General features: G+C 36.5%; 3 protein-coding genes across 3 annotated transcripts; 2 read left to right on the top strand and 1 right to left on the bottom strand.

Moving 5' to 3' along the window:
- Positions 1 to 3,782: 3,782 nt before the first annotated feature.
- Positions 3,783 to 4,178, top strand: LOC132619846 (uncharacterized). Its single transcript, XM_060334618.1, has one exon. The coding sequence runs from the start codon at positions 3,783 to 3,785 to the stop codon at positions 4,176 to 4,178; it is 396 nt and encodes a 131-aa protein (XP_060190601.1).
- A 21,722-nt stretch (positions 4,179 to 25,900) lies between these two features.
- LOC132619845 (uncharacterized) lies at positions 25,901 to 35,598 on the bottom strand. The gene is made up of 4 exons (XM_060334617.1): positions 34,753 to 35,598; positions 34,514 to 34,669; positions 33,965 to 34,277; positions 25,901 to 26,421 (listed from the first exon to the last, which is right to left on the bottom strand). The coding sequence occupies exons 1-4, from the start codon at positions 35,596 to 35,598 to the stop codon at positions 25,901 to 25,903; spliced, it is 1,836 nt and encodes a 611-aa protein (XP_060190600.1).
- Positions 35,599 to 39,631: 4,033 nt separating this feature from the next.
- Positions 39,632 to 41,524, top strand: LOC132617740 (protein SHI RELATED SEQUENCE 5-like). Its single transcript, XM_060332813.1, has 2 exons — positions 39,632 to 40,575; positions 40,995 to 41,524. The coding sequence occupies exons 1-2, from the start codon at positions 40,005 to 40,007 to the stop codon at positions 41,345 to 41,347; spliced, it is 924 nt and encodes a 307-aa protein (XP_060188796.1). The 5' UTR covers positions 39,632 to 40,004; the 3' UTR covers positions 41,348 to 41,524.
- The last annotated feature ends 30,565 nt before the right edge of the window (positions 41,525 to 72,089 follow it).

Genomic DNA, 72,089 nt, shown 5'->3' with positions numbered 1-72,089 from the left:
AGAGCTAGAGATTTATCTCCAAAACATGTAGAAAAAGGTCTTGGTAGAGGAAAGAAGAAGACATTCAAAGACAGTAATGTTCCACCCAGTGGTGGAGTTCAAACAAGAAGTACTATTAATAAATCTAATGTTCTATAATGAATGCTATCATTTGGAATATTAGATATGTTAATACAATGGAAGCTTTCCAAAGATTAATAAAGATGCATCATAAATACCATTTTGATTTCATAGGGCTATTGGAACCATTTCAGAATGCAGACAAGATAGAGGAATATAGAAGAAGGATAGGATTGCAGCATGCTTTGGTGAATTGTTCAGGAAAAATATGGGCTTTTGTTGATAATATGTTTGAAGTGGGAACTATTACTGATCATCCTCAACATTTAACTGTAAAGCTAAAGATGAAGAATTCTCAAGAGGCAATGATTATTTCCATTGTGTATGCAAAGTGTAGTAAAACTGAAAGAAGTGAGTTATGGGAATCACTGGAGGATTTGTCTATAAATATAAATGAACCTTGGATGATAGGAGGTGACTTCAATGTGATAATATCAGAGGAGGAGAAATATGGTGGACTTCTTGTCACTATTAATGAAATTCAAGATTTCAGGGCTTTCATTCAGAGCTGTGGTATAGAGGATTTGGGATTCAATGGAAGCAAATTCACTTGGTGGATGGGCAAAGTAATAAAGATTGTATCTTCAAAAGACTTGATAGATGTTTAGGGAATCAGATGTTGCAAAACAGGTATCCTAGTCTGGAGATTTCTCATCTAATCAAAACAGGATCAGATCATGTACCAATGTTAATCACTTATTCAGGACAATTGGAGACTATCAAGAAATCCTTCAAATTCCTTAATTTCTGGGCAAAACATGATACCTTTCTGACTATGGTTAAGGAAAATTGGAAGACAGAATTTATGGCAAATCCTTTTACACTTTTTCATCACAAACTGAAACAGGTTAAGGTTGCTTTAAATCAATGGAGTAAAACTACTTATGGAAACATCTTTCAGGAAATTGAGACATTGGAGGATGTAGTTAAGGTGCATGAAATTCAGTTTAAGCTTTAAACTAATGGTGCAAACAGAGAAAGACTTCATAGGGTTCAAGCTGACTTGAATAGATACCTACATCTGGAGGAAGAATTCTAGAAGCAAAAATCAGGGTTGAAATTGTTTCAAGATAGTGATAGAAACACTAAATTCTTCCATGCCTTTGTTCAAGGTAGGAAGAAAAGATTGCAAGTTAGGATAATTCAAAATCAGAATGGTCAGTGGCTGGAAACAAAAAAGGAGATAAATGAAGAGGCAATTAGATTCTATGAGGAGCAGTTTACCAGAGGGGCAGATCCAACAGATCTTGAAATCTTGGATCATGTGCCTCATATGATATCTAAAGAGCATAATGATCTTATTGTTGAATATCCTATTGAGGAAGAAGTAAAGAGGGTAATTTTTAGCCTAAATGGGGAAAGTGCCAGTTGACCAGATGGTTTCACAGGGGTGTTCTTTCAAACTTGTTGGGAAATTATAAAAGAAGATGTCATAAATATGGTCATAACTTTATTTTGAGGAGCAGAACTTCCTAGATTCATTACTCATACTAATTTGGTTTTACTACCTAAAAAGGATATCATCAACTCCTTTTCAGACATGAGACCAATTGGTTTAAGTAACTTTGTTAATAAGATTTTCTCAAGATTCATCCATAAGAGACTGGTTCTATCTGAGATTATATCCTTGAACCAAGCAGGGTTTGTGAAGGGGAGGAGCATTGTGGAGAACATCCTGCTAACTCAAGAAATTGTCTTAGATATTAGAATAAGAACAAAGACTGCCAATGTTGTAATGAAATTAGACATGGCAAAGGCTTATGATAGAGTGTCTTCGTTGTTCTTGGTAAAGGTGTTGAGGAAATTTGGCTTTTCTGAAAGACTGATAGACATGGTGTTTAGGATTGTCAGTAATAATTTGTATTCAATCTTGGTGAATAGTCAACAACAAGGATTTTTTCAATCTTCAAGAGGAGTAAAGCAAGGGGATCCACTATCTCCTACTTTATTTATTATTGTTGTTGAAGTACTCACAATAAATTCAAATGCTCTATATCAGGTTCCACAATTTAAAGGATATGGACTTCCTAAATGGAGTCCAAAAGTGAACCACTTAGCCTATGCTGATGATATGATTATATTTTCATCAGCAGAGATAGGCTCTTTGCAACTGATTATGGAGATTCTGAGGAAATATGAAGCTTCATCAGGGCAGATGATTAATAGAGAGAAGAGTGCGGTGTATATGCAGAAAAATGTTCCAGGAGATGTGAATATTATAGTGGAAATTGTGACAAGAATAGGAAGGAGAGATTTTCCTTTTACTTACTTGGGATGCCTAATATGTCCTAGCAGAAGCAGAAAGGATTTTTTTGCAAGCATAATACTGAAGGTGATGAATAGATTACAAGGCTGGAAGGGGAAGTTACTATCCTTTGGATGAAGGGTTGTACTAATCAAACATGTGTTACAAAGGATTAATACTATCAGCAGTGAGTCCACCTATAAGTGTTATCAGGCAATTTCATAAAATGTTTGTCCAATTTTTTTGGAGTAATACTATAGGAGGAAAAAGTAGACACTTGACATCATGGAACAACTTGTGTGTTCCAGTAATAGGAGGAGAAGGATTCAGATCATTACATGATATGTCCGTGGCACTATTTTGCAAATTATGGTGGAATTTCAGGACTAAGCAATCTTTGTGGAGTGCATATATGAGTAACAAGTATTGTAGGAAAGAAAATGCAGTGATTGTACAGTGGAAACAGGGTTCACAAGCATGGAATAAGATTCTACAGGCCAGGAATTTAATAGAACATCAGATATGGTGGTAGTGTGGAATGGGAAACTCATTATTTTAGTATGACAATTGGACTGGCTTGGGTGCTTTATATTATGCAGTGGAAGGATTTGATGGGAGTATCCAGAATGTGTCAGAAATGATAAATGAAGAAGGACAATAGAATGAATAGAAATTGGAGACAATTTTGCCTACTGATGTATGCCAACATATTGTCTCCAACAATAGGACACCACAATCAAGGAAAGGAATGGATAGACCATGGTGGTTATTGGAGACAAATGGGGAATTTTCTGTCAATGCAGCATGGGACTTTATTAGATTAAGAGAAGAGCAAAGAGAATCATATAAATACATGTGGATGAAAGGATTACCTTTCAAAATATCATTTTTTCTTTGGAGATGTTGGAGATTTATAGTGCTAGTGGATTATGTTTTGAAAGGAATGAAGCATAACAAGGCATCAAGGTGTTGTTGTTGCTCAAATACAAGGGAGGAGACAATCCAACACCTTTTGCCACATCATATTTAGCTAATAGGACATGGTCCTACTTTTCTTCTGTTGCAGGGATACAAATTGATGGATTACCACTACAACAAAGGATTGTTAAATGGTGGCAGGCTCTAGTTACTGGCAGATTAAAACAAATATTTCAAGCTGTACCTGCTATTATCATTTGGGAGTTGTGGAAGAGAAGGAATGCAGTCAAACATAGGGGGAAAAGATCAGTAGGCAGAGTAATTTTCTTGATAAATACAACAATTCAGAGACTGATCTTGATGAGAAATCCATCTATTAAGAAATTGCCTAACAGATGGGATCTTGTGCTGCAAATAATGGAATGAGGAGAACCTAATATAAATATTACTAAGGTGATCTGGGAATTCCCACCAGAAGGATGGATTAAATGTAATTGTGATGGAGCTTCAAGGGGCAATCCTGGGAGAAGTTTCCTATGGGTTTTGTTTAAGAAATTCAGATGGAAATTTGATTTATGCTCAAGCAGAGGATATAGGAATAGCTACCAATACAGAAGCAGAGGTTAGAGGAGTTCTACAGGCTGTGAGGTATTGCAAAAATGTTCAGATGGATCATATTATCATGCAAACAGACTCACAGCTAATACACAGAGTGCTTCTAGAAGATTGGAAGCCATCTTGGAAAATTTCTCAATGGGTAGAGGAGATACAAGAATTGGAGACAGGAATGGACATCATCTATACACATATATTGAGGGAAGGGAACAAATTGGCTAATGCATTGGCAAATCAGGCTCTTGATATTGGCTCATTTCATTGCCAAACATTTCAATAAATAATACATGCATAAGGTATAGGAATTTATATATTATTTGATGCGAGATAAAATGTAAAATAAGAATGCGAGTAATTAGCAATACATGGATTAATATTTTAAAATGACAAAACTAACCCTTATAATAATAATAATAATAATAATAATAATAAATTTTTATTTAATTTGAAAAGTAAATTAAACTATATATACTAATTTGTAATTTTTGTAATATATCAATGATTCAACTAAAAATAATTAATAAATTACTAATCACTGCATAATATCCATGCATCACTAATTCCTGAATACCTTCTCTCCGAACCAAGCGACCTTGTGTATTCAGGGCTGGCCAGAGGGCCAAGCCACTAAAGCGGAGGCTTTAGGCCCCAAAATTTTGGGGGGTCCATTTTTTTTCATCCGGTGTTCGGTACCTGTATTGAATTTCCCGATTAATTCAATTTCAAGACACGCAAGACCGGTTAAAGAGGACAGCACTCCCTAGCAAGATTGTTTTGTTCTGAAGCTCGAACCTAAGACCTCTAGTTAAGGGATGATGAGGCCTAATTTTTACCTACAATGATTTATAGGTTAATTTTTCTTTTAAAACATATTGAGCAGAAAAAAAGGCCTCTTGTTAAAGTTGGCTTTAGGCCACCGTTCTTATTGAGCCGTCCCTGTGTGTATTTGGTATATATGAAGAAAAATGTTAGATAAGAATGACAAAGCGGAACATATTGACAAAAGCGGGAACTCATTTTGTTTGGCTTTACCAAGCAAATTTTTGCTTCGAATAATAATAGTAATACTTTTGCTGGCACCTTCCAAAACATTTCTAGAGTTTTTGTTAGCTTTCTTATATCTATTGATGCCTACTATTATATAAAGTTTTCATTCTTAAGAGAAAATATAGGAACAACAAAACACTCGTCAACGCCAGATGGTACATAGGGAGTTTTGATGTTGAATCGCTTTTGATAGAGAGCAATTTACTTTCGAAATAAAATTTTCAGCTCAAATCTTAATTAATCGAACTCCAAAACTAATAGTATTACACACTGAGTGAAAAACTAAAACTATCCAATAGCACTGCCCTTGTTTTCAGGTAAAATTGTTAGCTACCAAAAAACAAAGTCAGAGATTTATTTTTACGGGTTTAAAGACAAGTAGGTCGTATTCAATCCGGAGTCTCTCTCGAACGACCTCGGGGTTTGGTGGATTTTCGTATAATGGATACAAGTAATAATATTTATCTACGTTCACAGTATAAATGGAAAATAAGAAAATCACAATAATGATCAGATCTCCGAGAGTAAGTATATTTCTTAGCCAAATAATAATACAAGAAGTGAGAACTTGGGTACAAAAGTGAGATGGTCCTTTCTTCTCTCCTAAGCTTCATTTATATAGACAAACCCTTGGTATGCTACTGCCCCAGGTGAAGTCAGTTGAGTGACACAGCTTGGACTCTGCGCACAGTGGCACTCTGCTCGATGACGACTGATGTGATGGGAGTTGTTGGGAGTGGGAGGCAGCTATATAGATCCGTTTGAGACTCTTGCGACTGCGGAAACTTCTCGCCTACGCTTTGAGTCCCCTGAGCATGCTTTCGCTTTATATTTTGAGACCCGAAGTCTTCGGACTAACCATTCTTATATACCCTTCAGTGTTCATACCTGCATACAGATAGTCCCCCACTTTCCAAACGTTCCATTTCTGTGAAAGATCGGGAAGTGGAAGAGAAAAGCTGTTAACCGTCAATCTTGCTAAATGACAATTCTTGAGAATCACGTTCCATGCCAACTGTTGTTATTATTATCCTTTCACGCCATCACTTAGCATTAAATGCTCCTTGCTCCGTGAATGTGGGGTTTTGGGAAATGGGAGGACCGTCACATCCTATAGGCTTTCACGCATCGATATATGGACAATCACCATTTTTTAAGCGCTTTTTTCAAGGCGTCGATTGATGTTCCCCTAAGGATGCGCACTGCTTTCCCTATATACGTTATTTTCATCCTGACATCACACCACTAATAATTATGTTCCATCTTTATTCATAGCAAGTCAACAACGACTCTTTTATCTTCTATCCCTGATCCTTTAAACTTGAGACCCCTGCCGACATTTTGCTTTTCGAGATGAATTTCATCTTATCGACTGCTGTCAATGCCTGAAATTCTCTGGCCATCGTTTGGTAAGCAACGTCCTTTGATACCCTCTCGAAACTTCTGGTTTGCGGGAGGGGTTGTCTTGATCAGCCCTGACCTCTGCATAACAAAAAAAATTTCCCTCTTGGTTAGAGGCAAAAGACCCACTCCCATGATACCTTCTTCCGCCACTCGCGATTGGATGGGATTTCGCTGGCCCACCAGCTATTGAAGAGTTTTCCGCGCAAGGCATAGTATATGTATGGGACGACTGGTACCACGCGCTTGGGAGGTAGTTGGATGCCTTCGTGATGCTCCCGAGCGTGGTGCCTGTCGTCTCTCATATATTTTACCCTTCTGTAATGTTTTACCGGTAACGTGCTTGCTGACTCAAATACCAACGGTATGTTTGGTAACATTCCAAACACGACCAGTACGGTTATGATCGAATTTATGTGGCGTACCTTTATGAGCAGCGCCATTATTTTTAATATTAACATAATCTTTGACTTAAGAATCCTTAAGTATGTCGCAAGCGGGATAACTTCTTTCTTTCTATATGCATGCGAGAGTGAATCTCGTGTTCGTAATCTTGATCCAAGCCCTGCCGGCGTTTTTGATGAAGGCGGGGGAAAACTCATGTCGATTACCAGAGCCGCTGCCAAGTTCAATAAAGGGTCCGTGATGGTTCTGCCAACTCAGAGTCAACTTTAGTTGTAGTGTTGGGGTGGAGCAGGTGGCTTATGCAGCTCTTCCCGTACTACCCCCGTCCGAGGACTTGGATGCACCCTCTGGTGATGAGAGCTGGTCTCAAGAATGAGAAAGAGAATCCTTGGCAGATCATCAAGTGCGTTCCTCCAGAGTCCCGGTGACCGAGGTGCCAGCGGGTAAGGTGATCCCCCAAACTTCAAGAAGATGATGTCGCGATGGCGGTTCGAGGGGCCCCTACCGTGCCTGTTCCTTCGGAAACACCTGCCCCTGCCAACAAGCCAAGTGATGCTCCTTAATTTTGACCTCTCTATGTGGAGTACCTTGTGAATTCGTTTTTGAGGCTATTTTTAGAAAACAATCTTTTCGTTTACTTTGCGTACTTGGATTCTGCTCGAAGTTTTCGGGGATTTTTTGCTATGCTACAAAATTCGCATGCTTTTGTTCATTGCTTTTTTCGTAATTGCTTGAATTAGGATTGATTGATTTCAGCTTACTCTAGTTATGTTGATATTCTTTGTGGCCGAGTATTCATGATTTACTCGGTCCTTTGAAGTGGAGCAGTTCAACCAAGGAAATCCTTCCACCCTCAGGATTCCTTATCGGGACTATGCTCTGGCATGACTGTGAACGCTTGTTTTTAAGGTATACGGCGCCTTTTATATGTCATCGCATTCGTGTGCGAGATGCTTAGGCGATCGTTTTCCCCAATCCGAGAATATTACTTTCGGCCGCGTTCATTATGATTGGGAATTTAAATCATCCATAGCATAATTAAAGAGGGCCCCCCTTTGTTCGACTGTCGGCGAGGAGGACGTCTCGACCTCGCCTTATTTCAGCATAAGGTAATGATACCTTCACGCTCTGAGGCTAACTGGCCATGTCGTGTGTTCGAGGTGGAAGTTATTGGGTCCGGGAGGACACGTTCGTATCAACAAAGTCAGAGTATGAGAGGCTTTTCGGAGGCAATTTGAATCGCTTTATTCGATTTCCACCTAATGCTTTGAATACATAATTGTTTCTCGCCCTTGGGCACATAATAGCAAAACAAACGAAGTTAACAAAAAATAAAAAACATGGGAAACATCTTCGGCCGCGTTCATCCAAGAAATTATGTTCTGCCGCCATCTTTAAGTAATTCGTTGTTCAGTTGTTGCCTCATCAAAATCGTGCCGACAAAAACCCGTTGGGAAAAAGGTCGATCAACGAAAAGAGTGCAACACTTATTTTCAGATCTTCATTCCTGCTTCTTCTGGATCAGTCCCGGTCTCGGGGATAATCCAGTCCCAACATTAGTCCCAGTTCTGCAATCACAAAGGGTTACGGAAAAACATGAATTGATAAAGAAGAAACTTATACTTTCAGTGGCTTTCAAGGCCTGATCGTATCGTGAAGTCGGTCGTGAATTTCGACAAATAGGGGGCTCAGATGGCTGCCCGAGGCTGGTAGGATAGCTCATACTAGCTCACTTCGATCGACCATTTCAACAGTCGGCTTGAGAGACTTTCGGCGCGGAGCAGCTCTTGTAGCGAGGCATCGGTCACGACCGTAACCGGATGACACTGAAAATAAGGTCTCAGCTTTCGTGTAGCCGTGATCAGAGCCAGGACCAACTTCTCTGAGTCCGGATATCGTGCCTCGGCCCCGGTTAACATTTTTCTGGCGTAGTAGATGGGAAGCTGTTTTTCTGCTTCTATTCGTATGAGAGAGATGCTAATGGATATCTTTGAGATAGTTATGTAAACAAATAATATTTCTCTTTCCTCTGGTTTAGCCATTATGTGAAGGATAGCTAGGTAAGCTTTGAAGTCCCTCATGCTTTGATCACATTCTTGCGTCCATAGGAAGCGATGGTCCTTTTTAGTGAGCTTGAAGAATTCATGACATCGGTCAGTTTCCCGGTATATGAATCTTTCTAAGGTTGCCACCTTCCCGGTTAACCTTTGAATCATTTTGACATTGTCCAACGTATTTGGTATCGACCGGATAACCTTTACCTTGTCCGGATTCATTTCAATCTCTCGACTTGAAACGAAAAAACCCAGAAACTTGCCCCACCTGACTACGAAGGCGCACTTCTCTGGATTCAGTTTCACGTCGTAGTGTCGCAAAACGTTGAAGGTTTTGGCCAAGGAATCCAGGTGGGTCTCTGCTCGTCGGGACTTAACCAGCATGTCATCAATGTAGACTTCCATGGTTTTATCGATTTGCTTCTTGAACATTTTGTTAACCAACCTTTGGTAGGTAGCCCCTACATTTTTAAGACTGAAACGCATATCGTTATAGCAAAAATTACCATGGTTAGTCACGAACGAGGTTTTCTCCCGAGCATCCGAGTGCAAACTGATCTGATTATACCCCGAATAGGCATCCAGAAAACTGAGCAACTCATGATTGGCTGTGGCATCTGTCGTTTGGTCTATGTGCGGCAACGGGAAAGAATCTTTAGGGCACGCCTCGTTCAAGTCTTTGAAATCCACACACATTCTGAACTTGTTAAGTTTCTTGGGTACAACAGCACGTTGGCCAACCATTCAGGGTTCTTTACTACCCGTACGTACCCTATGTTGAGCAAACGAATCACTTCTTCCTTGATGAACTGGTCCCTTATTGCAGATATGGGCCGTTTTCTTTGCCTGACTGGGACGTGATTATGGTCCGCACTTAATTTATGGATGGCTATATGCTGGGGGATCCCTATTATATCAAGATGAGTCCACGCAAATCAATTGGATTTATGAGTTAAATAATTCAAAAATTCACTCCTGAGCCGGGGTGATAGATCCGAGTCCAGGTATACCTTCTTTTCGGGACATTCTTCGAAAAACTCCACACTCTCCAGTTCTTCGATTGTGAAATCTGCGGGATCCTTATCTGGGGGTAAGACGAAACCCTTTGGGAGAGCTTGACCCAAGCATTCTTTGTCGTCCAACCGCTCTTTATTTTCTCCGGATCCCTTGCCCAGGTTCGGCTTCTGTAATTGCTATTGATCCATTGTTGATCGCCGGGAGGCCACTGCAGCTAGCATATCCTCTCTTTAGCTGTGGAAGTTGTCCCTCTTAAGTTCTCTGATCCCCCAAGGTGTAGGGGATTTGACTTTTTGGTGATAAGTCGAGGGAATGGCCTGCATCGTATGTATCCATGGTCTTTCGAGGATCGCATTGTAAGCCATATCCCCAGACATGACATCGAAGGTTTTGATCTGCTTCATGCCGTCAGCACAAACGGTCAAATCTATCTCTCCTTTGGTCACCTCGCTGGACATATTGAATCCTGCCAACACCTTGGTCGTGGGGACAATGGACTCCTCCTCCCTCATCTCTTTCAGAATCCTTAATTGAATGATATTCGCCGAGCTTCCTGGATCAATTAAGACATAGTTAATGAAATATTTATGAATTGTTAAAGATATTACAAGGGCCTCATTATGGAATGGGGGTGAGGTTCTCGCAATCAGCCTCAGTGAATGATATGTCTTAATCTTCTGCAAATTTTGGTCGTATGGTGGTAGTAACCGAGACCTTCAACTTTTTCGTGGAAGTGTAAGTGACTTTTTTTATATCGTCTTTGTGTCGAAGATCATATAAATGTAGGCGGCGGCATCTGGTTCGGCCTTTGCCCATCTTTTCGGTTCAACTTGAGCTTTGCCCAGTCACTAATGTACTCCCTTAAATGCCCAACACGTAGCAATTGCGCTACCTCTATTCTCAAGTTACCACAATCTTCGGTAGTGTGACCGTGGGTGTTATGATAATGACACCATAACCCCGTACTTCTTTTCTCCGAGTTGGAATGAATGGCATCAGGAAATTTGGCTTTTTTATTAGTCTTCATTACCGACACTATCTCTATGGCGCTGATGCTGATGTTATGGTCGGATAGCTTCGGAGGGCCGCTACCTTTTGACACGGACCTCTCGGTTCGCCGAGGGCCTCGATCCATGAGGCCTTGATTGTTCTTGACGTTGCCTCGGTTCATGCTTGTATACTAGGGCTTTCTCATCTCATACGGATCGAAATGCCTATTGCTTGTAATGTCGATACCTTACCCCTGACTAGGTCTTTTTAGGGGGGCGACTATCAATGTGAGATGTCGTCCCCATTCACCGATCTTCTTCGATTCTCATTTTGGCTGTATACCTGAGATTGACTTCGCTCCATGTTTGTGCCGGGTGCTCCCTCAAGCTCTCCTTTAGTTTTCTGGAGGCATTTGAGATATTCGGGTTCAAATCATAAGTGAAAGGAGCGGCTGCCCAGTCTTCATCAATAGGTGGCAGCAACATCCTTTCTCTTTGGAACCTGTCCATGAAGCTTCGCTGCAGTTCGTCCCCTAATTGCTTGATTGTAAACACATCCTGCTGATGGGTTTCCACCCTCTGGGATCCTGCGTGCGCTTTAACAAAGACATATGCATGAGAAGCGAAGCAATCAATAGAAATTTCAGACAAGAGAATATACTAGGAAAGTGCTCTTTTATGAGTGTCTAGCCAAATTTTTTGAGCATGACTGATTCGACTTCCGATTGTTTGAGGTCATGCCCGGTGACTGCTGCCTCGAAGGTTACAATATGATCTTCCAGGTCCGTGGTGCCATCATATTTTGGTATATCAGGCATTTTGAACTTCTTCAGGATGGGGGCAGGGGCAGCGCTCCCCGAGTATGGCAAGACGCCGTATCTTCTGGCTCCTGTGCCTTTGATCATCGGCGGTGCGTCGAGATCTGACTCATTCGCTCATTCATTTCCCTCTCTATGTACTGCAACCCTTTCTTGAATGCGTCCATCTAGTCTTTCCCACCTTCGTTAGCCTTTTTGCTGGCTCCAGGATCTTTCATGGCATCTGCAGCTTTTTGCCTTGTCGTGGGATTCCAGGTCTTGAGTGAGCAGCTATAATGGCGGTCGCGGCTTCTATACGCAGCATGTTTTTGTTTTGGCCTTTCAGGATGCCGAGATTGTCTTTTTACTGTGCGACCCTTCTTTTTTCGGCCGCTCGGAGCTTACTGGTTCGAGATCTAGCCGAACCCCCCTTCAAGCGTCTCTTTCACCTTTGCTTCCCTGAAACCCCGCCAGAACGGCATCCTTTAGATGGTTTGATCGATGATTCAATTTCATCGCCCCGCCTTTTTGACTCAGATTTTTCTTCTGTTCCTGCCGCTTCTGAGCGATTTACCAGGTTTTGGGGTTCGACAGGTGATGACAGTCCTCTGAGTCCCTGCGTTCCCCGTGCAACATTATCTTCTCTGGCCATTTTTTGATGGAGTGCTTAGTCCCAATATTTTCAAGAAAATCAGCTACAGATCAAGACAACTCTATAGCTGTCTATCCCCACAGACGACGCCAAACTATTTTCCGGTAAAATCGTTAGCTACCAAAAAACGAAGTTAGAGATTTGTTTTTATGGGTTTAAAGACAAGTAGGTCGTATTCAATCCGGAGACTCTCTTGAACGAGCTAGGGGTTTGGTGTTTTTTCGTATAACGGATACAGGTAATAATATTTATCTACGTTAACAGTATAAATGGAAAGTAAGAAAATCACAATAATGATCAGATCTCCGAGAGTAAGTATATTTCTTAGCCAAATAATAATACAAGAAGTGAGAACTTGGGTACAAAGGTGAGTTGATTCTTTCTTCTCTCCTAAGCTTTGTTTATATAAACAAACCCTTGGTATGCTACTGCCCTAGGTGACGTCAATTGAGTGACGCAGCTTGAACTTTGCGCAAAGTGGCACTGTACTAGATGACGGCTGATGTGATGGGAGTTGTTGGGAGTGGGAGGCAGCTGTATAGATCCGTTTGAGACTCTTGCGACTGCGGAAACTTCTCGCCTACGCTTTGAGTCCCCCGAGCATGCTTTCCCTTTATATTTTGAGACCCGAAGTCTCCGAACTCCCCGTTCCTAGATACCCTCAAGTGTTCATACCTGCATACAACCCTTATTAAAGAAGATATGTGGAAAATTTAAAGGATTGTCCTTGGCTAGTTTATGTCTTATCGAACAACTGCTTAATTAGTGCACCTTTTTTTGAAAAATATTTAAGAATGTGTTCGGTAGGAAGGATAATGGGAAAAAATAATTTTTGGAAATAGGTAGTTTCCTTACTTATTTTGTTTATTGGGTAAGCAAACAGAAAATATTTTTTCAATTTTTTTTTTAATTTAGATTTGTCCCAAAATAGTGTCTGATCCTAAGCCTTTAAACTTGAAAACAAGACCAAAGTTAGCTACACATGAACATGATATGTAAAATCGAACTCTTACCATAAATTTAGAGAACGCTTTGTCTAGTTAAGTAATAACAATTCCCCCTTTATTTTTATTTTTTTTAAAATGATTGTAAGAAACGATTACAAAGTTATAAACTCTACTAAACCTCCCTTGACAACCATTAAAAAGCTTCAAGCTGTTTGCATTACTGTTTGCATTAAGTGTTGATCTAAGCGATTGGGAATATCCTTTGGAGTTTATTACATCAATTTTAAGGGAGTTTGGTGAAGACTAGAGTTGGTTTTGATTGAAATTTCATATTGAAACGCGAAGAGGAAGAAGAACATATTATTTTCACAAATCGCACTATATAGATAAGTTTTATGTATTTTATATTATGCGTATGTTATTTGTATGTCCATTATATCACTTGACATAAAGTGGCATACACACGATATACAAAATGCATATAAATGATATACAAAACATATACAACAAGATATGTGTATGCAAGTTGTACGTTTTGACCGGATTAATGTATACAACATTATTTTTACGCAAGTTATATGTTTTGACCGAATAAATTATATTTTGTAAAAAAAAAAAAAACTCTCAAATTTTTTTATAGCGGGTAATTAGTGTCCGATTGTTGTATCTATAGGAAAAAAATTCCTAAAATTTTAAGTTGCAATCAAATTCACGAGAATGGAAAAAAAAAAGGGATAATATATATTTTGTTCCTTTCTATTGGTACAATTTTTTCAGTAGAACACTTAAACTTTATGGTGCCCCCATAACTCTCCTATTTTTGTTCTAAGTGCATCTTTGACCCCCTTACATTAAAAATATCCCCATAAATTAACAAGTGACAAACACACGCGGATATGCCATAAGAGGTGAATTTTTTTCATTTGGTTCGGATAAAAATTTAAAAACTTGAGCGGCCGATCTGGCAAAAAAGGATAAGATAGCTTATTTAACTTCGAGGTCGTTACGAATGAGACTCATGAGATGTGTCAAAATACTAGGAACACAAAAATCAAAACTCTTTTTATATCAGCCCCACATCCAAAATAAACTAGCCTGCAACCCCCCTCCCCCCACCCCACTCATTGTAACTTACCTAGAATCCATGACTCTTCTTCAAATAAAACTCTCTAGCAACTCAACAATAATCCAGATCCAAGGCCCTTCTCAAGCGATTTAGGTGTCATCCTTTTCTTCTTTTTTTGTATTTTGTGTTTTGACATTTTTGCCTACTTTTTTCTTCCACTATTGTAGATTATAAATGGCGACAGTTCTCTCTTCACAGTAGATTAAAATTTAAAGGATGAGCAAAGTCTAAACTGAATAAGTAAAGCTGAACGGATGAAGTAATAAAGAGAGTGACTCTCACCTTTGAAAGACTTATGTTGAGATGACTCTATATTTTTCTCAAGTCAAGCTTTCACATAAACTACTGTGATTTGTGCTAATCAAATTATACGAAAAGTATAGCACCAAAAATATTCCCTCCCTAAAAAGGTTGTTACAACTTTTAATATTTTCTGGAATAGTTTAATTTTTTACTCAATATTTAAAATATATTACTCAAGGGGTTATCATTTCCATTTAAATTAAGATAGAAGGGGGTATTGAAAAATCTCTCCAACACATAAAAGATTATGAGTTCTCATTCTCACCGGCCTTGGTAAAATCAAATCCACAGCGAGACATTCATAAACATATCATGTCTCAACCCTTAAAGGTTAAGTGGGGAAAATGAAATTTATCTCACCTTGAAATATTGCTTTATCATTTCCATTCAAAAGTTGAAGGGGGTATTATTTTCAAGCCTTAAGAGTTGTTTGTTTGCTGGTTAGAAAGTCAATTATTTAAGTATTAAAACCAGTATAACTAGTACCATGTTTGGTAGCATTTTGGTTGTTGTTGTTAAAATTAATTTTTTAATTAATATTGAAACAATTAATTTGATAAAAGCTTCTTGATTTTCAAAACCAAATGAATGTGGATTTGAAGATACATTCTTCATTGTTGTCTTTTACGTTTTGGTTTCATTCTTTTACGTTTTAGGTTATTGAAAGATACATTTTAATTTATAAAATTCATGAACCTATTAATAACTATTAGTTAATGAAACTCTTCTTTTTCAAGAAATTTTATCCTATAAATAGTGTTCCAATCTTTTGAAAAATGCAATCACATCAAGAAACAATTTCACCTAAAAAATTTGAGAGACATTAATTAAAAAGGTAAAATCACCGGTTCAAGAATGTAAAAGAAACTTTCTTGAATGCTACTTGTTGTGTGGCGTAGTTGAATCCCGAAGATAGAGTTATTATTTATTCTTCCGGGAGAGATTCCAACTATCTTCAACAAACGTCTTGACGTGCCTCTGAGCCAAGCAAGTTTTATTTTGAATTTCTTATATTATTATCATCCTTGTTCCAATTGTTATGTATAAAATTCAGCATATCAAGTACAATATTCGGTTACCAACTTACAATTCCGCATAACTAACACATGTATGAATTATGAGACAATCAATGAAGTATGTTATGCATGACATATGGAATAACTAATAGATGAATCACTAAATTCCAAACTTAAAGATTAAGAGGGTATAATTAAATTCTCTTTACAAATTAGGGAAACCCCAAAAAGGAAAGAAAGAATATTGTGTTAAAGTCATGGAAATATAGGAAAAGTCACAAAGGATAAACCTCGTTACCTTCAACAATTGTTTTGAAGGTATTTGTAATATAATTTAACTTATATACCTACACTAACCACTTGTTTGGATGGTTTTTACATATCATTTCATAACATATTGTATTATATCGAATTATGTTATATGATATTGTAATGTACTATATTATTTTGATGAATGTCGTTACATAATGCCACACATCAATTTAAATAATAAATTAATAATATTATAAAGCAAAGTAGGTTACAAGTTAAGGGTTATTAAGAAAGGTAGTATATAATGGATATAATAGAATTACAAAATATAAGTAAAGCCAAATAAGGAAACAGAATAAGAATAGGTAACGGCGCGATCACACCAAATCGGTTGTTACATAAAATGAAACTTTTTGTCATTACCCAACGATGAGTTTAGCGATACGATACAATTAAATTTAAATAACAATAAAATACAATACAATTAATAGGTAACAACTATCCAAGCAAGGTGAAAAGCTTTTTTTTTTTAATGTTATTACTATAATTCAACTTGTTACAGCATGTTTGTTATCATTTTATTAGATTACAAATTAATACTCCTTATCATGAAGTATATAATTACTCCTTACAAGTTACCCGGGGGAGTTGGATAGAAGGCCACTTTGAAATTTTATTTAGTAAACAAGTCACAAGTTTCAAAAAATTAGGGGCAGGGCCACCATTTATTATGTCAGCACTGACAGCCCAATAAGCTGTCAACCTTAGCCCCCAGGTTTGGAAAAATACATTTTGGCCCCAACTCCCAACATTTTAATTACCCCAAAAGGAAATAAAAAGCTAAATATTTCCCTCCAAAAGCTCCCGATTTCAGATCCCGTTTCCGGCGAAAATTCCGGTGTTTCATCGGAAAAGCTTCCCTATTTCAACCATTGTAACTAAAAGCCTGTAGAAATCATTGAAAAGGGTCTTTCTCATTGTTGTAAAAGCTCACTATTCCGGTGAAACTTCTGGCCTCATTCCGGCGTTGGAGTTCGTTTTGGGAATACATATTCTCTTGCAAAGTCAATTCTCCATTCTCGTAACTGGTAAGAGTTTTATCGCTGCTTTTTTTGGTTCTGAATCTAGTGCTCTTCGTCGGCCAGTCATAGACCACAGTCATCGACCAGTCATAGACCATAGTCATATCCTATTATAGATTTATTATGGCGTCGACTGCGGAATATATTAAAGTAGGTGGTGATTACATGGGTGAATGGGAGGAGACCCCAAAATGTTGGAATTAGATTTCTATGCGCAAGGTGATAGTTTTGATTGCCGTGCATCGGAATGGTACGTTTAACGACCTGGTTATGAACGTAATGAAAAGCGGGGAGCTAAATTGTGACCCCAACGACTTGCGCATTAGTTATATGATTAATGCTCTTCCTGTTAGGGGAAAACTCCATTCTTCTTTCATAAGGAATGATAGGCAGGTGGGATTGTACATGCTTGATGTTGCTGCTGATGGTTATAGACCTGTTTTAATAATAAATGTTGTTGAGAGGTCTCAAGAAGCTTCTACTTCAGCTGCACCTACCCAACCCCCACCACATCCACAACCGTCAGCCGATGACAATTCAATACACCATAAAGGCATGGGTGATCATTTAATGGATACGGAGGATCCCAATAGTGATGATGAAGAGTGTGATGGAGGCGACGGGGGTGATGGGCAGCTAAATGATTCACAAAGCAACCACAACTTCGATGATAGAACAGGTTTTTACTGCGGGCAAACATTCGAGAACAAGGAGTATTTAAATGTTTTATTGAAGTAAGCTGCAATAAAGACCTTGTTCTATTTTAAACCGAACAAGAGTAATAACAAATATTATAAGGTGGAATGTAGATCTCCTAATTGTGTTTGGATATTACGGGCCAGTAAGTACGAGAACTCGAATAGGTTTTGCATTTACAAGTATGTTGGTAATCACACTTGCGAGGGTTGAACATGTTACGAGCACTCATAAGCATGCCTTGTCAGTTGTCATTGCGTCTGTCTTGATGAATGACTATATTGACAATAAAGGACCAATCATAAAGGAAATCCAGAGGACGATTTTTAGGAAATTTCATTGTAAACCAAGCTACTGGAAGTGTTGGAAGGCAGGTGTACTGGATAAAAACATGGTTAGGGAGACACCGGAGCACGAGTATGCTTGCTTACCATCTTATTCTTACATGGTTGAAACTCTAAATTCGGGTTCCAGAATTTAAATTAGCCTTGATGGTGCAAACAGGTTTAAATATTACTTTGTAGCTTACGCAGCTTGCATTCGAGGATATACCCACATGCGAAAGATTATTGCCGTTGATGGCACACATTTATACGGCAAGTACGAGGGTGTGTTATTGTCTGCCGTCGCACAGGATAATGAGAACCATATCTATCCAATTGCTTTTTGCGTGGTGGCCAAGGAGTGTGATGAATCTTGGGCCTACTTCTTTGAGCAGCTGAAATATATAATCGTCGATGAACTAGACTTGTGCATCATCTCTGATAGGCATAAGAGCATAGCCAACGGTGTTTCCAGAATTTTTGAGCATGCTCATCATGGACTTTGCATGAAGCATCTTGGTGATAACCTTCGAAAAAATTTCCACTGTGAAGATTTTCTTCATGTATACTATGAAGCAGCAAAGGCATATAGTTACCAGGAGTTCAGTGACCATTTTCAGCAATTCAAGAATAAATGCTTCGAAGCAACTAATTGCCTCGAGTTTGATATTGGATTTGACAAGTGGAGCAGAGCACATTTTCCAGCAAACAAGTATGATGTGCTGACCATTGCTGAGTCGCTAATCTCAATGTTAAGGGATGGGCGCGAGTACCCGGTGACTGCCTTATTCACTTCCATTTCTAGGAGGTTTGCTAAAATTTTCATGCAGATACCAATGGTTCAATCGATTTATTTGTGTCGTCGGCTGAAAAGACGATAAGGGAAAATATGAATGAGGGAGACTCCTTGTTTGTCAATAATATAAACGGGGATGCTGATGAGTTCACCGTAGTCAGCAGTAGCCCAACTGCTAAAGTCAATCTACCAAACAAAAGATGTTCTTGTAGAGAGTATGACTTGGTGAAATTACCGTGTGCTCACGCGATGACAACATTGAGATTGAAGCACAGTGTTGATTATGGTTGATGCATCTACGCGTATTCTTCGCCTATGTATAAAGTTCAATCTTACATTCTTGCATTTGCTGAAACTATTTATGTAGTCCCTCCAGAGTCAGAATGGGAAGTGCCAGAGAAGTATGCAAACATGTACATTCCTCCACCCCTGTACTAGCCAGACTTGGAAGAAAGAGAATTAAGCCTATTCCTGGCATTGCGAAATCTTTCAAGTCCAAGGGAAGTAATAAAGTGAATAGAAATAAGTGCTCGATTTGCAAGGGATATGGCCACAAAAAAAACAACCTGCCGATATTTGAGAGAGCATCGCACTTGATTATTTTTCATTTAAATGTATTTTTGTTGTATTAATTCTAAATACTGAATGTCAGTTCAATAATAATCAACTTGATTTTAGTCTATCATAGAATATAAATTGGTTTATAATATACCAAACAGTTGTTATATAATTTTTTACTGATAGGATATTAATCATCCATTGGGAGGTCTATACTCCCCAAGTAAAACCCTTATGCATGCGGAACTGACAACCATAATGAGTAGGTTTAAAAAAATTGCAGGTTTGACGTCTAATCACACTAATCAAATACAAAATTAAACGCCACCTCTATGCCCAAAGCCACGTGTCTCTCATCCATTGGCCAACGGTTTACTTAACCGATGTAAATCAGTTTATATATCTTAGCTCAGTCCATATTTCCTCCATTTGAAATAAACTCAAACCCCATAGAAGTTCAAAATCTTCATCTCTCAAATGACAAGAAGAATCTGAGTTCGCGTTCCTAGGCACCCAACTTTCCAAACTCCATCCCCTGATGTCCTCTTGCTCCGCAACGACTTGAAAGGCTCTTTAGGGGCCTTGGAGAGGAAAAGGAGAGGCTCGAGAGGTCTCTTCGCAGGATCACACGATTTCTGCGTGTCCTCTTGGAGATGGAGAATGTTGATCCCGATGCCCTTATCACCCCCCTGCGTCCCCCTAGTTTAGTTGTTTAGTTTTTTTTTTGTTTTAGTTTTTATGTATATTTTCATTTTGGTGAAAGATTTTTGCAAAGCTTTCATTTGTGAAAGTTGTAGATGGAAGCTTTTGGGCTTTCATATATTAAAGCTTTTGGTTATTTGTGTTGTTTTTGTTGGGGGTTGCAATGAAATGAAATCTATGGTTGCTACATATATTTCTTGTGTTGTGTTTTATTTATGTCCTCTTTTGATTTCTGTATTTGTTTTCTAACCATCGAAATAAAACTAAGTGTGCTGGGTCAATTGTAAACCAAACTGACAATAAACCACAATAATCTACAATAACTCATTGAAACGATCTATTATAGACCTTTAAGGTTGATTATAAACCATAGAATAAAGAAGACTATTGGAACGAGAAGCCTGCTAAATTTGCACAAGTCCAACAGATCAGAAAAAAAATGAACCCCAAACCCCAAACCCCAAATTTAAAAAAATCCAAAAATAAATAAAATAAAATAAATAAAAAGACCTGATACTATTTAAACAGTATAATAAAACTTTAATACATCATATGAAAGTCTCCGTCCATTATACACAAGATCCAAATAGTTTTAGGACAACTAATGAATCTTAAATCACTAATATTTGTTTAAAAAAGTCAAAAATAAATAAAATAAATAAAAAGACTGGATATTATTTAAAATTATAATAACACTTTAGTACATCATATGAGAGTTCTCATCCATTAGACACATGATCCAAAGTGTTTTAGGACACCTAATGGTCCTTAAATCACTAATATTTGTCTAAGAAAGTCAAAAATAAATAAAATAAAATAAATAAAAAGACTTGATACTATTTATGTCACGACCCAAATTGGAGGGCCATGACGGGTACCTGGGCCCTACCTGCCGAGTACCGCTAAAGATACTTTACTACCATAATGATAAACAAAAATGGATCTCGAGGGTCATTAGGTCTAAATCTGCTAAATAATATAAGAGATATGGTGAATAGGGAACTGGCCCAAGAAAACATGCTATATGACTTATACTGAACAAAACTGTACAAGCCAAATAGGCCGTCATGAAAAACTATACATCAAAATACGGACCGAAGAGGCCATACCAAGCCTAACCATAACATGACTATCTACAAGCCTCTACTGGAGCATCTAACAGAAAGAGGTCGGGATAGGGCCCCGACATACCCGTATGTACACAAAAGAATAACCTACCAAAAGCACAACAACAACTCCGGAACAAGAGGAGTCCTCCAATGTCCGCTGAACAGCAACCTACGGGGGCGGGTCACCAAACTGTCTATCTGCACCTACGGGCATGAAACGCAGCGCCCCCAAAAAGGGACGTCAGTACGGATAAAGTACTGAGTATGTAAGGCATGAGATTAACATGAAAGAGACATAAGAAAACATAGGATGAGATAAATGCAACTTGGATGTCTGAACTGCCTCTGTGGGCCAATGATGTACATAAATGTTGGGCATGCATGAGGTCATATATATATATATATATATATATATGCGTATATAACCTATGTCAAGCCTCTGTAGGCATCCCATCATATCCTATCGACCTATGTGGGCATCATCATTGTAATCATCATGTGACCAGCCGATCAGGTGGTTGCGCGTATATAACACTGTCACCTTCCCCATTACCCCATATATAGATATATAACACATAATATATGCGTATATAACGCCTGAGGGGTCACAGGTATGTACATGCATATATATATATATATATCTATATCTATATATATATATATATATATATATATATATATATATATATATATATATATATGTATGAAATACAATGCATGACTATAATAAGAGTACATCCTAAATCTGTCAGAGTGACGTAAGGTCGTTATACCTCCGAACGTCATTATGTGTTAGCATTTCCATCAACAAAGGACTCTATGGACATACTGGAATCAGAAAGAGTATTTACTGAAATCAACATGGGACATCCCTAGCTTCTCAGAATATAATCATTATAGAGTAGCGTTACGCTTACGTTCTGTTCATAAGGATCATGCCAAAAGAAGGAAAGTTAGCCTTAACATACCTCAAGTCGTCCAAATAATCCAACCACAAGCTTATCCCCACTAGAGCGCCAATCCTATAACAAAGGAATACATATGCAACTTAGATGGTAGCGTATATCACATATATCAATGATAACTCAATTCAAAAGTGAAACGGGCAGCATTTTCCCTATTTCTCAATCATCGCCACAAATTCCACAACCAACAATTAACATAACAACCTCATATGATCTTATTTAAACTCGTATTCATAGCATTTAACGATATACAATTAAGCAGCCCGATATACGTTTGTATACCATACTTCCTTCTTCCAAATATACCAAGTATAACCACCTCAACACATTCTCAACATCAACTATTTTCCCTACAACCATATTTTAGCTCAAAACACACTAACAATCATGGCTCAAGTTAAATTACAACTCAAAATGACATCAAGTTCATATTTGAACCCTTTCTCTAATTCCCTTCTCTTAAACCTTAGTATAACTATCACATAAACTCATAATCATGGAAATAAGATGAAATCTTACCTCAAGAACTCAAGAACACTTCAATTTCAAGACCACTTCACTTTGAAATATCATCCAAAGCTTCTACAAGAAGAAGAGACAAGTTTCAGCAATACTTTGAAAACCCTATGCACTTGATCCTTACTTTAATCTTTGATTTTCACTTGAAAGAGTGATTGAATATGTTGAAGGAGGTTTCTAGAGCTTTCATGAACTTGGGTTTATGTTAAAATGACTTAAAAATGAAGAGGGGTTGTATATATAAAATCAGCAAAATTTCCACCGCCTCAGAAAATACGGTCTGTAATACTGGCTATATAAAATTATACGGCCAACTTGTTGGTTGTATAATCTTATACAGACCGTATAGTGGTCCGTATTTTTAACCCAAAAATCTGCCTATCTGTTAAATTCTTAGATCCTTAAATATGGCAGTATTTTAAGATATGGTCTGTATCTCAGAAATACGGTCCGTATAAAGCAATTCCAGAACCAAACTTTGTTGAAATGTATTTTCTTCAATTCTCTTATTCTCAAATCCTTACCTAGCTTACCAAACATGAACTTAAACCCTGATAAATATAATATAAGCATGACCAACCTCGTATAACCTCGGAGACAGTCCTGGTGTCCAAGACTAGGGCCATTAACATATGACGAATCTCAACGTATAAAACTACGGGTGTAACAATTTAAACATTATAATAAAACTTTAGTACATCACATGAGAGTCTCCATCCATTAGACACATGATCAAAAGAGTTTAAGCACAAGTAATGTTGTCCTTAGAACAAGGTTGTGCTTTAAAAACAATGACTTATTGTCAAACTAATTGGATAATAGTGATATGATTACCATTACTTGTGCTTAAACTCTTTTGATCATGTGTCTAATGGATGAGAACTCTCATATGGTGTACTAATGTGTTATTATAATATTTAAATAGTCAAATCTTTTTATTTGAATTATTTTTGACTTTTTTAGACAAATATTAGTGATTTAAGGACCATTAGGTGTCCTAAAACTCTTTGGATCATGTGTCTAATGGATGGGGACTCTCATATAATGTATTAAAGTGTTATTATAATGTTAAACAGTATCAAGTCTTTTTATTTATTTTATTTTATTTATTTTAGGCTTTTTTTAGACAAATATTAGTGATTTAAGGACCATTAGGTGTCCTAAAACTATTTGGATCATGTGTCTAATGGATGGGGACTCTCATATGATGTATTAAAGTGTTATTATAATATTTAAATAGTATCAAGTCTTTTTATTTATTTTATTTTATTTAGTTTTGGATTTTTTAGACAAATATTAGTGATTTAAGGACCATTAGGTGTCTTAAAACTCTTTGGATCATGTGTCTAATGGATGGGGACTCTCATATGATGTACTAAAGTGTTATTATAATGTTTAAATAGTATCAAGTCTTTTAATTTATTTTATTTATTTTATTTATTTTTGGCTTTTTTAGACAAATACCGGCCTTAGTCTATATATACCATGTGGATGATTATTGACCATACGTTAAGTCGAGCCTAAATGATGATTGTTAGCTATTGACAACAGTCGATTTATGGTATACCTATCCACGGTCACTTAGATTTGTGAAATTTGGTATTTGGTATTTGGTGTTTGAGGTTTGGGGTTTATTTTATTTTTTAATTATTTTTTTGTCCGTTAGAATATTGCAAATTCAGCAGGGTTTGGGGTTTCATTGTTTTTTTAATTTTTTTGTCCGTTTGAACAGTGCAAATTCAGCAGGCTTCTCATTCCAATAGTCACCTTTATTTCTCAAGTTTAGCATCGACCAATGTGGTCTATGATATTCCTGGGCTATGAGTTATTATAGATTAATGTAGTTTATTACTGGTTGGTTTATAATTGTCCAAGCATACTTGACTTTATTTTGACTGACGGACCACAGATTTTTTTACAACGGTAATAAAAAATAAAAAATAAACTTACAATGGTAACAATACACCCTTCCCCCCTTACCCCTTCCTTATATAAAACTGGCCCAAAATTCAAACTCATTCATTGTCTATTTTCTTGATCAAACACCTCCATAGTCTCTTTTCTTGATCAAACTCTTACATTATCTTTCTTGATCAAACTCCTCAAAATGTCTCATCTATCCGAAATATATCAACCTCAAGATCCCATCATTTGTTTATGTGATGAATACACTGTCTTGAAGAAATCACGCACCCAAAAGAATCCATGTCGTAGATTCTTTATTTGTGCAGTTGGAACTGTGAGTTTCTAATTCTTGTGGTATGTGTTTTTTTATGTGTTTTGGTATTAAAGCCTCTAATTGATTGGTGTTTGTTTTAGGAATATGGTGGTTGCGACTATTTTAGGTTTATTGATCCACACCCTGACACAACAGCAAATCTGGCAAAGAAATCACAAATGAGCCAGGACCTAGAAAGAGCCCAGGTGGACCTAAGACACCGACATCAAAAGACTTAACCAAATTTGAACTGCAAAATAGGCTCAGAGAATCTTTAGAGAACGAGGAATTACTTCAGTCATTGTTTAGAGAATCTGAAGAAAAGAAGAATCACTTGAAAGATATGCTGGGAGAGACCAAAATTGAGAGGGATGAACTAAAATAGAGATTGATGGTGGCTGAAGAGAAAGTGAATGGACTAAGGATGCTTTTGTATGGTTTATTAGTGGTGTTTGCTATATGGAAATGTGTAATAAGGCTGTAATGGGATTGGGTCTTTCATTTTGGGCGTTTGAAGAATTATAAATAATATGAAGTGGGTTTTATTTATATGAAAAATATATGTGTTTGTCCTCAAGTGTTATAACATCTCTATTGAGTTTGTGTATAAACTTTATTCATAGTCGATAATAGTGAACATTAACTCACAGTCGATGATCAACAATCATTGTAGTAGATAATAAGGTTTCGCATCACCGATGGATAATAAAGTCGTGATGACCTAACCTTAATATATTTGAACACATTCAAATTCACAAAGTAACAACACAATTACATACAAAGGTTTCAATGATCCAACCTTGGCATAGATTATATTAAGAAGTGACCACTACTTGTAAAAACAACCATATTTGAGGACATCAAAAATATTTAAGCACATCAAAATTTGCAATAATTCAAAAATCCAAAAGAGTCAAATTACTTGTTTCTTAAAACAGTCAAACTAAGCATTACTACTGATTGTTTGTCCTCATCCACCACACACATCCAGCAAAAACTTACTTGTTAATTACAACCCAAATAACAAATTAATTATCCAAAGAACTATTAATCTGGCCAACAACGCCCGACACAACTTTTTCAGGGTCAAACTGAAGATCAGTTTGACTCGTCTCACTAGCTTCTTTCTCATTAACTTGAGCAGGGACATCTTTTTCCTTCACAACTTCAGCAGTTGGCACAGTGACATCTGTTGCCTTCTCAACTTGAGCAACTCGCACAGGGACATGTGCGGCCTTCTCAACATCAACAGCTGGTCTAGGGAGCTCAACCTTCTCAACATCAGCAGTTGGTCTAGGGAGCTCAACCTTTTCAACATCAGCAGCTGGTCTAGGGACATCAATCTCCTTAACCTCAGCAGCTGGTCTAGGGAACTCAACCTTCTCAACATCAACAGCTAGTGTAGGGAGCTCAACCTTCTCAACATCAGCAGCTGGTCTAGGGACATCAATCTCCTTAACCTCAGTAGCTGGTCTAGAGACCTCAACCTTCTTAACCTCAACAATTGATCTAGGGACCTCAGCAGTTGGCTGAACCATAGGTGCTTGCACTGCATTTTTTTGGACATAATTAACAAAATGCATATCGCATACAACATAATTGTTGACACCTAATTTTTGACCTCCCGTAATTTATTTTAATCATTCAGAGTCCCTAGATAATGAATAAAATGAGCTGGGCATCTTGCAAGAGTTAAATGATTTTTATAAACTGTCCAAGTCAAACATATTTCACACCCTTAAATTAATAAAATGGATTTTCATGCATCATAAATTTATTTAGAAATTAATGAGTATTTTCATGATATTTTATGAGATTTTATTAAAATTAATAAATAAATAAAAAGAGAAAGAGGAAGAAGGGTTTTCATTTATTTGATTATTTAAAATTATCGAAATTTTGCAAATACTTATTTCCCTTTTAAATCCATGAGGTTTGAGTAATTTAAGTGATTTAAATAATTAGCTATTTAACCCTTTAAACTTCCGATTTTACATAATTTGCATGATTTGCCAAAAAATTGGCATAATTGCCCATAAATGTTTTTAATTGGGCTAATTAATTAATTAAGTGATAATTACTGCAAAATTGATCCTTTATATAAATATATTTTTGCCTTGTCCATAATTAAATTAATCAGTTCATAATTTAAAGAAATTAGAGTTATTTTACAAAATTAGCCTGTTAATATTTTATTTGAAATAATCGGTTTAATTTAATTTCAAAAAATTTTAATTAGGACAAAAAGGCCATACTTGAAATATCATGCTAGTTTAGAGTTAATTAAGGCCATTTCAGGCCCATTAACATTTTGGCCGACTTTTCAAAATTAGTTTAATAAAATAATTACGGCCTAATTTTTCCTATACTTAAAACTTCTTCAATTTTAATATTTTTTCTAATTATTAGTTTTTATGTACTAGATATACATATGTATATGCCACGTATATATATATAAGGCATGGACCCACAAGGCCCTTTTTAAATCATTTCAGATTGTGGACCGAGTCCAGCCCAAGCCAGGCTGAGACCTGGCCCAAATTAGTTTAAATGATTAAGAGGGGTATACCCCTTTTAGATTTTTATTTTCCACCTTTTTGCAAAAAATAAGCCCCTTCCCTTCCCCTCGTCTCTCTCTCTCTTCCCTATTGCGTGAAACCCTAGCAACCGCCTTTGATTCCGTCGTCTCTCTCATGCCAAAAATGGCATATTTACAGAGATATACTGACATGCACAGCATTTGCATGCTCGTTGTGGTGAAAATAACAAAAGTTCACTCGATTCCATGACTTCTTTTGCCCGAATATGGTATAAATCCTTTATTTACTCTTTATTTTCAGATTTTAGTCAAAGTCGTCATTTTATTTTGCTTTAAAGTTTATTTTTCTCGCATTTTTACTATTGGTTCATGTTTGTTGGGTCAGATCGACCCACGAAGGGTCAGATCTGACCGTATGTTGGCTATGCCTTAGATCTGGGTCGTTGATTTGTTGTTTACTGAGTTTGATTGTGAAAAGGGATTTTGTCCCACATCATTATTGTTAGTTTCAGTGGAACTTTTAGGGTTCTATAAATAGAACCCCAACCCTCTTACGAAAACAAGTTTTAAAAGGCCAGAAAAAAGTTGAAAAAGGGAGGAAAAGGACTTTTTGAGAGAAAATCTGATTTTCTTTAAGTTTAAAAATTTGAAAGGTTTTCAAAAGTTAGAAAAGATTTGGAGAAATCCAGAGATAGGCTAAACTTCGAATGTTAAGCCCCCTTAGTAAAATTTTAAGGTTACAGTAATTGTGAGGTCTTTTCCGAGTCACATTTTTTATTTCATCTCTCTTTTGAGTCTGTGTGGTTGGGTTGTGAGATTTGGAAGCACTTAAGGCTTTCAAATTTGTTTTTGATCAGGCTGCACCACAAAAAGGTAATGCTCTCTCCTGTTTATTTATTTTGGTATTTTTTCAGTATAAGTCTATATGTTAATAATTCATTAATGTTGTTTAGTTGTTGATTTGCCTATAATTTAGTTGAGCTTGTGTATTAAACATATATTTGTTAAGATATAGATGTGGAGGTTGTCCCTCTTTATTTTAGAAGTCTTGTCTGACATTAACAAGTGGTCTTTGTGAAAAAGGTTGGATGTGTATGCTTAAATAATAAAAGAATTTTTTAAATATGCTGAGATAAGCTCCATGTATTCTCTTATATGTTGAAAGTTGCTACCTTTTGTTGGTTTATGCTTAAGTTTGATAAGAATGTGGTCACCTAAGTCATGGAACTAGTCTTGATGAACTTTAAAGCTAACACTAAACCTGCAGAATGTAATAGAACATTAAAGTTGTTGTGGTGTTTATTTGGAGACTTTGAAGTAATTGTTTCTTTTTTTGAATGAGGATGTGACTCCTTTTTCTTTCTGAGTCTGTTTTTCTATGATCCTGTATGCTTGTTTGATTGTCAACTAAGGGATAGGGGTCTGTGATTGGTATAAAGTTTAGGAAAAATCATGAGTAGGTTGAAACAAAACTTAGGGGAACTGGACATATCTATAAGAAATCTATGACAATTGGCTAAGGCATTTGGAGTTGTGTTTGCTTACACTTGTGCGGGTCTGGGGTTTCCCCAGGCCTGTTTGAATGTACTTAAGTTGGTCAAGTGACTCTGAATAGTGGTATATTGTGCATTAAAGGGTAACTTTAAAGAAAATGACATCCTAGAGTAGGGCAAGGCAGTCTAAAATGAAGTTTGAGATTTAGGATCACTAATAAGATAATGGGGTGTCAAAGGTCCATTAGGAGTTCATGAAAAATCTATAAAATTGTTGAGCTTGTTTTAAATAAAAAAAGGAACACTAAATGCCATTAACAGGACTCAGTGTCATGTTTGATCTCATCTGAATAGGATTTAAACTCTGCATTCATATTACCTAACTTTCTCTCTGATTCATGTCTGATTTTATCAAAAGGAGTTTAAGATAGATTTAAAAGGTGATCTGAGCCTTAATGTGCTTGTAACTGTCTAAAAGAGTTGGTCAATTGGAGATGGAACTGTTTTGAACCTGAAACTTGATATTCAACCTAGTTTTTCTTAGAACTCTTAAGTGATTTAATTATTCTAGTTTTCTTAAATGTCAATGGTTAAAATATTCAGTATGGCTTCACATAGTATGATTTTAAAACTGAAGTTGATTGGAATTGTTTTGTTTATGTGAAGAATTAGGGGTCTAGGTGAGACTTATTTTTAGAGGATGGACAGTGGCAAACTATTTTTTGTCCATGAGTTTTGGTGGTTGGCATTTGATAGGAGAATAGGGTAAAGGGGTAGGTTTGCTTAGGGAGAGTAAGAGGTGAGCCCAGGTATGGACTGGAGGTAATGACCAGTAGAGCTGGGGATCCCTTTTACTGAAGGTAAGGTGTAGGAAAGGGATGACGAAGTGATGACCTCACCCGATCTGCCCTTCTTTCCAAACCCCAAGGGTTTCCCAACTCCTTAGACTTTGTTTCTCAGGACTGTGGAGTTCAGTGAGAGTTGATAATTGGACACGAGAGTTTGCCATGCCTTGGGGGGGGGGGGGGGGGGAGGGAACTTTTGTGATTTCTAGTTACCTAAAAGCTAAGTTAGAGTAGAAGGACAGCTACCTGCTACACCTTTGTCATGCTTGGGGACTTTTGAAGTTATGCTGTCTAAAATTAAGTCTGAAACAAAGAGTAGGTGTCTGTTATGCCTTGTCATGATTAGAGAGTCTTAATTTCCATTAACTAAGTTCCAAAGAGGTGAATTTCTCTTTTGGTGTTTGAATCCATGTTTCTCTTCTTTTCTTGGGGTTTAGCTTGTCTGATATGTTGTTTGCTTGCTGAAGAATGTATTTTAAGGTTGGTATGGTTTTATGTGTGGACTGTGATCATGTGAAGACTTTTAACTTAGTTTGAATTTATAAATGAACACATGATTGATCTTAAATTGGTAAAGATCTTTCATTTCTTGAACTAAATGGTATAATCTAGGCTAAAAGAATAAAAGCTGGGATCTATCTAGTATTGACTGGTCCTGCATTATTGGTGTTTTAAAATCCTATTAAACATAGAATTAGGAGGATGAAATGATTAATGTATTATGCCTATGCTAAAATGAATGGTGTTAAATGGGAGTTGGTTTGATGTTGATTGTGGAGGTATGATAGGTTCCTAAGGGCAGTATGGACCACTTAGTTCAGAATGGTCTTTTAAAGACACCTCAAGAGGAGCAGAGAGGAGCCAAGCTCACCTTGACTCATAGTATCTACCCCCTAATGAGGGATGTCATGACCAATCTATATGTCATGGGGGACATTCTTGTCCTGAAGGGATATGACTCCCTTAAGATCTTGTCAATTCATTTAAGAGTTTAGGAATAATGAATGTGATCCTTTCAAGGGGTTGGTCTTGATCTTGTTTCTAAAGCAATAAACTGGTTTAAGATCATTAGTAATAAAATGTCCCTAAATGTGAAGGTTGGTGTTTGAACTCTATGCCATCTTTTCTCTTGGGATTTATTGGTACACATTTATCTGACTCTGTCCTTGTCTATCTTAAATTGGTAACTAGTATGAAGCTTTGAGGGGTAATGGATTCCCATCATTATTGTGCCAAAAATAAAGATTCTTCCTGCGGTTTTCTACCTGAGAATGCAAAACTGGACAGTCCCAGTCTCACCTAATGTTGTTTAGTCTAGACTTATTGGTATTACAACTCTACCTTTTGGGTGATTATAAGTTGTGGAACTTCTTCCCTTGGCTAGTACTCTCTATTGTGTTTTCTATGGCTATCTTAAACAAGTTTCAACCTCCCACCATGAGAACTGTTAACATATGAATTGATGAATCATTTATCTTTGATGTGCATGGAAATTAAGGTTTGGACTTTGATTATTTTTTCCTTATTTATGGTAATTGAACATGTAAGAGTAAGGTTGAACATAGACCCCCCCTAGATTTGTAAAAAAGGGAAGTATATACATGGTATACACATGCCATGTGTATAGCAAGGATATACTGTGTGTATACCTGCAAGGAAATAGGCTAGTTATGGGTAGTAGTATATGTAAATGCAAAGAATAAGACCTGGTTATAAGATTTAATTGGTAAGCATCTTTGAATTGATGTACTTATTCTATGTATCCCATGCTATTACAGTGTCTGCCCCATTCTTTGTCATGATCCTGAATTCACTTTAAAATTCTTTGCATTTAAAATATTTCCCACAAGTTGATACTAGTGCGCAACTTTGAGACCATGGCTATATACTGTGGCAACACTGCTTGTTTGGGAGTTTGAAGAGGTTTTGGGAGATAGGTCTAGCCACTCCCCGATATCTAGCCATGCCGGGAGTTCATGAAACCCCTTGGAACTTGTGCGGTGTCGGGAATAAGGGTGGTGACAATCTTTTCCATTGGCATATTATGGTTTGAGATTTTACAGTGAAGCAATGGTATATAGTTAAGTCTTTAGCTGTGCACTTGTGATCAAGTGATGAAATATGTGTATATGTATGTATATTATGTATAGTTACGATAGAATTAGGTCCATCAAACATAGATGAAAATGAGAATGTATATATATATATATATATATATATATATATATATATATATATGAATGCATAATCTTGATAGTATTTAGATCCACCAAATCTATACTAATTTAATTCCCTTTTTCTTTTCTATATATATATATGAATGCATAATCTTGATAGTATTTAGATCCACCAAATCTATACTAATTTAATTCCCTTTTTCTTTTCCTCCTACTGCACGGCCACTTGGGCCAGAGTCCAGCCAGCCTGTTGGGCCAAAGGCAACAGGAATATTCTTTCAAATTACTGAGTCTAAAAAAAATGGAAGCTAATATTATGAAGGCCTAGCCATGGGTGAAAATGGCATGAAGGCCTAACCATGGGAAAAAATGGCTTTTAAGGGGGTTTGGTACACCCCTAACTCATTTCCTTTTCCTTTAAATTTCAGCATGTCAATTTGTTATCTTATTTGAAATGTTGTATTTGTACAAACTCACATTATTATTGGAACCTTTACGTTTTGAATTAGGCATCTTAGGTGAACGGTGCATATGCCGTTTAGTTAGACCTTAGGCCCCAACGCGATTTTTAAAACCCGGATTAGCGTAAACGTTTTCCAAAAAGAAATATAAATGGCTAAGGTAGTAAAGGAAATATAAGGATCAGTCCCGTCTTTTACAAAAGACAATGCGTTGTTATCATCTTTTTCTCAAAATTGGATTAAATCAGATTTCTTGTTAAAACTAAGAAAAACGCTCTTTTTAGTTAAGTCTCTTCTTTTCAAAATCCTATTTTTAGTCTCAGGGGAGAAAATGGATTTTTAGAACTATGTGAATGGTATACCCTACAAAACGAGTTCCATTCTTTGTTTTAAAAATCAGGCCAAAAAAGGGGTTTTCAGAAGTGTATGAATAAAATTCTTTACAAAAACGAATTATGTCTTCTTAAAATCAAATCAGACGAAGATATGATTTTAGAACTGTGTAAATGACATAATTACAAAAAAAATTAGTTACACTTTTTTGAACCAAAAATCAGATGAATCAAAGGTAGTTTTTTTTAAGCATATATATAATTCGTTTATACTAAGGTGCATACATCATTTTCTAGAAATAAATTAAGGGAAGTCACAGAGTTTGTGGGCCAAAAGCCCAACTCAAAGTCGTGTCTGCGGCCCCCATTTAATCAAATTTTTCCGGATAAAATAAAAACAAGTATGTTTTGGGCTTAGCCCCAGAAACTAAAAATGATAATGAACTTTGGGCCAAAAACTAAACAAACTCTGTCATTTTTAAAGAAGGAGAGATTTTGGGCCTAAGCCCAAGACAGGAATTATTCTTGTATTATATAAGCAAATTAGAGGATTTAAGAAAAAATTCTGGTAATCAAGATAAATAATTTGATTACATAGACTAACTTTTGCAAAACCTGTGCAAACCCCTTTTTAAAGAAAATAATCAAGTCTTAAATAAAGGTGTTCTAAAAACTTACTAGATGGACTGACCCGGACCATGTATGAGTCTAACCATGAACGAATTTCATTTATTCCAAACTTTTAAAAACAACTCTGCCTTTACAAAACAACATTATCCTTATATGTAAAGGGAACTAATTTTATCCGGATATTAAAAATCTGAACCTAAATACCCTATATGTAAAGGGAATATTTTGATTCTTTTCTCCAAAATGATATGCAAAAATGACAGATTTTTCAGGAAAATAAATACCAAATAAACAGTTCATGCAAATACTCACACATTGGAATTTGAAGGTCAACCGTATAGTATGGATCCTTAATACTAGGGTGCCTAACACCTTCCCTAGGGGATCACCAGAACCCTTACCTAGAACTTTGGATTAAGAAGGATTTTTCACGGTGTATGAATAAACCCTTCAAAACTGGTTTTCCTAATTTCCTAAAAATTAGGTGGCGACTCTTTTAAAACAAAGTCCGAAAGAGCACCAACGATTTCGAAGTAGCTTTTCCGAGTGCTAACCCCGCCCGCGAAAATGCGAACCGTTACAATAATTACAACAAAAAAAATTCAAAATGTTCACCTTTCTCTTTGAGAGTCTCCAGCTTCTTCTTCTTCTTCTTCTTCTTCTTCTCTTTCTGGCTCCGTCTGAATCTTTCCTCCTCCACATAGGCGACAAGAACCTTCAAAGATTCCTCCATCTTCTCCACACGTTGTTGCGATCCCTCCTGCTCCACCTGCATTGATAGCCCCCTTGGTGCCGCACGATCCTTAGACGTCCCAACTCCAAAACGTCCCCCATCACCTTTTGGGACTGAATTATCACCAAAATCTTCCGACTGACTATCCTTCACATCAAAAACCTCCTTGGGCTCCTTTCCTGACCTACTAGGAGCCTTTGAGCCATGACTTTATGTAATCAACACAGTCACGCCTTCCAATTCACCCTTCAAGGTATCTATGATGGGATCGCTAAACTCATCATCATATTGAAAAATGTTTTTCATGTAATCCTGCTCCATCTCACGCACTGTAGGAATGATGTTAGGGTGCACAACCTGCGTATAATCAAAACATTAACATGTAGTTTATATTTTTGTTAAAACATTGAAAATAGACTCCAAATTTATACCTCTGAAGCTTTCGTTGCAATCCTAAATGGATCACCTTCAGTAAATCGCTCCATTTTTATAGCGTGCCATCTAAGCATCCTAGGAATAGGCAAATGAACCTCATTTGATTTGCCAGCATTCCTTCCAAGTACGGGGAAAACGTCATATATCCAGACCTGTAATGACACAAATAATCGCTGAGTGTAGAACTAAATAACACAGTCTATACTCTACTGCACCAGTGGTTTATAATAATTACCATGAATTCCCATGGAAATCCGTAGAGAGCATATGATGCGGTCCTCTTATCAGCGTGGGTTTGTTGGTGCCTGGGGATGTCTACCTTGTGCTTCAAGTATTTCAAGGTGAGTTCAAAGGATTCCTTTCCCCAAGGATATCTCTCGAAGAATTCCAAGTCGTCAGCCATTTTAATCATATCATGTTCCACACCCTTGGTTATATATTTGGCAAGCAAGATTACATGCAGGAACCATACAAGACAACATTTAAGCATTTCTTCTTTGTTTAGCCTAGAAGCTCTTACCAAAGACAATAGCTTTCTTGGTGAAATCTTCTTGTTGCGAGTAACCTTTGAGCAGAATCCTGCCCCTTTCTTAAGTACCTTGTCCTTTCTAGATTGGCTGGGATAGGATCCATAATCTAAACCAGTTATCAAAGCAAACTCATTCTGGCCAAAACATACAAGCTTGTCATTGACGAGGAACCACATCTCACGCTTCTTTTTCTCATCCACATGACGAAGGAGCAGATAGTGGATCATCCGTCCATTAAAATTAATGAAGTGTTGTGTCAATTTTCTAAACTGACCAAAACATGAATGCTTGAACATTTTCCTCGATTTTTGATCTCTCAACAATTTTCTAAATTTAGCTAACAATGTAAGCCTACTCCTAACAGAAATTTTTGCTGGGAAAGAAGCATAATCATCCAGCCAAGTAACCAATTCATACTTGTCCATCTTAATTGCCTGTGCACAATATGGCAAGGACAAGGGATCAATATCATCATCAGTAAGAGACTGCTTTGAACCATCCTTAGAAACATAATTATCACCTTGATCACCATCCACACTATGATCATCCATGGGGTCTGAGTAGGCCTCACTATCAGTTTCTCCACTTCTTTTTCTTTTTCCATGTTGTATAACTTCTTCACCTCTTTTTTTTAATCTTTAGAACATGTTTGAACTATATCAGCAGAACGGGGGAGTATTTTTCCTCCTCTTCCTCTACTTGTAGGCATTCTTTATGATCTATATACAAACAATACAGTGACATTGATCAACCACAATATAAAAACAAGAATAATCGACCAAAGTCTAGTAATAGACCATAATGCATTTGCAAAAATAAAAAACAAAAGAAGGAAGATCGAAACAAGCAAAATAATTATAAATAACACATAAGCAAAAACAGAAAAAGAATGATTGAAACAAACAGCTAAACTTCCAAAATTTTGAATAAAAATCAGAACTTTATGAACATCATGAATCGAAAAAAAATTAACAACTTTCAGGGCAATATGGAGCTCAAAATGCTCCGACAGAGTTGCAAAATTAAAGAAAATACCTGGGGACGACGATTGAACAATACCGAAGCTTGGGGGAGAGGAAGAGTAGGTTGGAAGCTTGAGAGAGTTCAAATTTGGGTAAGTGAAAGGGACTGAAGAGAGAGAGAGAGGGGCTTTGTATATTTTAATACAAGTTAAAGGGACTGAAGTGTATAAGTTAAAAGTTCCAAACTTTTTAAAATTATGAAATGTATCCCATTCCCCTTTTTCTAAACCCTAATCTCGTAAACTAAATGAAAAAGAAATTGAGTGGCCTTCCACTAAATTCAAGACTTGAAATGACCCTCTTGCCAAATCTTCTCAAGTTATCCTCTATTTCATTTTATGTGTATCATTATTATTATTATTATTATTATTATTATTATTCTATTTTACTGAAAGACTTCTCTGGGTAATGTCGCTTTTAGAAAGACACAGCTGACAGACTGTTCTCAAAACATTGCTAGATAATAAGGTATTATGTGTACAATAATTAGAGATTGGCTACTAATATAAGTATTATACATAGGATCCCTCCCTTGTTACATCAATATACTTCTGTTACTGTCCAAGGAGTTGACCTGTAAGCATAGGTATCTATATCCTCTTATTGGTTTATTTCAATATTCCTTAGAATGATTATAATTAGATGCTTTAAAAGAAAAAAATCTAGAAGTAATTCCAAGTGCAACAGGTCAAAACCTAAAAATTAGCTAGAGTATTTGAGTGGCAATACGAGACACTAGTGTAAACACCGAACAAATAAAAGTTTATTTTGCAGAAAGAGTTATCAAGCTTGGCTGGTTTTCATTAAACGAAATGAGATAGAACATTTAACCTAAACTCACTAAATGTGCGTAAAATAGAAGAATTAGTCATCCTCCTCTTTACCTAGTACTACCAAGATTTTATTTCTAGAAAAATACAAGAAATTTTGAAGAATCAAATTATTGGAAGTAGAGTAGGTAATAGATTCTCTAGATCATGCCTGTCATTATCATAGCCACTCATATCATTTTAAATTGTAGTATGAACAATTGATTTTGTGTTTCCACATTTGGTAGATTTCTTGGTTACTTTGAAGGTAAAAAATTATGGAATTCCATCTTAATTTTGGGAAAGGTCAGAAAAAGTAGAGAGAGTGTTTTACGGTGAAAAGACCACTAAGCAAAAGCTATGCACCTCTAGGTGGATGATTCAAAACCGTTGGATCATCACCATGCATGGCCTTAATTAATTCATTTTTTGTCGATAGGATTTTAATTTTAATGTTTACCTGTGTTTGCAGAGATATAGGATTCGAAGTTTATTCGCACTTTATTCTTAATTAGAAGTTTCATATTCAATATAAGCAGGACATTAAAGAGTGATTTCTTCTATAATGAACTACTATATGCAGATTGAGATTAATTAATTTCGGATATCAGATAATTATATCGAAAATAAAAATTCAGTAGTTTTTACTTTATCATATTATTTTAAATGTAATAGTTTAAAGTAAAAGCATTAATAGTGTATAGTATACTATAGCCTTTTACATTTTCAACATATTTTGATGTATTTAAGGCTCTTTATTTACTTTTTCGGTTACATGACTCACTATAAATAATCCAAATTATTTACTACGACTGGCATCTATTTATCTTTTTTTTAATTACACAGAACTATAATAGTTAAGAACCTTTAGATAACTTAAGAATATTGAAAAAAAATTACACACTATATTAGTTCATAAACAGTTGTAATTATTAAGGATCCGTTTAGCTGCGAGATTTATTCACTTTTTTTGGGAAAAATTTCCCACTTTATTTGAAATCAGCGTTTGGACATGAAAATTTCAAACACAACTTGAAGTTGTATTTGGAATTCGGAAAAGACCTAAAATCCTATTTTAACCTTTTTTCCGAATTTTTTTCACTTTATTTGAAAATCATAATTTGGTCATGAAAATTTCAAATTCAACTTGAAGTTGTTTTTGGAATTTGGAAAATACATAAACCTAGTTTTCACTTTTCCCCCCACTTTTTTGGACCATTGCATTTATTTTTCTTTTCAAATTTTACCCCAAATGTTTTATTTTTATCAAAATGACCCCATTTATATCAGTCACCAAACAGTTGCAGGCTCTACTACCCATTACCAATATTTTAAACTTCATAGAAAAAACTTGACAGGCTTTGAAAGTTGATCAGTTTGAAAAAAATAATAAGCATTCTAGTTAATGAATGTGACTTTTATATTGCATATAATAATACTAAGTATTAGAGTTAACGAATGTGGATTGCATAGAGGAAGAAAATAATAAGGATGACAAATTCGGATAAATTAGTCAAGTTGGGTGTTTTTAGAAATAGAGAGGTATAAATCATATTTCATGTTTTTTTTAGGAAAAGAACATTCAAACAACCAAATATTATTTGTAAAAACTGTAACAAAAAACAACTCCAACTTTAAGAAGTTCAAATAAAATAAAAAATATTTGATTTCTGGCCAAACGCCTACTAACTACAATTGTTGCTTCTACTTAAAGTTGAACAATCAGTTACCCAGACCTGATTCTAAGTTGTTAACAATTTCTAGGAATTATTTTATCGTATTAACATTGTGTATATATATATACCACTCCGTAGCATTGAATGTGCAGAAGTGTCAAGATTAATTTGTTTGCTCAATAAACTCATTGCCGAGAGAGTCTTTTGGAAACAACCTTTCTACTTCTCCAAAATAAGTGTAAGGTTTGTATATATTCTACCATCTTCATACCCGTGAAACTTTACTAGGTATGTTGTTGTTGCTCAATAAACCCAATCTTGGATTAATGGAGGGTAAATAGTGAGCTAAAGAAAAAGTGTGTGATGAAAGAGAAATAGAAAGAGACAGGAAAGAGAGTAGTTGTTTACACGAAAAATCGGTTCAGTTGAATTTGTATACGTGGTCAAGGACACGTAGATCAATATGACCGAAATAATGAGAAAAATAACAATAGAACGTAATATGAAAGAAATGTAATTGAAAATAAGGAGTTAGAATAGCCTGAGCCTTGGAGAAACTTTTGAGTTAGAGTCTTCGGGCAAGCGAACAATCTGTACTTTGCTTAATTGAACAAGAACAATTAGAAACTAAGAGCAAAATAAGAGCATGGCATCTCTCGTATATATTTTCAGATGTCTTACAATAGAATGAGTACCTTAGAATGAGTACCTCTATTTATACTAAAGTTATGGGGTAGAAATTTCATGAATCGTGCCCCCTTAATTATCAATATTAATGTCACAATAAAAGGGAATAAAGGGTAATAAAGCTAAATAAAAGCTGGAGGAAACTTGAGGTCTTCTGTAACGTTTATGTAACTGTCACATCTTAAATGACGTTTGACCAAATTACTTATCCGAAGCTTCGTATGATTTCCTGGAGCCTCTCGTTTGCTGACTTGAATCTGACTTGTCACCATCGCCACGTGTTATCTTTTAATACGTCCATTTGGTGTCTACGGACTTTATCTTGTACTACTAGTGTGTCTTAAATTGAGGATAGCAGCAGATGAAAGCAGGTAGCAGTGGGCATGGCGGCGTCACAGAGCTATATATTTAATGCACCAAAGATCAATTGACGATAGAGAATCCAAGTGAAGTGAAAGCAAGATAGGAAGAGAGAGAGAGAGTGAAAGAGGAGAGAAAGGGGATATCTTAGGTTTTCGTTATCCTAAAAAATTCCTACAGTTTGTCCTGAAAAGCTGCAAAGGAAACAAAACCCCACAGTAAGTCAGAATTTTCCAACTGGAAAAATTACAACTCCTGCTACTATTACTACTACAAAATGGTTGTCATAGAAAACCCATAGTCCATACTTGATAGCCATAGGTTTTAAGGAGGGTTGTTTAATTTAGGCAATGGATATGCAGTCAAAATTGAGGTTAGATATAGGTTGTAGGAGTACTAGAACATGTCTTGGTTTTTCAGTCTAGGTGGGGGAAAAGAACAAGAAGAAGAATTAGCCAGGAATAGTAGTAGTAATTTGTTGGAGTTCAAGAAAGAAGAGATCTACAAGAATAAGGGTTTGGAGCTATGGAAACAGTTGCATCATCAAGAAGATGTGGATTTTTCTATGTGCGTGGGTCCTAGTAGTAGTAAGCCTAGCAACCTTGTAGGTGATGAACATCAAGAAGCTGCTAATTGTGCTAATTATTCTTCAACTTGTAGATCATTAGGGTTTAGGGTTATGATGAGGCCAGTAGGAGGAGGCAGTGGAGATCAAGGGAATGTGGCATGCCAAGATTGTGGGAATCAAGCAAAGAAAGATTGCCCACATATGAGGTGTAGAACTTGCTGTAGGGGTAGAGGCTTTCAGTGTCAAACACACCTTAAGAGCACTTGGGTTCCAGCTGCTAGAAGGCGTGAGAGGCAACAACAATTTACTACTTCGCCTTTGCAGCAGCCCAAAAGGCCAAGAGATCAGAATATGGGTCCTTCTAATTCCTCTCTTGCCTACACTCGTTTACCTACTACCTCCTCAGGTACCCCCATCTAATTCTTCTTTTAAAATCAAATATGATTGTGTATTACCAAGGCCTAAGTCTCACTGATTTCCTTAAAATTAAAGGCCTCATACTACTATTAATAGTATCACTATAGTTTTAATTTCTCTTCTCTCTTATCAGCTTCTAATAAAGTGGGACTTTATTCATATAGGTAACAACCTCTTTGGTTATTTGATAAAAGTTTCAAGCCCTAAAAAGTTCAAGCTTACTGAATCAACTGTGCGATCTTGTATATGAAGTTAAACTGAAAAAAAGAAGTTTGAAAGAAAAATCAAGAACAAATTGGTGATGATACATACCTAGATACGTGTACATAACTGTTTATAATTAATCATGTGGAAAAGATTTGATCTTTGTTTTCAAAATTGTAAGTAATTCGTTTTGTGGACGAGTAGGATTAGAGTTGGGTGGTCATTATCCTGCAGAGGTGAGTTCTCCGGCAGTATTCCGGTGCGTGAAAGTGAGTGCAGTGGATGAAGCAGAAGAACAATATGCATATCAAACAGCAGTGAATATTGGAGGCCACACTTTCAAAGGAATGCTTTATGATCAAGGCCCTGAGACTACTCGCTATACTAGTGGAGAGAGCTCTTCTTCAGCTCAACAACCGCTTAATCTCATCGACGGCGCCACTACAAGTAGCCACCAGCAGCAGGTTTCCATTGCTATGTTTGATCCTTCTATGTATCCAACTAATCTTTCTGCTTTCATGGCTGGTACGCAATTCTTTCCACCCCCAAGACCTTAGCCCGATACTCTTCATTTTGTTTATTTAAGTAATAGGGGTAGAGAAAGAAACCTTGCTAATTATATATTCTTCATGGGATCGATGTTACTTTAGCCGTTTGATTGGAATTCCTAGTAAAACTTTGATTTTATTACTGTAAGCTCTAGCTCTTTCATGTGACTTTCTTACAAGAAATTGTTTTTTTTTTGGGTTATTTTGTGCCGCATGAGGAAGTGTGCATTTGCATATTTCTATGTTGGTTTCCTCAATTCTTTCTTTTATCTAGGTTTTTCTACTCTGAGCATGATTTTGAATTGGCTTTATGGTTGGTTCTGAACTCGATGCTACTTCTTTCTCGTTGATTGTCAACTCTATGTTACTTTATTCCCAGCTCATCCGTTTGCTTGCCGGATAAAATTGGGACTGTTGGGTCAAGAGTATGTACTCCCTGGTTTTATTTTAAAGGAGAGAATTAAATATGTGTTTGATGTAATCAAAATGCTTTTAAATCTTAGAGTCTTAAACACACCATGTGAATGTCGAAATTAAAGGATTAATACTAAATATAAAAATTAACATTTTTTAAAAAAGATTTTTTTTTCCGTGGAGCACATACATACACACATGTTGTGCTAGAAGCCTAATAAATAACTAACTGCATTAGGCTGTTAATATAACTCTTTATAGTAGGTTAGTACTTTTGTTATGTCGTTGTGAAGTTGGAGGCATGGATGTTAATCCACCTGTATGTGAAGCACTGGTTTTTTGGTGATAATGAAAAACCAGAAGGCTACTGGGAAATTGAAAAAAAAAAAAAAATATACATTAGTTTAAATTTTGTCCACAGTAAGTGTAAACAATATTTTATACAATTAGGTCACGTTCAGATAATTAAGCTATCCAAGGCAAATCTTTGTGATAAGCATTACCATCTATGATTAGATCGTTTATTTATAGGATTCTTTTCTAAGATAAGTTCGTTTATTTATAGGATTTTCTGATTGAAAAAATTCGATACTGATTAGTTGGATATCAAGTTGTATTTTCATATATCTTTAGGAAAACAAAATTTAGAGATTGAGATCCAAGAAACATTTATGCATTCTAACAATAGTTAGTGATTCCTATTTTCATAAATTTTAATATTGAATTTTGCGACTGCAATTCACATTTGATTTTTCAATTATTTCTCCTATATACCATATTGTTCATATAGTGGTGCGATGTTCTAATGAATCCACGTTCGAACATCATCATATCAAAGTTGTACAATTAGGATCTCGATATGATTTTATTCTGTTTATCATTTCGGAAGTTAGTTTTTTTTTTCACTCTTTTTCGTGCTTCTTCTTATTCTTCTTTGACACCTACGACAAAGTTTTATAGTAGCAGTGTATATAATAAAAGTGGATGGAAAAGTAGAACAGAACAAAGATTTAAGTTATATCACTGAGAGTACAAATAAGTTTTTGATTTATTAGTGTCACTTAACTTATTATAACAAGTTAGTTAGCATTTATTTTATGATACTAATAAATATAGTTTGGATATATCAATTTACTTGTTATTACAAGATTTATTGGTTAAAATATTTATGTATGTAACTTGGCGCATTGACAGTGCGTGTCTGCCGCCATCCTTCTTTCGCGGTCAGCCCTCCTAGGTAGTACTCCCTCGGTCCCATTTATGTGGCATAGTTGGCCTCGTTTAAATTCACGATCAAAGTTTGTAAGTTATAATTTCGAAATTTCAACTGTACCGCATAAATTGAGACAGAGAGAGTATGTATTTGTGGTCATTTTTCTCCGTTTTGAAATAATTACGTTAAGAAACAAACAATAGATTATATTAGCTGCTTATTAGAAGTTCATACATGAACAAAAAGGATATATGATAGTATTAGGTTGAGGTGCATATGATATATAAGGCAAAATATGAGCAGTTGTATCTATATATGCTACGCGATTTAGTAGACAACTAGACGTATGGGATAGAACAGAAGCACGAGGAAGCTTTCCCTTGATCCGAAAGTTCTACTGTTTGTTATCTTTAACCGATTAGGATAAACAACACTTAGAAAGCTCAACGCATACTTATTTTGGGAATTTTTCTAAAATATACGGTCAAACATAATATATTGCACTCAGGTAGCCATACACTTAGATTACAAAAAAAGGAAAATGACATAGGATACCTACTTAAGGCTCTTTATTACAAAATATATAGATAGTTTTCCTTATTTACAAAACATAACGATATTTTACGAAACATGACGGATTTTCATATATTTTTTTATTTTTTTCAGAAAATATTTTTAAAAAAAAATTAAAATTATTGTAAAAAAAATATTTTAATTTTTTTTTAAACTTTTTTTTTAAAAAGATATCTTTTTTTTTGCTCAAAGGCTTAAAAAATTACCTCAAATTTTTGTGTATGAAAACTGTATGAAAAATGTATGAAATGTGTGTGTGAGCAAAATTTTGGATATAATTTTCATACACAAAATTGTGAGCGAAAGCTTTAAGCCTTGAATATTATATGAAAGTTGTTACAATGTTGTTGTAGTTGGGTTAATTTCCAGAAACCTAATATGAACTTTATATACGAAAATTGTGAATGAAATTCTAAGTCTTAAGCGAGATATACATATTTCATACCATTCTCATACATAAAATTTTGAGCGTAATGTTTAAGCTTTGATCGAGATATACACATTTCATACGTTTTTCATACACAAAATTTGAGCGAACTTTTTAAGCGTTGAGCAAGATATACACATCTCATAAACAAAAATTTGAGTGATTATTTTAAGTCTTGAATGTTGTATCAAAATTGTATATAATGTTGTTGTAGTTGTATTAATTTTACAAAAATCTAACATGAACTTTATACACGAAAATGTGAGCGAAATTTTAAGTCTTGAGCGAGATACAAATTTCATACCGTTTTCATACACACAATTTTGAGCGGATTTTTTTAAGCCTTGAGCGAGATATACACATTTCATACACTAAATTTTGAGCGAACTTTTTAAGCCTTGAGCGAGATATACATATTTCATACATAAATTTTTGAGCAAAAAAAAAAATACTTCCTCTGTTTCAATTTGTTTGAACCTATGTCCTTTTTAGTCCGTGTCAAAATGAATGACCTCTTTCCTAATTTGAAAACAAATTCACTTTATGAATGATTTACAGCCACACAAATTTTCAAGGCTTATTTTGAACCACAAGTTTCAAAAGTCTTCCCTCTTTCTTAAATGTCGTGTCCAGTCAAATGAGTTCATATAAATTGAAACGGAGGGAGTATATTTTTTTAAAATAATTTTTTTTTAAAATAAAAAATATAACTTTTAAAAAAATATTATTTTATTTTAAAAAAAAAGCATGTTTTGTATAGGGTTTGTAATGTTATGTTTTGTAAATAGAAAAATATCTTCACGTTTCGTAAATATTTCTTCTTAATATGTATATATACATACTTTTCCCTACAAAAAAAATGCGCGGATTGGCCTTCATGTGGACTGGGCTTTAATTTATGCCCCTTAAATTGCTGGTTTAATTTTTGCCCCTGCTTCTCATTTAATAAAACTTTGTGGGCCAAATTATCCTTATTCGCTGGTCTATAAAATCAGAGATTCTGGGTTCGAACCCTAGTAGAGTAAAAAAAAAAAAAATTCGCATAACAAGGTTTTCATAGAAACTATTTCTATTCAGCGCAAAGTTATGCCTTAAAACATAGTTTTGTTATATCCTACAGAACTATGTCGGACAAGATATAGTTTCTATGTAATTACATAGAAACTAGGGCTATTTAATTATAGGTGACCTTTAAGTTGTAAAATTGAGTGGAGGTAACTCAAGTTTTTTTTTTTATTGAGTAGATGTGATGATTTTTTTATTAGTGATTAAGGAGTTCTAGACTTGCCCAATAATTTCGTTTTTAACACTTTGACCCTAAGCTTTATTTTTAACACTTTGTCCCTAAGTTTTATTTTTAACACTTTGACCCAACCAATATAAACCCTAAAATACCAAAATGGGTCAAAAAAAAAAATAGGCGCCAATAGTCGTACTCGAATTTTCTTTTCTTCCCTCCATTCTTCTCCTCCTTCTTCTTCTTCTTCTCCATCTGCTCATTCTCATTCTTTTTCCCTCTATTCTTCTTCCTCATCTTCCATTACTGCTTCCCTTGCTTTTTCTTCTTCCATTGCTCCGCCATTTTGAAGAATTTGCTCAACAAAGAAAAAAATGAAATCACCAGATTTTGCAATTTTGTGGCTAGATTTCGTTCATGTCTACCTGGGCATTACTTCATAAGTATTGCTGCTTCCCTTACTTTTTCTTCTTCCATTGCTGCGCCATTTTGAAGAATTTGCTCAACAAAGAAAAAAATGAAACCACCAGATTTTGCAATTTTTTGGCTGGGCATTACTTTATAAGTGATTTCCACTCATTTAGTAAGTAAAATAATGCTATTTTGTTTCAATTATTTATCTGGGTTTTGCTACTAATTTTTCCAACAATTTACAGTAGCAATTGTACTTGATGCAACAAGTGCTAAAGCTACTGTATAAGAGCTTCTAAATTTTTGCAACAACTATTGTAGTTTCTGCAACAGCTGTTGTAGTTTATGCAACAACTATTGTAGTTCTGTTTCAATTACAACAGATTATATAGTTGTTGCAACTTCTATACTAACTGTTGCTAAATACGTCGTATGAATAAGTTGCAACAGATTTGTGAGTTGTTGCAAGTAGTGTACTACTTGCTGCAACAAGTAGTTTACTTGTTGCAACAAGTAGTTTACTTGTTGCAACAACTCACTGATCTGTTGGATTCAGCTTCAGTCCAACAGAACCCAAAAAACTGGACCCAAAAAACTGAAGCTGACTCCAACAGATTAGTTAGTTGCTGCAACAAGTAAACTACCTGTTGCAACAAGTACTATACTTGTTGCAACAACTCACTAATCTGTTGGACATCTTCAACTGTCTTTGGATGAAACAGAACCCAAAAAACTGAAATTGACTCCAACATATTAGTTAGTTGTTGCAACAAGTATAGTACTTGTTGCAACAGGTAATCCACTTGTTGCAACAACTGATTCATCTGTTCTAACAAGTCATTAAGTTATTGCATTTTGTTACTATACTGTCATGACTCTTTTTTAAAAACAAAATATATTCAGGTACCATTAATGGGGGACTCAATAACAATAGGTGTTGATTGCCATGGTGAATGGATCGAGAAGAACAATCGATATATTTGGCGATGGAAAGGTAGTCACATGTTAGAGATGATAGCGATGACTGTCCAAAGAGATGTTTTGTTCGATGATTTTGTGAACTTAATCATCACCTATTGTGAATTGACTTGTGAACCGATCTTGCCATCACTTACATGCATAGCTCTTTTGAAAATCAGAGGGTCTTTCCTTTTAAGATAATCGATCAGGATCATTTGCGTACTTATTTGAATGATGTAGCTAGGCCCATTTTAAGGGTATACGTGGTTGGAAGCCCGGTAGAGAACCATAATTTAGATCAAGACAAGATGTGTTAAATGATAAATTGGATGGGGTAGATATGGATATGGATACTCCAGATAATGGAAGTAGGGGTGAGCCGATTCCTATTCCCGAAGTTGCGAGCAATACACAGTGTGCTGCATAATCGTCACAATCCAACCATGTTCAAGATGATGAAAAAGGTTTTTATAAAGGAATGTCATTCAAGAACAAGGAAGAACTAGCAACTATGTTGAAACTTGCTTGCGTGAAGAAAGATTCACTCAAGAAGGTGATTAATTCACGCACTGTGTATGGCTTTAGATGTGTACATCCGGAGTGCAAGTGGTGGCTGAGGGCTATGAAACTTTTAAGTTCTGACAGATTTTGTATTACAACCTACGTAAAGTATCACACATGTGGTTCTGAGCACATTACTAGCCATAATCCACACGCCACAGCGAAAGTCATCGGTGAATACTTCAAAGATAGGTTTCTCGGCGGTAAAGGCCCATCTACAAAAGATATGAGCCAATCATTCCGCACAGAATTGGATTGTAAGGTATGTTATTGGAAGGTATGGAAGGGCATGGAGATTGTAAAGACTTTGACAAGGGGGACACATGAGCACGGGTATGCGGTGCTTTATGCGTACCGTTATATGCTTCGTTTCGCAAATCCAAGAAGTAAGACGGTATTGAAGGTTGATGATAATGGGAAGTTCAAGTACTTTTTTGTAGCCTACAAGGCTTGGACACTTTTTCACAACTCCACTAGTGTTTTTTAATCCTTTCTTTCTTATTTCAGGAATTCATACACTTAATGAAAAATCATTTATCACTGGAGCAAATTCCATAGTTTAGCATGGACTAGACTTCAAAACATGTTACATCCCGTACTTCTGTACGTTGGATTATTCGCAAGTTAACCGACATAAGCTCTGAGGACAAGATTATTTTGAGGTTATAAGTATTTATGTTGTTACACCCCGTAAGAGTCCGTGCTACTTGACTTAAGACAAAATGAACGAGTTAAGAAAGTTCAAGGGAAGTTAATCGAGTTAGTAAGAATATCGTTATATATATATGGTTGCCTTAAGTATCCCGAGGTGACATGGCAACCTAAAGGATTTGAAATCGTGTCATGAGTACGTATACGAGGTAATGTGAGTGCCCTTTTAAAGTATTTGAGATTATTAGTAATGATATAGAAGATGGACAAAAGATATGAATATACTTTTGCGATTGGAGTTTCGTCGAAGCTTTGTGAGTTCTCTAGCTATGTTTAAGGTTATCGTGATTCTTCAGACCCTTCGAGACACGTGTATGGATTGTTATGGATGTATATGAGTATGTATATATATGTATAAGATGTTACATGAGGGTTGGAAAAGGATTAGAAGTTAAACGAAATGAATCGGAACAACTTCAGAAAAATCTCGAACCAGATTTTTAGCTCATATTGTTGGAGGCATATCACCTAGTATATGAGGAGTTTTAAGGTGTTTCAAAAGCCTAAAATGAAGTTCATCGAGTCTAATTTCCAACTCAATAAACCGCTCGTCAAAATGATATCGGGATAAGGAGTTAAAGACGATGCAAGTTGGGCTAGCGGGGCAGCAAGTTGGGACCCGACCCAAACATTTGCATTTCGGCCCATGAGGCCCATTAACATTAATATATATATGGAAAATTCATTTGAGGGCTGGTCATTTTCATCTAGGAACTTCCAAAACATTAGAGAGAGGGAGAGAACTTCTAGGCTAAGAAACCCATTTTGATCAAAATCCGAGCCCCGAATCCCGAAGCTCGTGAAGAGAAAAGCATTGTATGTCGCGTTGCCTTCAGTTTGAGCTAAAAATCAGCCAAAAAGCAGAGTATTGACGTGGTTGCTGCATACTTAAGGTTAGATTAAGGTCCCTTTTTCATTGTTAATAAGTTTATTTAGAGTTTTAATGGATTAGAACGGAGAAAATAGCGTTATAAACTCGTTTGTTGTTTTGTTGAGATTTATGGATCGGGGGCTGTTTTAGTTGAATTAAATGGATGGGATTAGCTGAGTTATGATGTATATTAATGGTTGGTATTGTTGTTGATGTTGTTGATGATTCAATTGAATTGGATTTTCGGGATTGTCCAGTTTATAGAGGAAATGCTGCCCGAATTTCATTAAGTTCCGCTCGTATACAAATTAGATAGCAAGTGGTGTAAATGGTCTAATCGTGATATTATCGTCATGATTGTTGACATACGGACTCGAGGAGTAGACGTTGGGTGATTAGGTAGATTGTCAGGTATGTAAAGCTATCCCTTCTTTCTTTTTGGCATGGTCTATATGAAACAAACAGACGACGAACATATAAACTCCAAAGGAGCTTCTATTCTTAGAGATACTAGAATGGCTAATGTTCTTGATTTCCAGAAGCTATTTCATTATGTCCTGATACGTGTTTATGATTCCTGAAGTCCTATTTTGATATAATCCATAGTGACATTCGAGGGTGCTCCCAGGTTATTCAAGGAGTTCAGAAATAATTTTATGAGTCTCACTTGCATTATGACTCCAATGAATACTAGTTCTCAGTGGTACCTGACGTGACTGTTGTCTTGATTCTCAAGTGTTAGTTCATTATAATTATTCTATTGAGTCTCAGATGATGATTTAGTTTGCATATGATTGCTCATGATATTCTGCACGTGCATGCTGTTAATGTATCATTCACCGAGTCCCGGGCCGGGTATGTATTCGTGCACAGTTTCATTGCATTGTTCACCGAGTCCCTCACTAGAGGGCCAGGTATGGCATATATATATATATATATGATTATTTCACCGAGACCTTCACTAGAGGGCCGAGTACGGTATATATATATGATTATTTCACTGAGACCTTCACTAGAGGGCCGGGTACGGTATATATATGATTATTTCATCGAGACCTTCACTAGAGGGTCGGGTACTGTATATACGTATATGACTTCATTCACCGAGTCTCATAATGGGCCGGGTATGGTATATGATATAGATATGCATGATTCTCATCTCGTAAGGCACAGGTGCATTGGTATCTTTGATTATCATACTTGTCTCCTGTCATCTTTTATTCAGTCATGATCTTCTTTATTGTATTTCATGCTTTATATACTCAGTACATTTTTCGTACTGACTCCCTTTCTTCGAGGGCTGCGTTTCATGCCCGCAGGTACAGACACTCAGTTTGGTGATCCTCCAGCCTAGGACTTCTGCTCAGCTGTTTGGAGAGCTCCATTGTTCCGGAGCCTAAGTCATTTTGGTACAGATGCTTTGATATAGACTTATGCATATCCAGGGGTACGGCGGGGCCCTGTCCCGTCATATTTCCCTATGATACTCTTAGAGTTCTGTAGACATGTGTGGGTTGTATTATATGGGTTTTGGTCAGCTATGTCGATATGGTTCGTTTTGGTATTTCCGTATATAGTGGCAGCCTTGTCGGCTTGCATATTATGTTATGTTTTGGTTAACTGTGACTCCTCAGGAGACAGGTTCATTATGATATATGGCGTTATGAGTCTATAGTTTTCTTTTACAAGTTTCCATATTGTCCTTAGTTTCAGTCTGACTATATCTAAAAGGTTCGTATACGAGTGTCCAGCTCGGGCACTAGTCATGGCTCATCGGGTTGGGTCGTGACAAAAAAAAAAGAGAAAATTGGATAACTAGAAAAGGGAGGAGTAGAGTAAAGATGACATATTCATCCTTTAAAGACTCCTGAGGTGATAACTGATTTCAACCTTCCTTTTTAACTCTAACTAGAATGTAAACTACCTCATTTCCCTTTGGTAATACATAATCAGTTAAGTAGAGGAAGAAAAAACGAAGAGAACTCATTTAAGTGGGGACATAATCATGCAAGATCCAAATTGAAATCCTTGTTAGTTTTTTCTAAGCCTAACTGAATTCATATTTACTTGAACAAAACAAGTTCTTGATTAAAGCTCACAAAGGGGAGCTGTATTACTACTTGATAGAACATGCTGTAGGTTATGAAGGCATGGCATGTATACACGCATTCTGAACAGAGCTACGGATGATTCAAGTATCCCACAAGGTCAAGGTGTTATAGTTTTAGGCCAATAACTATCTCGAATAGTTCTGAGAGCAGGAGAAACTGACATTTAAAAAAAAATGATAGAAAATCTATTACAAGAACTACTAAGAGAAAACTGGAAAATGCTATTGATCTTTGCATAGTAAAAGCATGAAACTAGAGCCTATCAACAGTCATCCCAAACATTACCACCTTAAACACCTATTTTAATCCTCATCCTTAATTAATTGTAATCAGCTTAGCCCAACAATGATAATTAGTGAACAACAAATGATATAATCAGGCTAATGGCAGAACAAATAAGAACCGATTATTGATAACTAACATCATGCTAATAAGCCGTAAGCTAATCACTATAAAATGATCATATAGCTAATTACCAGTGACTGAAACAAACATAAACAGAAAACGAGCATTTGAAGAACTACCACAGAACTAAACTTAACTAAGCACATATACACAAATTCGACAAATCTAAACAGAAACTAGAAACTAGAAATCAGGAAAAAGGGAAAGGAATTTAGGAATTTTACCTTTTTGTCGTGCAGCGATGGGGGCGACAAGAGACGATGAACACTCTTTCATTTGAATCGATTTCCAACGAGCGGAAACAATTTCCAAAATTATACTAGAGTGAGAACTTCCTCAAAATTTGAGTGTTCTCAACTCTTAGGGTTAAAAAACCCATTTTTGTGGTGTAAACCATAATTTAGGACTCAACACCATTGTTCCTTCCCGTCTTTCTAAATGGAAAGAAGGGTTTTCTATTTATAGAAACAAGAAAAGGCACAGATTCCCTCTCCCAATGATGTGGGAGATCTGTTTTCTCCAATTTTCCCCCAATTTCGAATTTCTAAACTCAAAACAAGGACAACACAACTGGAAAATCCCTTCAATTCATACCAAAAATAAGGGGAAATTGAAGAAGAGAAGGAAATAGTACAATGTTACCGCTTGGAGAATCAAATGAGCTGGATCGTACAATTTGAGAGAAGATCTTTTCTCTGAGCTTTAGGGATTGTTTGATTGTGGATTTTTGGGAAATGGCTAGGGTTCGTCTAGTTCTGCTGTTGTTGTGGAATATTGAAGAAGAAGATGTTTTATGTTAAGGGCCTGTTTGGCTCTGAGGATGAAGGGGCATTTGGGAGGGGGGGGGGGGGGGGGTTAAGTGAAATACTAAAACTTAAGCTCCCCCCCCCCCCCCCCCCCCCCTTTTTTTTTTTAAAAGAATGTAGTATATTCTTTACATAGTTTCAAATTGACGTATTAATTTAAAACACCCTTGCAAAAATAACATTTGTACAGAATAAAATTCGTAATTCGTAGTTTTAAAATATGAGCTTTGAAATGATCCCAATATTGGCATAGTTCTGGATAATACTAAAAAATGTGAAAGAAAAAAAATGCGGCCAAAATGAGCCGTAACTCATACGTCATTTTTCATTAACCATTTTCCCGAGTTAGATGGAGCGGGATATGTATTTTCTTTTCAAATCACGTTTGAAGTAAATAACTCGTAATTGTTAATTTTTATGAAAATAATAATTAAACGTTAATTTTTGCAATTTTCTCGGGATTTTTTAAATTTTTAATTTTTTAAGGGCATCCTTACTCCGCCTTGGACTCGGGAAATTTGAAAATTAAAATATGCGTTTTATGAGGTGAAAATTAGGTGTCAACAATGGGGACTTTGGAAAGCGGATTTATGAGTACACATCTCCATATTATAAGGTGGAGAATTACATAATTGCATATTGTGAGGAAATTTGTCCTGTGCCTTCTTAAGAATCTTAGGAAGTTCCATTGGTGATTTTAGAGAGATACCTCCTCCATATGTTGATCCAAGCAAACCTGGAAGAAGGTAGATAAATAGGAGGCATGGAATAGGGGAATCATTTCCAATGAGGAAAAATAAATGCTCCTTATGCAAAACAGCTGGCCACAAAAAAAAAAAAAAAACACGTCCAAGCCGAAATGCTCCATAGTTGTAAATTGTATTATGTTGTAATAATAGTTATCTGTTGGAACTTTATGACATTTAAATGTTATTTATCTGTTGGAACTTTATGACTTTTAAATGTTATTATTTCTTAGCATGGTAATTTATGTTCTTGGTGTTTGTGAACTTGGTTTATATGTTTATGATATGTTGATCGTGTTCAAATCACAAATGTATGTATTATTTGTTAATAAATTGTTGAACAGTTTCCAACAAGTAATGAATCTGTTGCAACAACTCTGTAACTTGTTGGGTTTAATCCAACAAGTAACAGGACTTGCTGTAGCAAGTAGTAACTTGTTGCATTTTATCCAACGACTGACAGGCCTTGTTGCAGCAACTAGTAAGTTGTTGAACATATTACAAAAAATGGGAGTTTTTAAGAAGTATCAAATCTGTTGTAGCAACTAAGTTACATGTTGGGGTTTTTTCAACTAAGTTATCTATTACAACTTGTGTTTTATCCAACAAAAGTAAAAACTTGTTCAACAACTTAGTCACTTGCTGCAACAAATATTACAGTTGTTGCAACAAATTCTACATGTGCTGCAACAGATACTATACTTGCTGCACCAGATACTACAGTAGCTGCAACAGATACTACAGTTGTTGCAACAGATACCACACATGCCGCAACAGATACTACTTGGTTCACCCATATTTAGTGATCAACAAAAGGAATCGACCATATTTAGTGACAAACAAAGGAAATCAACCATATTTAGAGATCAATGTGAAATACTTAATCAATTTTATGTATTTTGTGTCAGGAAAGATGATCTACCAAGTCAGTATGCACTAATTCTGGTGATCTACTTGATTCACCCATATTTAGTGACAAAAAAAGGAAATCAACTATATTTAGTGACCAATTCGAAATACTTAATCAATTTTATGTATTTTGAGTCAGGAAAGATGATCTACTAAGTTAGTATGCACTAAATCGAGTGATCATTAGGCTGAATTGATGTGAACTACTTGATTCACCCATATTTAGTGACAAATAAAGGAAATCAATCATATTTAGTGATCAATGTGAAATACTTAAGTCACAATGCAAGTACATTGTTGCAACAGCTAAGTAAATTGTTGTAAGAGAAGATCCATATGTTCCAACAGATTCATTACTTGTTGCAACATCTTCAGCAGCTGTTGGATTATTTGCAACAAAAGATCCATATGTTCCAACAGATTCCTTACTTGTTGCAACATCTTCAGCAGCTATTGGATTATTTGCAACAGAAGATCCATATGTTCCAACAGATTCCTTACTTGTTGCAACATCTTCAGCAGCTGTTGGATTATTTGCAGTAGATTAATTATCTGTTGCAACATATTACACATCAGTTGCAACATATCACATATCTGTTGCAACAAATTCTAATATCAACTCTGGTTTTATCCAACATATGGGAATCTGTTGCAACATATAATGAATATATTGCAATAACTTTTTCACATCTGTTGCAACATTTGCACCAGTTGTTTTATTTTTACCAACAGACTAGGTTTTTGTTCCAACATATTTGTGACTTGCGTAAAACTGCTGAAACAACTCAAACAATATATAAGGGTACTGAGCATAGAATATATATTTAACAAAATTACATAATGTGTTCATCCACCATAATTCAAATGCAAGCAAAACACAAGAGAAATTGTTTAATGCAAACATAGTTTAAGAGAAATTGTTTGTCCCCCATATTAGGGCTCCAACACCTTATCAATAATTCCACAAGCCTACCTCAATTGCATCCTCTCCACAATATTGTCACCCAATAAAGTATCGGGCTTGGTCATATTCGTGCGGGTAAGCAAAGCCTCAACAAAAGCAAGTGACCAGGAAACACATGCCCTATTGGTCTCATTGCGGGGGATATCTTTCTTCCGATCAAACTCCCATGATTCATTCAGCAACTTTTCAAGAAGTGTGAGAACATGCCACTCTGCTTTAGCAATTTGGGGAACAAATCCAATATCGGCTGCATGTGGCAGAAGAAAACACTGTCTTCATTACATAGGATGTTGCAATCATAAGCATTTATGATACCCTCTTCAATGATGATCTCAATAGTGACAAAATGGTTGTCATTAATATTCATGACGAATATGATCCTTTTGGCACCAATCCACTCGCATCCACCTAGGTAGGGTACACTACCTCTGGAATAAGCGATACCATCATCGTCCCACCTAAAGAGAGCAAGTCTTTCCTTATAGGGCACAACACCCACATGTGTAGCCTCATCGGTCAACTCTAAGTACCTGTTGCGAATGTGATGGTAAAAGTTTTGGTATGTGATTCTATCAGAGGAATCATAGTGCTCAGGGAAATTGAGCTGCCTCATATGCATCAGCAACAAGATTTCATCTACATACTGCAGTAAAAGTATCAAAACAGTCAGTCACTTGCTGCAACAGGTAGTTAACTTGTTGCAACAAATATTTAATTTGCTGCAACTGATAGTTAACTTGTTGGAACAACTAAGTATCTTGCTGCAACAACTTAGTAACTTGTTGGAACAACTAGTTAACTTGCTGCAACAAGTTCAACAAATTACAGGACTTGTTGCAATAACATACTGAATTATATAGATATATACAAGTGGTGAAACTTACCCAATCCTCCCACCATGTCTGCATGTTTGTCATAACCTTGAAGTCTTCGGCCCTAAATTCATACATTGAGTACATTGCTTTCCCACTCTTTTTGGCTATCAAGGTTTCAAGCATTTTCTTTCTTTGGGGATTTACACGCTTGAAAATATATGCTTTTTTTTTTAGCACTTGTGGCACAACTTCAGCAGGAGGAATAGCAATAGACTTCTGTGGAGTACTTGGTTTCCTTGCTCTACAATCAGCAAGTGTCTTGGAAATTGTTTTGGCCCTCTTACGAATCCAATAGGAGTATAGGGTGAGCTAAGCTTCTTGGATGGATTGACACTCGTCTTGGACATCAAACTCTTTATAGCAGAATTTGTATCTTTTTGTGCCTGAACCAACTCTTCAACCTTGTTTATCAAATCATCCATTTTCAGCTTGCAAGTACTGCATTCACAAGCACAAGAAGACACCTTGGAGGAACCGGCTCCAACTGAAGAATATCTACCAAACCTATATGGGATATCTGTGGTCTACCCACCACCATCACTTTGGGGAGTATATCCACCAACTCCACCACCAACTCCATCATCATAATCTCTTCTTTTATCAGTAAGACCTTCCACAATTTGTCTTACAATATCAACAACAGTATTAATACCAATACCAACACCAACATCAGCATCAACATCACCATCACCACCATCACCATCAACAACACCAACCCTTATAATTGTTGTGGCTCCAATCAATTCTTCTTTTATCTGATCAATCAATTCATTCGGCACAGATTCCCCAGGCCCTAAACTAACAAGACATGGCATGTGCAACTCTCGTTTTGTCGGGATAAGCCGTGGATGCACAACCTACAACAAACAAACAAATATATTCAAATAGTTGGAAGAATTTACAAGATGTTGTAATAGGTTGACAAGTTAACAATTTAACAAATAACTTGATCTGTTGCAGCAGGTGTCAAACTTGTTTAATATTTTCCAATAAGTGTGTAATCTGTTGTAACAACCACCACATATGTTCCAACAACCTCCTGAGTTGTTGCAGCATATTCTTCAGTTGTTGGAAAAATCAAAACAGTTGCTGCAGCTTCCTTTGCAACTGTTCTGATATTTTCCAACAGATTGTGAACCTGTTGCAACAACTGAGTCAGTTGTTCCAACATCTTAGGAGTTGTTGCAACATATTCACTATCTATTGGAAAATATCAGAACAATTGTTGCAGCTTCCTCAACAACTGTTTTGATTTTTTAAACATATTCTGAGGTTGTTGCAGCAGATAAATGTATATGTTGCAACAAGTAGTTACTTGTTATAAAACTATTCAGGGATATTTTCCAACAGATTCTGACTTTTATTCTTCCTTAGAGGGGTTACAAGGATCAAAATTCATTTTGTTGTTGTTGCTTTTGGCAGTCAACTATCTGAGGATCCTTGGAAAACAAAATTCTTTCGAGTAATCCATGACTTGACTCCGGAGGTGAGGAATGGCTTTAAATGCCCAAGCCTAGAAAAAATTATGCCACCAAAAATTAGAATAATTAATGAAGGAAAAGAATTAAAAAGATAAAACATTGAAGAAGGAAAGTTTACCATGAAGGCCCAAAGGAAGCCATAGATGTTGGAAGTCTTCACATTAGGGTTCAAATCTCTCGACAAATAATCAACAGTCAACTTAAAACTTTTATCCCCATGGATAGTTATTGAATGCCTCATGATCCTCCGAGAGTTTAATCAAACCAAGTTCTATATTATTCTTTACGTCTTTGCCCAAAGAATAGAATGGACAAACCAAACTAAGCAAGTGCTTGACATAGTTTTTGACTTCAAGTCTTCTAGCAATTGCTCTGCCTTGTAGCTCTTTCCAACAGTATCCACTAAATCCAAATCATCATCAACCTTTGCTTTGCTTTTCTTGCCTTTCTTGGCTGGGATATGTAGGCTGCCCAAAATCAGGACTCAATCACATCCTTTTCGATTATTTCTTTTCGCCTTTCAAATAATGGTCAGGTCAAAAATCAGTCACAGTGTTCACTTCTTTGCCTGATGTAACGACCCATTTGGTCGTTATTGCGTTTTTTTCGTTTTTGTCCCGCGGACTCGTCCTCGAGCCTTGTTAGTACTATTTTGACCTACGAGGATCGGTGGCACAGTTCCCTAGGCATCATTTTGGGTTTTGGAATGACTCTTAGAAATTTGGCCATAAAGCGAAAATCGTTTAACTCGAAGTTGACTTTTGGGTAAACGTGCCCGTAATCGAATTTCGACAGTTTCATTAGGTCCGGCGATGATTTATGACTTATTGGTATCTTTGGTTTGGCTCCCGAAGGGTTCGGGTGTGATTTGGGTCATTAGTTAAGAACTGGTTAAGTTAGAATTGGAGTTGACCACGGTCAACATCGGGTCAAGATGATCCTGTGTCGATGTTTTGGAAGTTCCAATAAGTTTGCATGATGATTTTGGACATGTCCACATAGTTTGGTTAGCTTCCGATGAGTTTTGGATAAGTTTGAGTTGTATGGTGATTACTTTCGGTTTCGACGTCGATTTGAGCATAAAGGGTACCATATTGAGCAAACGGCCTTTGATTCGTGTTTCGACTGAACCATTATATCCGTATTGTAATTTTGGAACCATAGCAACTGAAATCATCAAGTTTCAACATCGTGTGAGGGATTTAAGGTCATTTTATTAAGAATTGGGTTGTCAGATTTTTCAGATTAATTACGCAAATGCTACTGAATTCGTATTTAAAAACCTGTAGTATTCCAAATATTGAAACTTCCATGTCTCCTTCATTATAAGGTCAAATAGAGTGATTCAAAAGCCTAACTTGACTGTAATTTCACAAGGAATCCATTGGAGGCATCAAAAGCAAGTTTCGGGATTGTTTGGCACAAGAAACGAGGCAGAACGGCTGGGAATTTTTAGCAATTAATGTTGTTGGAGTTTTTCTCATCTTGAAAGTTTGGGTTTGGGAGAATTCAAGGATGTTCTTCAAGTTTATTCCATAGGGTAAGGTCTAAACCATAATCTAAGTATTTCCCTTTGATTCATTCCCTTGGTTTAAGCTTTAATCCATGATTTCTAAAGTAGGAAATTGGGTTGTGTTACCGGGACATCGATACCTTCCGTCCGGAGTACATGTGTACACAGCATTGCATTGCATTGGCATTCTCACAGCATTGCATTGCATTGGCATTCTTATATCATTGCATTGCATTGCATTGCATTTTGGCTTACATTGTGATGATCTGGTGATTTACTTGTGTCATTTGATTTCGGATTGGATATATTGAGACTTGGTACACTTGGGTTTAGATGATTCAACCTAGGTGATGACGGATACTTGGTTCTGGTTGTGTTGACTTATACTTGTTGATTTATCTGCCTATCATACTTTATTGTCTGAATTATTTTAGCTATACTTAGTCGGCCGATGATGCCTACCTGTACCGTTCTTTTGTACTGACCTACGCTTGCGGCATTATTTTATGGATGCAGAGTATTAGATAGGTTTCACTTTTTCCCCTCGCGGCTGATTGGCGAGGTGGCTGTAGTGTCATTCCAAGGTGAGCACGATGATGGCCGCTGCCCGGATGTTCTTTCCTTTACTTACTTGTCTTACTCTTATTCCGAGATAGTTGTATTATGAGACTTTATCATATTCCAGACTTGTATTTAGTATTTTCGCACTTTATCTTATGTGGAAACAGCCTCCCTACCTAAGGTGGGGGTAAGGTCTGCGTACACTCTACCCTCCTCAGACCTCACGCTATGGGATTCACTGGGTATGTTGTTGTTGTTGTTGTTGTTGTTGTTGTTGTTGTATCTTATGTGGATGATTTGAAACTTATTCTATATTTATTTCTTCCGCCTTTACTTGAATTGGTTATGTTGGGATAAGGGTTCGCCTATCGCGGCGGGAATGATAGGTGCCCCCACGGCCTACTAAAATTGGCCGTGACAAGTTGGTATCAGAGCCTTAGTTTACCCGGTCTATAATACAAGAGCGTGTGTAGTAGAGTCTTGTGGATCGTTACGATGAGCTCCATACTTATCTGCGAGAGGCTATAAGACATTTAGGAAACTTCCAATTCTTTCATTCTCTTATGCGATTTCATTCAAATTGGTATCTAGTCCATTCCAATTGGTATCTGAACTTTCTTATCTTAATCACCCACGGAGGGTGGACACTCGTCCCTAAATTCTTATGCGAATGGTTGGTCTATGGCGTGTTTTGGGTTAGGTGTGAGATATGTTATTCTGATTCGGGAAAGTGATCAAGTTCAGTCCTTAGTTATGGCTTAAGAATTCGATTGTGTGGGTCGCGATTAGACTCGGTTGTTGTGCAGAGTTGCGATTAGACTCCTTTATTGTGAGAGTTCGTGAGAAATGGGAAGGATAGTTCAGAGGGTTATAGGGTCTCCATGTTTCAATAGTGGGTTGCTCGATGATATAATCGATTTGACTTCAGCTTCGTCAAGGCTTTATGATGGTGTCCGTGGCACTGGTGAACCACTAGCGGGTCGACAATTCAGCAACGGTAGAGTATTAGACTTTGGTAGGTGAGAACAAGTCCCAGTTCGGTGATGACCATCGAATGTGGGAAAGCGTTGTTATACCCCATTTTAACTGAGTTAATTAAGGTACAACCTATTGGTGATTCCTATTTGTTTTATTTTAAGGAGTCGCCACCTAATTGATTTTAAAGGTGAATTAGGACACCTAATTTTTAACTAAGGTAAAACTACCTAAATCTCCGTTAATGGTCTGCTTAATCAGTGTGCTTCTAGGTAAGGGTTCTAGATTATCCTAAAGGGAAGGGGTTAGGCATCCTCTAGGATCCGTTAACTACGGTTATCCGGCCAAACTTAGGTTAATTAATTAAGGCTAAATATAGTGTTTAAATTTTAAAAATGACTTACAAATATTGCTAAGTTTTAAAGGAAAGTAATGTTAGTTAAAATAAGATTTATAGAAAATAGAAGATCTTTAAGGGCTATTTTAAAATAAGACTTGTAAAGGTTGTTAAGGTTTTGAAGGGAGAGTATAATAATGCTATTTAAATGACTTGTAGAATAATTTGCACAAAAAAGAGACTTCAAATGCTATTTAAAATAAACTATAAATCTTTCTATGCTTTAAATAGTAATGTTATTTTAAAATGAGACTTGCAAAATATAATGATTTGCACATAAATAGAAGTTTTTAAGAGAATACCTAGCCAATTTAGACTTGAAATAAAATTACATTATATGTAGAAAATCTAGACTTATTTTATAAATAGAATGCAAAAGGTTATAGAGTTTTCTTTCTCTTTTTACTAACTATATTCGGCTCAAAAATATGTATAATTGGATAAATCTTGAAAAATTGTATATAAGATATGTTTGGATTCATATTTGCACATTAATGACATTTTGAAATTTCTAAGATAGCAAAATAAAACATGATTCCCTTGACTCAAAATATATAATCATGTTATTTAAAAATCAATTATTCTAGGAAAGATAAATATTGTAGATATAAATAAATTTAACGTAAAATAAAAACAAGAATGAAACCTATGAAATTAGTGGTTAATTTCTCTTTTAAATTAACTACCCATTACACTAAACTAACCCCACTAATTCACCAAATTCATCTAAGCTAAAATAAAATAAAGTGTTAGTCAAAAGAGTCAAATACACAGACAAAATTGAGCCACGAAAATAATAAGTTTAAATGGGTTTGGCCCATTCTAGGGCTATTGTGATCTGCTGCTGCCATTGGGCTTCGACCCAACAATCTGTTTTTTAGGTACTGCTGAATGGACTGGACACGAGAAGAATATCTTGTTGGGCTTTTAGCCCAACACCGAATGCGGAGTACATCCCAACAGGGGACGACCATACTTGTTCAATTTATCTCTTTCAACTTGGATCCCATGAGGCGGACCTTGGAAAGTTTTAACATAAGCAGTAGGGATTCGCAGATCTTCCAGACGTAGAGCGCGCAGGGCTTTGAACCCAAATACATTACCTACAATGGGAGGACGAGTCCCTCAGACTCGTATGCGGAAGTCATGCATAAAATGAAAGGAAACGGATTAGTATATAATCGATAAAGCTAAGCATGTGTAATGTAAATTTAAAACAGAACGACACAGCCCACTTGCAACTGACAGCTACATAAGAAAAAAAATATGTAGAGAATCGACATCACATTCATGGAATTTCCTATAGCCTAGTGATGCCATGAAATGAATTTCAGTTTATAAACTTTGATCCATGTACTTTAACCAAACAAAAGTAAAAAAAAAAAAAAAAAACAGCTGAAGTGTTTCGCAAATTTAACCAGGTGACCATCAGTATTACGTTCTGGTATTGAAACGAGATTCATGCTAAACACAAAAAAAGAAGACTCCAAAGAATCTAATTATTAAACTATCAAACTGCTGGGACTATCGGGATATTCAACAGAACAACGAACTATACAGGACATACGCATCTTGGACCAAACATGACACTTAGGCAAACCAAGAGATGCTCAACCATGCGACAAAACAGATTGTAACCTGATTAAGTACTTCAGATAGTGATGAAAACTGGAGACATTAGAGTATCAGGTTTATTTATTTTTAAACTGAAAAAAAAGCAATCACGGGGAAAACAGAAAATTGCCTTAACAATATTATTATTATTTAAGGAAATAACAGTTAGTTATTAGAAAACATCTAATCAGAGATAAGAGAGGGTTGAAACTTGAGATGACTTGTTTGAAACAAAGTTGGCTATTCTTTAAAGAGTAGATAAATATGACACGAAAAGAACAGACATCACTAACTGAGCACATTAGACATCTCGGCAAGTGCAGATTTGAGCCAATCCCACGATTCAAACAGAATAAAGAAAATATTTAAAGACCCTTAACACTTTCATAGTCTTCAAGGATTTAGCTATATCTTTGCAAAAAAGGGGAAAGCAAAATAATCCTTAAAGAACTCAAATAGAAATAGAGGCTCGGTTCTATATAGACCTACGCAGACCTAGCAAGGTTATTGAAAGCAGCACACTTAAGCTGGAAGCAATACTGAAATAAATTCCCTTTTAGACTGAACAAGATGTAAGATTAAACCGACATCATGCATCCAGTCTTACAAATTGAGTTAAAAACGAGCCAAACCAAATCCTAAATCTCAAACCCAAACTCTAATATGTGACATTGAAACTTAAACCAAAACTGACCCGATTACTACATTTTCTCATGGAACAGGACTGAAAGCAAAGATGGAAGGGAAGGAAATCTAAACTGGACATTAGGGAACAAGGGGAAATCATACTCATATAACATTGCCTCTTTCCTAATAACTAAACTCGGGCAACTAACCACAAACTACAGATCAAGATTTACATGATTCAGATTACACGAATGACCATTATGAAATAAGCTAATAGCAAATAAACCACATGAGGGGCATTTAGACTTCACAAAACATACATAGCCAACTGACACATACTGAACTTATCACGAAATAATTGTCATTAAGCTAAATCTGATTTACCAACTTAAACCCCACTATTGCATGCTAACATCGGTGGATAAACTGAAACAGAACTAACTTATATACTAGCCCACATCAAAGCCAAACTAACCAACTAATTTATATGCTGGACATATATGAAACCTCATAAGCCTAACCCAAACAGAAAACTATCCTAACATTTATTAACACTAACAGCTATTAGACCAGTTTAGCGACTAACTAATCAGGCATATAAAACACATAGAACACATCACACAAACAAAGATACTTTATTCACTGATAAATAAAAAAAGAAGGGATGTCTACTGACCTTCTTCGGGTGTAGTGAACGGGGTGCGGGGGTCTCCGATTCACACTCGAATACCATCGAATTCGAGCTTGCGATGCTCAGATTCACGGCAACAACAAGGCTATCGAAAAATAGAAAAATTGAGTAATATTCTTGACCCGATACTCAGACTATTGCGACTAAAAAAATTAAGACATTTTTTTAAGGAATTTTGGTGGCTGAAAAGAACTTCTTTTTAGAGGGGAATTTTTTGCGATTTTTTTAACTGCTAATATTTTGAATTTTCAGGCGGCTAAGCTTATCTTTTTTTTTCTTAGAGGGTTCAAGGCGGCTGACCAGATCTTTTTTTTTCAAATGGATAAAGAACGAGTATTTATAGGGTGATTTTAAGGTTTCATTTGGGCGGGATTTTGAAATCTAAAATTCGAACTTGAGTCAAAAGAAACCTGCTAATCCGAACGTTGAAAGCCTTTCACGTGACTTGCTTCAGATGTTTTCCCGAAATGGACCGAATTCCTCTGGTCTTTGAGGATTTGTTGTGTTCGAAATAAAAAAAATTGAATCCTCTGCCATTTCAACGACAGAACAAAGACGTGAGGACAAGTTTTGCGTGGAAATGGAAAGACAGGACTGCTTTTGTCTAAAGGTGATTAGGGTTTTGCTAAGATGGGGATGAGAGAGGGGCTGAGGGAAAGAGAGAGAGAGAGAGCAGTGTGTGGGTGGCGTCTTTTTTGGTTGAAAGGGAACCCTAAATGTTTATTTAAACGACGGGTCGAGTCGGGTTATTTCGGGTTAAAAAAATGGGTTGGGTCGTTTTGGGGCAATAATTTGGCTGATAAAAGACCTAATTTGCGCTTCCACATTTAAATCAAAGACCCATTTTAATTAACTATATACTAACGGGTGCCAAAATATTATTTAATATAAAAGTATGTAATTATCAGTGCTCTGATGAAATAAAATAAAATAAAATTATATGATGTCGCAATAGCCGTGCAATAGTATTTTGAAAGTCAACAGTAAATAAACGCTATTATTTAATTGTGCGAAAAGTAAATGCGATGCGTGTGCATAAGATGGTAAAAATGCTGAAATGATAAAAATGTTGATTATCATAATACTGGTAATAATAAAATAACAATCATAATAATAATAATAATATTAGTAATAATAATAATAATTATAATAATAATAATAATAATAATAATAATAATAATAATAATAATAATAATAATAATGGTAGCAGTAACAAAAATAATAACAGCTAGCGAATGAAACGCCAGTATTAATAAGAGGCTGATAATTTTAGTAAAATACAAATAATTATTTTAAAGTTGCCAAAATATCAGAAGCGTAAATAAATATTTTGGGGGAGACGGGACAAAATTGGGTGTCAACAACTTGTCCCTCTTTGCCCGGTAATGATGAAAGAATTTTCGGGCAAAAACGTTGACTCAGTAGCCTATTTTGTCCCGGCTAAAGGATTTTGGAGGAGTAAGGGTAAAGAAAATTTAAGAGGATTACGGTCGAACTCCGGCCTCCGAGTTGCCTACACATCTCGAGCTGCACGATAATCAGGCCGTGTGTAGTTCTGGGGTAACTACGACATCTTATGAATAACGAATCCCCATTGGTGCGAACCTTTGCAAAATATTGTCCAAGTGTCGAATTATGATGAAACTGGATATTATGATAGAACTCGAGAATTCTGAAAATTGAATGTGCTAGAATGCAAGCGGAATATTTGGGGTTGGAGACGAGCGTTCGAGGTAGATCCTTGACCCTTGTCGAGAAGTCTGATTATCCTTTCCAACAAATTGCTCCAGTTCGCTGCTTAAGATTATGATCCACGAGTTGATGTGCAAAGCCATTTTAATCTTGCCATTTTCAAAAAGCCACAAGCTAAAACAATAGTTAGCAATAAAGAAATATATATGTAAATAAGACAAGGTTGAGGAACTTTATACTTATAACCCACGTTTTGGAAGTTGAATCCACATCGTACTTTGGAGATGTATTGAATTTATGACTTTCACTTGAAAAAGAAGTTAAGTCGACATCCACATTTACATTAATGAAAGCTAAATCCACATCCACGTCTGTTTTTTGAGGAAAGCTAAAACCATGATGACACCACATTTTTAAGGGGAGCTAATTTATGACCATATTTAAGCCCTTATGTACGAAATCCACTATGCGTAAATATAAATCCACGTCCTTATCCACGAAATCCATGCCCGCGTCATAAAACTCATGATGTAGAAAAATGAATTCATGTCCTCATACACAAAAATCCACTATGCACAAATATAAATCCACGTCCACGTCCACATTCCACGGTACAAAAATGTAGATCCACATCCACTTCCACAAACTTTAAGTGCAAAGAGAAAAATCTACTTCCACGTCCACAAGATCTATAATGTAAAAAATAAATCCACGTCCACGAAATTCACCGTGCTGAAATTTAAATCCACGTCTATGCCCCAAAATCCACAATGCAAAGCATAAATCCACGTCCACTTCCACGAACTTTATAATGTAGATATATAAATCCACGTCCACATCCACATCCACGAAGTCATTAGAGCGAAAATGTAAATCCACGTCTACTTTCACAAAATTTATAATGCAAGAAAGATAGATACACGTCCACGTCCACAATGCTCATAATGCAAAAAGATATATCTACGACCCCGTCCACGATATCCACAATGCAGAAAATAAATCCACGTCCACACAATCCACGATATTGAAATACAAATCTATGTCCGCTCTCATAATTTGTAATGTAGAAATGTATATCCACGTTTATGTCCACCTCCACAAAACCATTCGTGAAGAGGTATAATTCCACATCCTAATCCATGTCCCGTTGTGACGGAAGTTAAATCTACAACTGTCCCCACGATTTGACATATGATGTAAGATTTCGATCCTGTCATCTCGTTAAATACCACATTCTAAAAAGAACCTGTTAGCGACTTGAAATAAATAAATATGTACAAAGTGATGACAAAATTGAGGACGGGTGACCATGTCCGTATCCACTTTGAAGAAGGTTAACTCCACGATCATGTGCCCTTGATCTATCGAGAAATGCCACGAGCTAAAACAACTGTTAGTGGTAAGAATATGTAAATAGATGGGTTTGAAAGAATTTACGCTCACTGCCCTTGGTTGAGAAGATAAATTCATGTCCACTGTTGCGATCAAAATTTCATGAAGAGTGGAACAACGTCCACCGTTTAGCGCAAGCTAAATTTACATCCACATTGAAGAATATTTGCCTTTCGAAGAAAGCTAACTCTTTGGTCACGTCCATAATTAAAATTTGAAGAAGAGTCAAATATGCACCACATCCATGTTAATTGAAACCTGTCTCATCAAAGAAAAATTATGAGTTTAAAAGAAAATTGGTTGACTTGTGCATATCGGGGAACTTGGTCCTTGAATTGATTCTTGTCTCGGTCGCATCCACGCTCTTCGAGGCCCCACTAGGTATTTTGCTTTGCCAAGGAGTTTCAGTAATAAGTAATAAAGAATTTCTTTTGAAATTACGAGTAATGAGATTTGGATGACTTCGAAAGGGAATACTTAGTGGCTCTAATAGATAAAATGATTGTGAAAACTCGAATTCGAACTTATCAACATTTCTAGAAAGATATGAACGGAGTTTATTTAAAATCGTTGAACATTTAAGACCACTTTTGTGCTACTTCTAAAAAAAATTGCCCTAGTTTCCAGTCCTGGAGGTGCTTGGTTCTAAACAATTAAAAAGTGAGAAGTTATAACGAATGTTTTTGGAAGCGATTTGACCGATTTCAAAAATTTGTCCCAGTTTCAAGACAGTAGGACACATGAATTTAAACAATGGGAAGACCAAAACTTTATAAAAAATCCTTATGTATCTTATAGGGACTAAAATGGTTGGACAAACCAAAGACTTTGAAATTTTAAAATAGAAGGGCCGAACCCGCCTTGGGTTGCCTACGTATCCCAAAGGAATCAGGCCAGACATAGTTCGTGAATAAAAATAGGAACTTCAGAGGTTATTTTTTTTTTTAATTTTTTTATAAAAGGAGGGCCGAACCCGATGTGGGTTGCCTACGTATCCAAAAGGAAATCAGGCCACAAGTAGTTCCAACCTACAAAACAAAGACACTGAAATATTTTGAAAAGAGAGGCCGAACCCGATATGGGCTGCCTACGTATCCAAAAGGAAGTCAGGCCAAACGTAGTTCATTACAACAAATGACAAAGTCCTAAATTAGAAAGGCCGTAACAAAACATAGAGGCGACATGACAAAAAAAAACAAAAGGTTCTAGCTTATGCCTCCGGCCTATTACAAAAGGAAATTTAAACTTAAATTACTGAAACTCCCGGCGAACCGGGGCTAAGATGCAAATCCAATTCTTCGACTCAGGTCCTATTTCGGCAGCCTATGAGGTCGGTGTTTCAGCAATGTCTTTAATTACCACAACATGATCATCTTCGTCTTCCACGAACAAGTTCTTGATCCCTTCCACAATATCATCATAGACAACTTCAACAGTCAAATCTGAAGTTTTGGAGATGGCAGGATTTGAGAAAGTTTGATCAATGGTAGGAATGGATTTTGGCAATAAAATCTCCTTTCTTTTATTCTTTCGTGCTTCCTTGACTTCTTCCTCGGTTGGTTCATATCCCAAACCAAATGTAAACTGTTGTGCAGGGAGAACTACAGGCTCAACCCGCTCATTTAATGTCTTCCCTAACCCAAATCCAGGTTGGTACCCATTTTTCAACATTTCCTTCGCAACCATGATTGCGGCGCATGACATTTTTGATTCTTGGGTTGGACTCACTTCACCCACAACCTCCTAAGCATGGTAAGTTGTTCCATCAAGCCCTCCTGTTGCCTCAATGAACGGATAGATTGCTCTCGATAGATGGACACGTCACATTCTCCTTGTATGCATATTTGTTGTTGATCCCACTCAAATTTGACAGTCTGATGCAAAGTAGATGGTACAGCTCCAGCCAGATGGATCCACGGTCTTCCTAACAACATGTTCTATGTCATGGAGATATCAAGTACTTGAAAAATCCATAATGAACTCAACAGGTCCAATCAACACGTTTAACTCTATTTCTCCAATAGGACGCCTTTGAGCCCCATTAAATGCTCGAATATTCATATCACTTATCTTAAGCTCGCTAATATTATATCCGATCTTCCTTAGACTCGTTAGTGGGCAAATGTTAAGTCCAGAGCCTCCATCAATCAACACTTTAGACACAAACATGTTACGACACTTGACAGTTATATAGAGTGTTTTGTTGTGACTACATCCCTCTGGTGGTAGTTCTTCATTATCGAAGCTGATTCGATGACTATCAAGCACGCGCCCAATCATTCCAGCTAATGTCTCACTAGTTGTTTCAGTCGGATCGCATGCTTCGCTCAAAATCTTCAAAAGTGAATTTCTATGTACTTCTGAACTCAAAAGCAACGAAAGGATAGGAATCTGGGCATTGGTCTTTTTCAACTGATCCACAACTGAGTATTCACTGGCCTTAATCTTCCTAAAAAATTCTTCTGCCTCGGCTTCCGTCACAGGCCTTTTTGGAGGCACATCGCTTTCTTTAGTTTGCCTCAATCTAGCTAGCTCTTCCAGGGTATAGCACCTTCCGAACCTTGTCATTCCTGACGTCCTAGTCTTGTCAGTGATCGTTTCCTTCCCTCGACATTCCATTACAGCTGGTTGATAATTCCATGGTACGGCTTTAGTATCGAGTATTGGCAACTGATTTGGCGCTTGAACTACCTCCACAGGTGTTGATGAAGCTCCTAATATCTCGACAGGCACAAAACCTCTTACCACTATAGCCGGAGAAGCAACGGCTATAAGACCATGATCTTTTATGCTATCCACAGACACTATAAATTTGGTCGGATCGTCATCACTTTCATCTATTCCAATCATATTTATCGAGGCTCCATCATGGGTCGGGAGTGGATTGTTATCCACATTTGGCGCCGGTTGTTTGACCATGATCTGTTTTGCTTCAATAAGATCTTCAACCTTGTGTTTCAATGCGTAACAACGATCAGTGGAATGGCCTTTTACCCCCGAATGATATGCACACGTTTTAGTGGAATAAAAACTTCTAGGTAGTGGCTATGGAATTCTACCTTACACAGGATACAATAAGCCTGAAGCTTGCAGTCTTTCAAAAACAACGCTCAATGGCTCTCCTAACGGTGTAAAATTGCGAAAAGGTCTATTTGGGCGAGGTGCGGATGCATTGTTTGGATGATGAAATTGTGGTGGTGAAGCTTGGTATGTTGGCGGTCGTGGAGGTCGGTATGTTGGTTGTGTGTTGTAGACGAGGTAGGAAGTTTGTGGTGATTGAGGTTGGTAAGATGACAAAGCTTGGTTGTATGGATGTGATGCATATTGGAAATATTGTGAGTGGAGAGCGTTAGACTGGTACCGCGGAGGTTGTTGATGGTGGTATGAGGTGCTTCCCAGAGCCATTACCGCTGCCGCTTCCTTTTCTTTTTTCTTTCCATTTCCGAGAGCACCAGTTTGTATGGCCTTACTAGTAGACTGCAATGCCGCTAGACTTGTTATTCTCCCTGTGTTAATGCCATCTTCGATCATGTCTCCAGCTTTGATCACTTCTGCAAAGGTTTTTCCGCCCATTGTCACCAAACGTTCATAGTACTCCGGTTCTAGTGCCTGAATGAAGAAAGTAACCATTTCTGTTTCCTCCATGGGCGGGTGTACCCTAGATGCTTCTTCCCTCCACCGTATAGCATATTCTCGGAATGATTCGGTTGACTTCTTCTTTAATTTTGTAATTGAGATTCTGTCAGGAGCGATCTCAACATGAAACTTGTAATGATCCACAAAAGCATTTGCCAAGTCATCCCAAGTATGCCATTTGGTTGTATCTTGCTTGGAGTACCATTCCAAAGCTTTTCCACTCAAACTCTGATTAAATAGTTTGATTCTTATCCCTTCATTCTTCCCCACACCAATCAACTTTTCACAATAGACCTTCAAATGGAAGAAAGGATTTCCCGACCCATCAAACTTCTCAAATTTTGGAATCTTGTAACTTGGTGGCAATTCTACCTCAGGAAATGCACATAATTCTTCATATCTCACGCTTTGGTTACTACCGAGTCCACACAAACTTCTCATAGCATCTTCCAAACTTTTGAGCTTTCTATTTATCATTTCATCATTAACTGCCCTTGCCTCCTTTTCGACTTCGACATAATGATCAACATCTATGTGACATAGTCCTTGGGTTTGTGTCATGGGTGGAGCTGTGGCATAAGTATATACCGGCGGAACTTGATGCGCATTGGTAACATGATGTGCCAGCGGTATGTACTGAGCCTTTGAAGAAGCGGCTGTAAACAAAAGAGGAGCATTTTGAGTAACTAGGTGGGCGAGGGGTTCGGAAGGAGCTGGTTGAGAAGTGGTAAAACAGTTCGCTTGGTTAAGTTCATCCAAGTTTGGGAATGGAGGTGGCATAGGCAAAGTCTGACGAACCCCATGAGATGGAGTCATATGTGGCGGAGTTTGAGAAAATGACCGATTTTGAAGTACCATGTGACTTAGTTCAACAACTCGTTGCTCCGGACGAGCAATGATCTGCAAATGTGTTTCTGGTTCATTAGAGGATGTGGGATCACTCGTGATCGGTAAACTAAGAGATGGCTCAGATGAAGTGGTTGCATTGATCAAACTTTGCTCCATTTTAGAACGAGTCTTTTTAGTTAACCAGGTGATTAGTGATGAGTCAGAGCCTAATTTCTTGGCTTTAGACCGTGTGAAATATGGATGCTCTGCCAGTTCCCCTTTAGCACAAGTCAACCTTTTGTTTTGAAAATAAGTTTAAAATAAAAAAGATAAAATAAGAAAAGAAAAAGAAAACGAGTCAATATATGGTAAGGACATAGTATTGCACATAAACACATTATTTCACATAATACATCTCGTTCTATAATGCAAGGGACCTCTTTATGCCAGAGGTAGGCCTAACGAACATTTGAAGGACAAACATGTCTTTTATGTATCATTCCATAACTCTTCCTAAAACTAATTTACAAGAATAATAAAAATTTATTACATGCCAGTTAATAATACAATTCAAAGTTAATCTAAGATATCTAATACTTCATCTCCACTAATTTCCTTTGGTTGTCTTCAAACCTCCGGCATTAATTGGATGCTCCACGACAACCTGCAATAAAACGTCAGTTTTCCTGAAATATTTATCTATGGAGTACTAGGTCCACATATTCTTCACATTTGTCCTTCAAATAATGCACATAAATAGTGAATAGTGTCACTTAGAGTCATAGACTCATTTGGACATTTGGAAAGGTTGACTAATGAACTCAATACACCAAGGGTATTAAGCTTCGTAGGTTTAAAATGATGCATGTCCTTACAAGGTTTTGGTTTTCGCTCTACCCTAGGTAGACTAAGAGTTGGTTTCCTATGACACAAGGCTCCCCCAAGTGGACAACTTGGGAGTGGAAAGTCCGTGACTGTCGACTGCACCGCCGATCGACCAAATCCACAAGATCGATCCAACTAAAGGGGTAATTTAGTAGTGCACGGCCGCGAACCGCGAAACCGCTTTAAGTGTGTGAATTTGTGTGAATTTTCCAGGAGTGGAGGAAGTATGAGCGGAATGTCAATTTAAAGCAAATACATATTACAT

The sequence above is a fragment of the Lycium barbarum genome, chromosome 11 (assembly GCF_019175385.1).
Source record: "Lycium barbarum isolate Lr01 chromosome 11, ASM1917538v2, whole genome shotgun sequence".
NCBI lineage: Eukaryota > Viridiplantae > Streptophyta > Magnoliopsida > Solanales > Solanaceae > Lycium > Lycium barbarum.
The sequence above is the reverse complement of the archived record's forward strand: the minus strand, read 5'-3'. Positions and strand labels throughout refer to the sequence as shown.

Bases quoted from the DNA above. Each gene is read 5' to 3' on its own strand.
- LOC132619846 (XM_060334618.1), top strand. From the start codon at position 3,783: ATGGAGCTTCAAGGGGCAATCCTGGGAGAAGTTTCCTATGGGTTTTGT.
- LOC132619845 (XM_060334617.1), bottom strand. From the start codon at position 35,598: ATGGATGATCATAGTGTGGATGGTGATCAAGGTGATAATTATGTTTCT. The intron at 34,670-34,752 runs GTAATTATTATA...GTGTCATTACAG, and splicing joins GATTTCCATGGGAATTCATG to GTCTGGATATATGACGTTTT. The intron at 26,422-33,964 runs GTGAACATTTTG...AAAAAAATGCAG, and splicing joins GGAGACTCTCAAAGAGAAAG to TGCAAGCACCTATGGTTCAG.
- LOC132617740 (XM_060332813.1), top strand. From the start codon at position 40,005: ATGTCTTGGTTTTTCAGTCTAGGTGGGGGAAAAGAACAAGAAGAAGAA. The intron at 40,576-40,994 runs GTACCCCCATCT...GTGGACGAGTAG, and splicing joins TTTACCTACTACCTCCTCAG to GATTAGAGTTGGGTGGTCAT.